Raw genomic sequence first — 72,089 nt, forward strand, 5'->3', positions numbered from 1 at the left:
GATGGACAATGGATGATGGTGGTGGATGATGGTGTTATGGTGGTGATGGGTGGTGGATGAAGTGTGAGAGAGGTGGTGTGCCAAGGGATGAGTTGAAATGAAGCCAAGCACTCCTATTTATAGGCTGAACAGAAGCCTGGGCACGGCCCCGTGTCCGCTGGACACGCCCCCGTGCCCGTCTGACACTCTCTCTCTCTTCATTAATTGTAATTCGCAATTACAATAAATGCACCTGCAGCACTCTGACCACGCCCCCGTGTCCGCTGGGCACGGCCCTGTGGTGGGCAATAGAAGCTTCTATTACTTTGTCTTTTCTGCCAGGGCTGACCATCCTGGACACTGCCCCGTGCTCGCTGAGCACGGCCCCGTGTTGAGCTGGACACGCCCCGTGTCCGCTGGACACAGCCCCGTGTTCAGCTGGGCACAGCCCCATGCTCAGCTGGGCACAGCCCCATGCTCAGCTTTCTTCTTGTTTTTGCTTTGGGAGATGCTGTCGAGGAGTCGGGCATGCCACGTTTCTTCCTTTTCTTTGTATTTATGTTGGATTTGGCTGCATTTTTGCTTCTTTTGTTCATTTAAGCTCTTTTAACCCTGAAAATACAAAAGGAAGACAAAAGTACACTTTTTCCAACATTAGTACTTAAAAAGGGTTAGTTTTATGCCTCATTTGATGTAATTTATATGTTGCATTTTACTCACATCACAAAACATCACAATTTTACATACCTTATGATTCTTTCAACGAGGTGATCACTAATTTATGTTCGAGACTTGATTTAGAACAGATTAGAGGCTTCAATTTTGTGGATTTTGTGTGAAGCTAGGGTTTGGAGAAAGCTCCTGGTCGCCCCTCCTTCTTAATCGACCAGACACACTCAATTGTGTGTTTGGTATGTTTTAATTTTTGTTTTATTAAACTTTAGTTTCAAATTTAACAACATAGGTCCCTCTAGTTTTGTTTAACTTAAAGTTTGGTTGTTTTTAACCCTATTATAAGTTACTTCTAGACTTGTAGTTAACTAGGTTAAAAATCCCTAGTAAGTTAATTCTTGTTTATTTATACTTTATAATTTAAATATAAAGTTTTATATTTTCGGGGTGTTACATTAACCCCCACCGCAACGGTCTCTTAGCGATTGCGACATGCTCTTTTGATAATATAAACACAAATTATTGAAATCAAACTTTCATATACATCCTTTTGATTTACACAAAACTACGATCTCCATAATTACTCAAACATTCTCATCACCACTAAGTGCCAACACCAACCCTCCCCATTTATTAGCTACGCCGCCCACACTAGATAACACTATTTATAAAGTCAATAGGTATCGATTAAATTGAAAGATAATAATAAACAATATTTGTTCAAATGGTAAGTTTATCTGAATATATCTTCCCAAAGTTGAACTCATATTATGGAATCTTAAATCAGGATTTTATAGTTTCTTATATACACAATGCAAATTGTTCAAATGTCCAACACCAAACAATTATATTTCTTTCTCTTTGTTTTAAAAGACAGCTATCCTCCATCTCACTCTTTTTTATTTTGGTACGTCATCTCTTTCTCTAATTTTTCTCTTTGTTTTAAAAAACAACTATCCTCATTAAAACATCTCACTTTTTTTTACTTTGGTACGTCATCTCTTTCTCTAATTTCTGAAAATCAGCCTTTAACTTTTTCACAAGCTGCTTTTCTATTTTTTAGCCACACTGTATTATTTTTGTTTTGTAAAACACCAACTACAGCAATGAACAATCATCGACACCATTGAACCATCACCACCACCGTCAATAGTCCATACTAATGTAAAAAACATTAAAATTAACCGACTCAGGTGTAATGCATCATCACCATCGGGACAAAACAAAGAGGCTCAAACACAGTTCTTCATCGCCAAGAAAATATGGCTCAGTGCCGTCACGGCTGCAACCGCATTTGCCATGCCAAGAGACTGACTGATGTGCACAAAATGCAACATATAAATTACATCAATTGTGGCATAAAACTAACCCCTTTTTAGTACTAATGTTGGAAAAAGTGTGCTTTTGTCTTCCTTTTGTATTTTCAGGATTAAATGAGCTCAAATAAACAAAAGAAGCAAAAAGGCAGCTAAATCCAACATAAATACAAGAAAAGGAACAAACGTGGCATGCCCGGCCTCCCGACAGCATCTTCCCAAGCAAAACAAGGAAACAGAGGGCTGAACACGCCCCGTGCTCAATGAGCACGGGGGCGTGCCCAAGTGTCAGCAGAAAAGACAAAGTTGTAGAAGCTTCCATCGCCCACCACGGGGCCGTGCTCAGCGGACACGGGGCTGTGGTCAACTATAAGATTCGCGGAATCCAGACAAATCTTGATAGTACAGATATACTTCTGCACACAGGGTCGTGCTCAGCGGACACGGGGGCGTGGTCAACTAATGCAGACAAACTGCATTTAATGAAGAAAGAGAGGAGGATGGACACGGGGCCGTGCCCGAGCTTCTGTTCAGCCTATAAATAGGAGTGATTGGAGCTCTTGCAACTCATACCTTGGCACACCACCTCTCTCACACTTCACCCACCACCCACCACCATCACAACACCATCATCCACCACCATCATCCATTGTCCATCATAGAGTGTGTGAGTCGTCTCGGGATCCAAGATTGATCGTAAGATTTCTTGACAATCAAAGGCCATGTTTGCCTAAGTCTCTTACATCACTTGGTGAAGACAAGTGTTTAGTGTAATACTTTTTATTTTTAATCTTTTCGCACTTTTTATTTGGTTATGTATTAATGACTTTAATAACTAGTTTCTTATGTTGAAGGTGATTCTTCCTTATCGTTTGTCCGTGGTGTCTTGGCATTATTTTACTGTCTATATAAAATAAAAGATTTTCACCATTCATGTCTCCACGGTCTATATGGAGATATGTTGGCTACCTGGTCGGGGGTTAAGGGAACGGTTTGGTAAGAGTCTTGCCATTGTTCAGTGTATAGATCCTGCAAAGGACCTGGGTAAAATTTAGTAGGACCTCCTTCAATACCCAACGATATTGGATGACGGGGGTCCAAACTCTTTGACCCCCTCAAAAGTTAAATTACTATTAAAACTTTAACCCGGCTACTTAGAACTGTATCCCTGCTGACTCAGACTACTTAGCCGAGGGTAACGTCACCTTCAAAAGAGGGGCCTACCACATTATGCATTAATAACTTAATTAATTATCTTTCAATAATCCGACCCTTTAGGATTGTATCCTTGCTGACTCAAACTACTGGGTTGAGGGTAACGTCACCTTCAAAAGAGGGGCCTACTACAATAACTAAGATAATCTCTTAAACAAGTGCAAAAGTGCGAAAATAATCAAAGGTTACACTACACACGAGTCGGATCCAAGTGATTCATCTTGTCTATCTGTTTTTACTTTCATTTTACTTTTCAGCATTTAGTTAGTTTTATTTTTCTAGTTTAAAAATCTTTTTCTAACTTTTTGATTTGATTAGACGTTGAGGATAAACCGGTACTAAAACTTCTTGTGTCCTTGGACGACCTCGGTATCTTACCAACACTATACTACGTCCACGATGGGTGCACTTCCCCATATGTGTGTTTAGTGTTAGTAAATATCGTGTTTTATAAATTTAAAACTTGGCTAAAAAAGTGTAAAAGGGCTTAAAATATACACCTAAAATATATCTCACCTAACGCACATCACTGACCACCATCATTGCCAACTAAAAACAACAGGCTGACACCAATACTGGCGGTTGTTATGCAAGAACAACACCAATTGTGAAAAAAAAAAACCGCCGAAAAAGTCGCCAAAAATACACCGACAAAGAGATCAATTTTTCAACCCAAAGGTTGGTACAACCCATACAACTATAGGCACAACCCTCACATGCACATAACACACACGGACAACAACACCGGCGATGGTGCCTACAAATTCGTTGTCAAATCCAAGGACAAACACACTGAGAAACCAACCACCGGAGACCGACAAAACATGGTATTACGGTGTGAGCGGCTTCTAAAGCCAGCATGATGATGTCTCAGCCATAAATACATACCACCGCCGTCGCCACAGACGGCTCGAAAACCATCAGGCAACAACACCAACAAAATCAAACATAACCCCCCCCCCCCCCCCCCAAAAAAAAAAAGGGCAATACTTCATACCAACAACCACATGTTTTACAAAACTTTCAAAAAAACCATGAATCTATGACATGCCCAAAGATCTCTTCCCTCTCTAGACATAACACATGGTCTCTGACAACGTTTTTTTAGAGAGAGAAAGGACACATTTTTTTCCAGAAAAGCAAGGGTTTTAGAGAGAGAAAGAGACGAAACCGCCGCCTTAGACGGTCGGAACCGCTGGCAACAGTAATGAAACCCTAAAACCCAATGTTTTCTTCTCTTTGTAAAGATAAACACATGGTCGCCGGCGACTTTTTTAGAGAGAAAAAGTGATGATATGTAGAGAATGAGAGAAAGCTTTTGTGAGAGACATGGCATTAAATGAGAAAGAAAACCTTCAAAAACCAAACCACAGTACCAACACTTGTCTGGCTATGAGGCCATGACCGCTCAAATAAACAAACGAGGTGGAACCATTACCATTTACAATAAAAGCAACACATGTTACAATACTTATATGCTATAAACATGCCTAAAGCTAAAATTACAACCACTTGAAACCCAAGTGTGTTGCTAATTCATAATATTAAATTTGTGACTTGAACTCCATGATTTAAATATCTTAACTCGTAATATGTGAATTTGTAACTTGCTGGAATTTATAGTTTTTAGATCCAATTCCTAATCACACCTATAGTTCACATATTCAACCCATCATGCAAAGAAGCAAGGGAGCAAAACTGATTTTGCAACATCAAAGAATTTTGCAAATCCACATGGGAGCAACTATGATTTTGTAAATTGAAGGCGGTGGCGGTGATGACAAGTTGCGACCATAACACGCATATTAACGACAATCGGTCGAATATAGCTTTAAATCTAGCCCCCGCCGCATCGCGGCGGGTTCCATTTCTAGTTAGTTTTAAAATAAAATTATTATTTTATTATTTCTAAAAAAATTGTATAATAATTAATAATAATAAATCATATTTATTTAATAAAGTATTAGTTTAGGTTGAGTTGTGAATGTGAGTGAAAATTTTAACCGGGTTGGGTTGTGTAGGTGGAAGAGATAGAAATTTGTTTTTTGAAAAAAAAAAAAAATTGGTTGGGTTGGGTTGGGTTGTGATAAGCATTCACATTCGATCATCTATGAAGTGACTCTTAAGTAGAGAAAAAAGAAATATTACTGTTTATAAGTAAATTTAATAAGACATTATTCACCTTTATAAATTTTTGATATTTTTTTTAAGTGAATGTGAGTGGGGGAGAGGAAGAAAGAAATAATAAAAGTACAAAAAATATTAATTTATTAAAAAGGAGAAAGAAAAGGTACCAATGTTTAAGGTAAATATTGAGATGAAGATCTGGAATCGATTGTAAATGCTCAGAGTAGTTATTTTTTTAATGGCAAATCTTACTTTTACTTTACATTACATCAAGAGAAAAATGCCCGGATAGTCCTTGTGGTTTGCTCTATTTTCACATATAGTCCCTAACTTTGTAAAGTTACAGTTATAGTCCCCAACTTTTGCAAGTTCGTTTCCGGATAGTTCCTAGTACGAATGGAGGTTAGTTTTTGGTGTTAAGTGGCTGTGAAATTACAGAAATACCCTTATTATTAACATATAACAATTAAAACATTAAAGTCATACATGTGGGGCCCACCAACCCACCCCACCCTCTTCTACCCTTTTCATACTTTCTTCTTTTCTACAACTTCCCCACCACCACAAGAACTCCACACCACCACCATAACATCTCCACCCCTACCCGATCCAATGTCTGAACATACAATCATTTACCAACTAATCTCACCTACAAGCTCATTGTATTGCAGAATCTAAATATATTTAAACAATTACGTATATTGTTTAATTCCCAAATCAATCCAAGAACATGAACCCTAACCAGTCAATCATCAAATTTAACACTATTGTGATCTTGAATTATACAAATATTAAGGGCTTCTGATCGACGATGAATGAAGTACAGAATGCGTCATAAACATACCTCGGAACACGATGAATGAAGGAGAATAAGAAGACGGTCGGAAATCCAAGTTCCGGCGGTAAATTCCGGCAAGTGCAGGCGATCAGAAAAATAGAACTGAGTGCAAGCACTTGTGCGAAAAGGGACTAGAATTGATGTCTGACATCTTATTATATACTAATCCTATGTTGGGGAATTTCGGTTTTCCGGACGATCAGAGAGGCGTGTAATCACTCTCAGATCAAATTATTTCGGTGGTTCACCCGAATAATTTAATCGGATACAACTCTGATTTCGAGAATTGAACCTGAGTATGTGTTTTTGAGTGAAATTGATGAACCATAGAATTGTGACCAAAACTTAGAAACGAATTTTAGGGTTTCTTGCAGATAACTGCCTCTGGCAGTTATTTTCGAATTTTAGTAAATTGCATTAAAAAACTGCCTTGAAATTTTGTCTGAAAATTTATCATAAATTTTCATAAATTTTATTTTCTAAGGCATTTTCTATAAAGCAATTTAACTAAAATAAAATTTTTCCCCTCTGGCAGCTTGACCCCAGCCAGGGGCTCTGCCCCTTGGACCCCGCCAGGGGCTGCCGCCCCTTGGACCCTGCTCCCAGGGGCGCTGCCCCCGGACCCCCGCCAAGGGGGCGCTGCCCCCTTGGAACCCCCGTAGAGTACGGGCTCCGCCCGTACACCTCGAATAATAATAACTCAAACAAGCGTGCACTCCCGCACCTCCTAACTTGCTTGATGTGTATTATTATTCGCTTTGATCACCAAGTCAATCCCGATTACACTAAAATATCTAACATCCTAGGATTTGGGCATTAAACATTGATTGATTAGGGTTTTTCAGTTACAAGGTGATAATCGCTAATTAAGAATGAAAGTGCAGGGGTGGAGATGTTATGGTGGTGGTATGGAGTTATTCTTGTGTTGGTGGAAGTTGCAGACAAGAATGAAAGTGTGAAAAAGAGAGCAGAGGTAGGGGTGGGGTTAGAGGTGTACAAAAAACCGGTTTTTGAACCGAAACTGAAAAAAAAACGTAACTGGTTTTTTTAACCGGTTTTAGAACCGAACCGAACCGGCGGCTGTAGACTGGTTAGGGATCTTAATCTTTGAAACCGGTTTTAAAACCGAAACCGGTAAAAAAAACCAGCTTTTTTTTTGCATAAACTGGTTAAAAACTGACCCTAACAGGTTGGACCGGTTATTGTTTTGAGTAAAAAAAACGGTTAATAACCGAAACCGGTTATAAAAAAACCGATTTTTGATTTTAATGAAAAAAAACGGTTCGGTTAAAAACCGGACCGGTTATTGAAAAAAACTCGATTTGTACACCTCTAGGTGGGGCGGATAGGTGGGTCCCACATGTATAGCTAGCCTTTAATATTTTAATTGTTATATTTTAATAGTAAGGGTATTTCTGTAATTTCACATCCACTTAACACAAAAAAACTAACCTCTATCCACGCCAAGGACTATCCGGGAACGAAATTGCAAAAGTTGGGGGCTATAGCTGTAATTTTAGAAAGTTAGGGATTATAGGTGAAAATGGTGCAAACCAGAGGGACTATCCAGACATTTTTCTCTTACACCAATTAACTAAATAACACTTTTTGTCTAGATTTGAACCTAAGATCTCCCCTATAGGCTATAGGGTGTGGTCATGACTCTCCACGTCAGCATCATGTCACCCACCTCTAATCCACCATCCAAAACCGCTACGCTAAGAGTGTGGCCATGACTCAAACCACTATCCCCATATTTATTTTCGTCTAAAGAAAAAAGAAAGAAAATCTTGGAAAATGGAAATGAGGACCATGGTTGTCATGGTTTAATGCGAACCATGATGGATCATGCAAGGCCAGCAAAGAAGTGGTGCAACCTTCCATTCATGTTCCTACATGGCGAATGGCTAGCCCCACATTGACGGTAAAAAGTTAATGACTAAATTCTGATCTAAATATTGAATGATATTTATTAAACTAAAAGATTTATGCAAACTGATATTGAGTACCATAGATTGCTTCAAGTATTGAATTTACAAAACTGAAGATGTTATTAGAGCATTCATAATGGATCTTTCATATTATTGTGAGTGTAACCTCTATATTTTTTAGAGTGATTGTAAATGGTTGTTAACAGAGGAAAGAGAAAAAGGAGAAAAAATTATTATTCACCGTAAATTTGAAGTAGATATTGTTCAACTCTATAATTTTTTAATATATTTTGAAAGTGGTTGTGAATGGGAGATAGAAAAAAAAGTAATGATAAAAGTATTATTAAATTGAAAAGGAGAGAGATCAGATAATGGTTTTTAGTGTAATTATAAAGATAGAAAAGAAGACTCAATTGGGAATGTTTTTAGCCTCCTCAGAGTACGAAGTTTCTTTATGACCATTCTCTTCTTGAGAATAAGTTTTTTTTTGAAAAAAAAGGCGATTTTATAAAGAAGATAAAGTAACCAACCGTAGCAAGGTGCTACGATAGTTATCAGTACAGTACATAAACGAAAGCAAAACAATACATCAAAAAATGAAACATGGTCCTCCTACTAAACTTTGAACTCGCTCCATTCTTTCCATCCCAGGTTCTTTTTACCGGTCCGTGCTTTGACCCATAAGAACGAAACCGCTTTGATGTCACCAACCGCTTTTGAAATCTGTGATGTTTTGCTCCTGAAAATCGCCTCGTTCCTAATTCGCCATATCGTCCAGCATGTTGCTGCAATGATAAGGTAAACCGCCTTTTTCTTTTCTTGCGATGAGTTGTATGCTTCAATATGTTCGAGTAAACCCACCACACTTAATAGATATCTCGGAAACGGTGTTTTGATCCACGATGAGATTGCTGACCAAAGTAACTGAGCGTATTGACAGGATATTAACAAGTGATCCACCGATTCGTTTTGAACATTACATAAAACACAAGTTTTCGAAGGAATATGTATGTTTCGGATTGCTAGAGCGTCTTTTGTTGGTATCCGATCTAAAACCACCCTCCAGAGAAAACAGTTTATCTTCTTTGGAATCCAATTAAGCCATCTTAGTACCTTCGTTTCTGGAATCACGCTGATTTCGTCGAATTGTGCTCTCAGTTTTCCGACCTTGAATTCTTCTCGTTGATCATTTTGTTTCCAAAGCCATTGATCCGATTTCTTACTAAGTTTCACATCCCGCAGCCGGTTGACACATTCCTCCCACAAATTAGAAATTTCCGGCTGAGAATTTGGAGAGTTACCGCCCCAATTCCAGATCGTTAGCCCATGCATCAGTGAATAGCGGTGTTCCACCAAACAATACTTGTCTGTTTCTAGCGCAAAGAGTTGAGGGAATTGATCCTTTAGAACAAAATCACCGGCCCATTTATCTAACCAGAAAAGAACTTTATTTCCTCGGCCCAGTTGTACCTCCATCCTGTCTTCCACGTCAGAGACTTTAAGATCATCACTCTTACTAAGAAGCAATATATTTTTCCATACTCCACACACTGAATTCATCAACGGAATAGATGGATAGTTTCGATTTCTCCCGTGAATTGCTTTAATTACCTTCGACCACAGGTGAGTCGGTTCATTCTTGAATTTAACTAACCATTTCACCATCATTGCTTTGTTCATAGAAGCCAAGCTCCCAATACCCAAACCACCTTGTTCCTTTGGCGCCACGACTTTGAACCATGGAACCCAGCACGTCTTATTGTTTTCCATACAACCCCCCCATAAGAATTTACGTCTTATTTTCTCTAAATGTTTAATGACATGTATCGGAGCGTTAAATAAAGAGAAATAGTACGTTGGAAGATTACCTAGAACCGCCTTTATGAGTGTCGATCTACCTCCAAATGACATTGTCTTTGCTTTCCATAGTGTGAGTTTACTTTCAAATCGATCAATGACCGGCTTCCAATTTTTTACCAATCCCATATTTGATCCAACCGGTAGACCAAGATAAGAGAACGGTAACAAACCTTTTTCACATCCAAGAATCTTTGCCATCTCCGCAACGTCCTCGTTACCCACACCCACACCAAATACTTTACTTTTGTAAAAGTTCACCTTAAGACCCGAGGATAAGTGGAAACATCTTAGCAATCTTGCAAGATTTTGAAAGTTTTTTTCCGACCACTCACCTACAAACAGAGCATCGTCTGCGTATAGTAGATGTGAAAGTGTAGGGCCCGACCCAGGAGTTACAATTCCTTTGAATATTCCCTGTTCGACTGCAGATTCCGTAGCTAAATGTAACGCCTCCATTGCCAAAATGAATAAGAGAGGAGAAAGGGGGTCCCCCTGTCTTACACCCCTGTGAATATCGAATTCTGCGGTTGGGGAACCGTTAACTAGGATCGAGCTTCTGGCCGATTGTAATATACCCAACATCCATTTTCTCCATAGAGCTGGAAATTTCATTTGCATCATTACCGAATCCATGAAATTCCAACTTACAGAATCAAAAGCTTTCTCGAAGTCCACCTTGAATAACATCATCTTTTTTTTGCAACTTCTTGCCCAAGAAATGAGCTCATTGATGATTAATGGACCTTCCAGAATACTACGACCTTTTATGTATGCCGTTTGGACGTCACTGATCAGAAAAGCTATAACTTTATGGAGCCTGCAAGCAAGTATTTTAGTCAAAACTTTTGAAATGCATCCAATCAGATTGATGGGCCTGAAATTTTTAATCACTTGAGGGTTGTTGGTTTTGGGAATGAGAGATATGAAACTTGAGTTGCATCCGCGATTCAGCTTGCCATTTACATAGAAGTAATCGCATGCTAGAATAAAATCCTTTTCGAAAAGGTCCCAGAACTCTTTCAAGAAACAAAACGTAAAACCATCCGGGCCCGGTGATTTGTCACCACCGCAATCCCACACCGCCTCCTTGATTTCTTCTCTTGAGAATCTTTTAACGAGCATAGACGATTGATCTAAAGACAACTCCTTGAAACCCTTGTTAATAAACTTCGGCCTTACCTGATCTTCTTCATGAAAAATCGCTTCGAAGTATTTTTGAATATTCAATTTCAAATCTTCAGGTTGTGATATCCAAACTCCATCGAATTCTAAACCATTGATCCTGTTATTTTTCCGGTGCCCATTGATAACCCCATGAAAGAACGCAGAATTTTCATCCCCATCAGCCGTCCATTTCACTTTTGCTCTTTGTTTTAAGTCTTCCAGTCTATTATCCTCTAGTTCGTTGATCGATTTCAGCCATATCTCCCTATCACGAATCTCAAGATCCGTTAATGTTCCAGATTCAGCTTTTAGTTCCAGCTTCTCCACCCTATTTTTGAGGTCCACTAACAATTTGTTGTCTCTCCTTTTGATCTTTTCACACCATGGTTTCAAGGCCAATTTAACCGCTTTCAATTTGGCGGCTAACATTTTGTCCGGAAGATCCACACACGTAACCTCCTCATAAGCTTTTTTAACAACCTCCGCAATACCTTCCTCTTTAAGCCAAGAGTTAAAAAATCTGAATGGAGCTTTACCGAAAGACAAATCCGAGCATAGCAAGAGCAGCGGCCTATGGTCGGATTTAAATCTCGATAAACCCCACAGTTTTGCTGTTGGCCATGTAGATAGAAAAGAGTGACAAACAAGAACTCTGTCAATTTTGCTGAATTTCGAGCCATCATCTGTTACGTATGTAAAAGTACAACCAAGCATGGTATATTCAGATAAACCTGCTTCGTTTATGAACGTATTGAAATCAGCCGCTTCCTGTTTGTTAAATTTTGAGTTTTTCCTTTCCGTAGGTTCCCTCACACAGTTGAAGTCGCCTAATAAAATCCATGGCCCAGATTGTGAGCCCATGAGAGTCAATAGATCTTCCCAGAGTTGTTTTTTTTGGTTTGGGTCATGCGGAGCATAGATATTGACAATAGAGATCCCACCTTTACCATTACACAATTCCCCCGAGACTGCTAAAAAGAATCTGTTTTTCACCACCGATTTCTTCACGAAGATTCCGGTGTCCCATATACTTAATAAACCGCCCGATCTGCCAGATGCTTCAATGAATTCAAAATCGAAAGAGGTATTATCCCAGAAATTACTGACCTGTAAATTCAACGAGTTTGACAGCTGAGTTTCTTGAACAGCGATAAAACCAAGGTTGTTCTTTTTTTTGAGATTTCTGATGTGCTCTGCCTTGCTAGAGTCACCTGCCCCCCTAATATTTGTTGTTAAGAAATTCATTGGCCTTGATTCGTCACCTGAGCATCTTCAATTTGCTTTCTGACCCTGTCTTCATATCCCGATATTCGGAAGCCAACCCTTTCCCCAATTTCCACAGTTGCTGTAACCTCCTCGGAGTTCTTCTGCTTGTTACCTCCGACCTCGTTTCCCACACTAGTCGATGAGCCATCTGTATCAGAAGTTGATTTTCCCCTGCTTTTCGAGTTTTCATGGTTTCTTCCATTCCACAAGGTGTCTTTCATTTTCATCGAGGGAAAACCTTGCTTTTTCTTCCGGTGAGGTTGTTTTATTTGAGATGGGGGCTGTTGAGCAATACCCCTGATTTCATCACTTTGACCAGAGGAGCTTGGGAGATTATTGAGGTCAATGACCTTCTCTTGTTGGGCTGCCAATTTCTTTTGTTTCACCTCTTGGGCCACCTGGTTTATTATGTCCATTAAGTCAAAGGGATCCGATGTGTTTTCATTATCCGCTTCATTGGGCTTTGAAGGTGGGGTTTCTAAAACCACCTCCTCTTCATTGAATAAATCATAAAGGCCCAGTCCAGAGTCGGGTTCCATAGTGGGCCCATGAGGCCTTATAGGTGGGGGCGGGGGGGTATTACGTGGGTCCTCCAGTGTATCCACATCATCCAATGAACCCACCTCATAATTGTTATTATGGTTCTTAGTGCTGACATTGGGCTGAGATGTGACATCATTAATATTGTTACCCGGACATGGAATGTTTCCACTGTCAGTGGACCCACACTCATCCGCCGAATTATCCGCCCTGTTCCTTTCATCTTCTTTCGATTTTCCATAAACCTCATTAATTCTTTTAGATTTTTCACTTCCCGATGATGATGTTTCGACTCCCTTCTGTGAGACCTTTGGGTTACCCAAATCCCATTCCGGTGACCATTCGTTATTCCGGCAGACCTCCATCCTTTGATCCTGATATGTCTCCGATTCCGATATCCATATTTTGATGGCTTCACCACCCCAACTAAGCGTTAACAAGCTATTGATCCGTCCCACTTTTTCTGATAAAATGCCAACACGGTTAAAAGAAAGATCCGTGTCATCTATGGAAGCGGTTGACGGAATGATCACCTTCCCAACTAAGTTACCAATCTGGTTAAAGATGTCGGGACCCCAAAATTGTAATGGTACCCCCCTGATGATGATCCATGCAAACCTTTGTGTTGATACCCCTTGCCCTTCCCATCTTTGAATCGACGAGAACCATGTAGACCAATGGTCTCTATTCAGCTTGAAAATATCATCTGCCTCCTTTTCACTTTTGAACACGAGTAGAATTCGTAATCCACCCAGATATTTTGTAGACATCCCTTGTATGCCTTCTAGTTCCAGTAGAGTTTGTATGTCTTTCAAATCATTGGGATCTTTGATCTCACAGATGATAGACCTCCTTTCCCAGTCCTTCGATATCTCACTTTCTTGTAACTTAATCTCCAGGTTTTCCTCCGGTACCTTTAGATCTCGAATGCCCGGTTCGATGTTCGTTTTCGTGACCTCCTGTGTTACTTTCTCCTTTGACATCCCATATGTTTTATCAGGGAACCACGCATTTTTTTGGTATTGTTGTCGTTCTTTACCAGCCACATTACCATTGGCTCTAGCAACCGGTGGTTGATGCATGGGCAGCACCTTTTGCCCAGTTCTTGCCCTCACATTGTCCCCAGATCTACATGCCTTTTGATTGATGGGGATCGGGTTGTTTCTTTCCTTCTCAAATTTTGCTAAATTAACGTAAACTCTTATTTTGTCAATTCTGACCGAGCACAAACTTTCTCCCAATGCATGCACGTCTCTAACCCCTGTGAATCTGATAAAACCGAAAGTATTTCCCCCTTTGTCTTTCTTTTTTGCAACATAGGCATCTGTCATGTTTCCAAAGTTTTGGAAGATATCCCATAATAGGTAACTAGAACAATCTTTTGGCAGGTTTCCAATGAAATACGTGGTTTCTTTGATGCGTGTTTGCTTTTGTGGTTCCATCCTTTGAAGCCTGCTGCGATTCCTGTCTTCGTTGATTAATCTTTTGCCTTTGTACTTGGCTATTCGCCATTCTTCTTCCTGTCTATTATCTGTGCCCCAGCCATTGTAATACTGTCTTCCGAGATCCATCTGCACTCACTCCAACCCTCCGAATAGTCAAACGAATCAGTAAGCACCTCGACCCTAAGGGTGTTAATGGGATTCGAATCGATCTAGCTAAACTATACTCAGATAGCCGCGACCAATATCAGACCCGCTAAGCCCCGAAGAAATCAAGGTGTCACTGCGGGAAGTGAGGGTGGAGGAGTTGGTGAAACAGGAACTGATTAAACCGAGAAGAGCGAGAAAGGAAACCACCCGGATGCGAGTGGGAGAGTCACCAGGTCAAGATAGAGGGTTAGGTACAGACCGGAGAAGATAGATCCGGGACCCAACCAGCTATTACGACTGAGTTATCTCCGTCGAGCGATCTGGTCAACTTTATGTGATCTTGAGAATAAGTATGTGTTCACCGTAAAGTAATATTGAGAGATAGAGAATGAGAGAGAGCATGGCGAATCAAGCTCCTGACCTTTCATGTGTGATCTCACTCATAGTCACACACGAACAACAATCTAGGACAATATATATATTAAAATACTTTTTTAAACATCAAACGCACACAAAATTACAGGTTGTGATTTATTAACACGTGATAAAAGGCAATCACCTTTTGTTTTTGTATGCACAAGCATTGATGTTAGAATAGACAGGCACGTTAATCGAACACATGAAATATCAAAAGAAAAAGAAATCAACCAAATAAATTTAGAGATTTTTTTCTTTTTACAAAAACAGTGACACGAAGACTACACGACACATTTAATACGACTAAATATTACTTGTTCAAATGTTTACAAAGTTGGAGACAAGTAGTTCAATATCATTATTAACAAAATAAAATCATCTGGATCAAAATAAGAGTTATAAAATTTTAGATATTGATAAAAATAAAATTATTTGAGCCTAATAAGTTGCAAGATTAATTTTTTTTTTAGAAATGGTACATTAAATTACATTAGATATATATTTGAATAATAGATATGAATCAAAATAACACTGATCATATTCCTAATATGTTATAAGGTTTTAGATATGAATAAAAATAAAAATATTTGGCCCAATAAGTTGTGAGATTAAACTTTTAGAGGACACGGGGTGGTCCGTTATACCACCCCTACAACGCGTGATAACACCACGCTACACCGCCGCCTCCATTCCTATAACGCGTTATAACATTAACGCGTGGAACAGATAACGCGTTGAACATTGAAATGACCGTTTGAATATTTTGAATATTTTGACCGTTTGGCACAAATATTACCGTTTGGGGATAAATCATAAAACTATCCAATTCAACTCCAAAATTTTACATCTCAATCTAAATAATTTTACAATACACATGGAAGGTTCAAGCAAGAGAGGTGGGGGTTCGAAAAAAAGAGGTTCGGGTACGAAGAAAAATCCCGTAAGACCCAAGGTTCGAGCGAATCTTGGCGAGCCGACGCGCTTTAGGTTGCAAGACGAACCCGACCAAGTCCCACCCTTTCAAACCCAACAATATCCACCCTTTCAAACCCAACAATATCCACCCTTTCAATCGCAAACGTACCAAAACCAACCGTTCGTTCCACCGTTTCAACCTCACCAATTTCAATCGCAAACGTATCAAACCCAACCCCACACACTCGACCCACTACTAGAAAGTGGTGGCGGAGTCGATCTTTAGAATCGAAGAGGAGAAAATGACCCAATTCAAGAAGGCCGAACAAAGAAAAGAAACAATGATGTCCCTAAAAGTTGAACGCGAGCATGCGTACAAGGAACACTTGAAAACGATTGAAAGACAAAATGATTTAAAAATCTTGTGTGAAAACCACGCCCATCTCGACGAACCATTCAAGTCAATTGTCATTCAACAAAAGCGCGCGATTTACGCAAAGTGGGGTTGGGAGATGCCACCCGTTTAGTTGTTTTTTTATTTGGCTATGTAATTTATTTTTAAAGTTTAATGAAATTTATAATTTAGTGTTTTATTTTTAATTTCTAATTTTAAAATGAAAATTAAAAAAATTGGGAGTGATAGAATTCCATCACTAGTGATTCCACCCCTCCTACATTTCTATCACTAGTGATAGAAATTTGGTTGATGACATGACATGATTTTATTGGACAATGGGAGTGATAGAATCTATCACTAGTGATTCCTTATATATAAAGAGTCCAATAAATTTTCAGTTTCACATTTAAAAAAAAATCTATATAAAAATAAATTTTATTCCCACGATCGAACATTTATTTAATATATTACAAATAGCATGTATATGGCAAACAGTTTAAAGGCAAGAACTTAATTTCATTTCTTATATCACGAAACAAACACAACAGTCACTTCAGATATAACCAACTAGCATGCATTCGATCATTGCATATAAGCCAAACTACTAGTGGCAGTAATACATCTTAAGGCACTGCCTATCACCAGCGTTATAATTCTTTTCGCCTTGACAGTTTTTCGCACAAGCTGGTTCACTTTTCTTGAGAGCATCATAAGATATTTTGTTTGTGTCGGCAAGAATCCGTCGATGTTCTTCGTTGTCCATGAGAAACTCTTCAGCTTCTTCCACTAGCGTTGGGCACAGCGCCATAGTGCCATTGCACATATCTGCATACCTCTTTGATGAGGATAGAGATCCTTCACAATGATTGATCATCATGAGGATGATTGATAGTAATAAAATGACACAAGTCAAGATGGTGTTTCTTGATCTATGATCACTTGCCATTTCTCTCTTCTTTTCTTTTATGGATGAAATTGTGTTTATTAGTAGATGGTTATAAAGGAATCGAAGATTGATCACTTGCATGAAGATAAGGTTGTGATTTGTCAACACGTGATAAAAGGCAATCACCTTTTGTTTTTGTATGCACAAACAATGATGTTATGTTAGAATAGACAAGCACGTTAGTTAATCGAAAATAGAATAGACAAGCACGTTGTCTATGACATGGGAGCAGTGGCGCAGTTTGACGTTTTCTAGTTGGTTTATAGTAATGTTGGTATACCAAGGTTTTTTTCTTTTTATTTTTGTGTATGTATCTTTGGTGCTAGCGGATGGCTAGGTGATAATAAATTCTATTTTGTTGGTCGTTCAAAAAAAAAAAAAAAAAGAAATCAACCAAATAAATTTAATATTACGAAGTTGAACAATTGTTATGTGCAATTAATAATTAATTATTAAAATATAAAATAAAGTAAAATAACATTTTCAAATTTAAGTTTCATAAAATAAAAAAGTATTAAAAGATGTAAATAATACATCAATTAAAATTACTTTTGTAGAACTAAAAAAAATAAAATGAAAACAATAGTAAAAGAGAAGAATAAAGAATGGCTCAAAAGTTAAACGAAGAGACATAAAATGTTTCTTGATTTGAATAAAATTCATAACATTTGTGACGTTCAACTTTCTTAATTATTTTTGAGGGGAAAAGATCAAATAGAAAGTTTATTTTGGCTAGGAAGTGTAGGAAACAATAGGATTAAGGGTAAAGGGGGCATCCCCTAATGAGGTGAGGGGAAACTTTTTTTAACCCAATCATACGTTGCCATGTCATTTCCTCTCTATAACTTCCCTCTTGTCCAAAAACGTACGGGGTGCACCCCTCTTAAGGGAATTGTTTTTTTATTCAAAAAAAAAATTGATTGGTTGTTACAAGCTATGGGCCCCACCATCAACTCTCTTCTTGTGCGGTGACTTCTCCCCCAACCCCCTCCCCGATTTGGCTCCCCGCCTGGATGGCGGCACCTCTCCCGCTCGGCAAAGTTGGTCCCCGAAGGGAGTCACCGAGGGTGCCCCGCTCCCCCTAAAACTTGTGACAACATTTAAATAAAGAAAATGAGTATTTTAGTCAATCCAACCTTTTCTTCTTCATTTTCAAAACCCAGTAACTTCAAAAACCCACCATTTTCAAAACCCACCATCTTCAACCATTTCTTCACTTTCTATCTCAATAATCACTACATTATAGTGCGATTTTCATCACCAATCAATGATTCAAACACCCGATCAACGTGTTCTTCAGCTTTTTTGAAGAAAACCCAGTTTAATTTCATAAAAAAATCTCGTTTTTTCCGGTGATTTTGGAGATAATCACTCGATTCGTTCGATTCGAACGCTGATAAGTGTTTCAATCATTCAAAATTCGTCAATTGTTGAAGAAATCACTTCGATCCATGTAAGAAATTCTTTAATTTCATTTTTACGATTTGGGTTTTTGATTTAGTCATTGCGTTTTACGATCATGGCGGGGGTCCGGGGGCAGCGCCCCTGGTAGCGGGGTCCCATGGGCGGCAGCCCCTGGCGGGGTCCAAGGGACAGTAATTCGTAGACAATTCAGACAGTTCACAGACAATTCACAGACAGTTCCCAGACAGTTTTATGTGTCCATTGCGTTTTAGAAATAAGAGAGTTTTATGTGTTTTCTGGCTATTGCGTTTTAGAAAAAAACACATTTTAAGTGTTTTTAGTCATTGCGTTTTAGGTAAAACACATTTTTAAAGTATTTTTAGTCATTGCGTTTTAGGTAAAACACATTTTTAAGTGTTTTCAGTCCATTGTGTTTTAGAATGAGTCATTTTTAAGTGTTTTCTGGCCATTGCGTTTTACAAATAAGACATTTCTTTGTGTTTTTTGTGCATTGCGTTTTAGGTAAAACACATTTTTATGTGTTTTTAGTCCATTGCGTTTTAGAAAGTACATTGTCTTTTGAGTTTTTAGGCTATTGCGTTTTAGAAATAAGACATTTCTTTGTGTTTTCTGGCAATTGCGTTTTACAAATAAGTCATTTCTTTGTGTTTTTTGTGCATTGCGTTTTAGAAAAATGTCATTTTTTAGGTTTTTTTTTCATTGCGTTTTACGTAACTGGGGGTTTTTCTATTGCGTTTTACGCAACTGGGTTTTAATTTTTTTTTAAATATAGCAATAGTATACTCTTTTTAAAGATAAACGTTCGTTTTTTTTACAATTTTTATAAAAAAATAATGTCGTATGAAAGAGTTATTAACGTTTAAAAAATGGGGGGGAATTGGAGGAGAGAGAAACTATTGGCTTGGATTGACTAGAATGCCCCTAAACAAACTCACGCGCCTCTTTTCTTCCCTTCAATTTCCATCATTTAATCTTAGCCCTTGATTAACTAAATGGATGGTCAAAATCACTTCCTAGCCTTCCTAGCCAAATAAACTTCCTATTGTATCTCCACCCTTGTTTTGAGATTCAGTTTATGTACAGATTTAGAGTTTTTTTTTTCTTTTTACGTAAACACTAACATCAAAATAGACAGCTACACGACATATTTAGCACGACTAAATAATACTTGTTCAAACATTTACACGACACATTTAACACGACTAAATAATACTTGTTCAATATCATTATTAATAAGACGACACGCTTAACACAATCATTGAGAGACTCACCAAAACATGGTGTAAAAACAATCATTGAGAGACTCACCAAAACATGGTGTAAAAATAAGATGACAGAATTAACACGATTAAAAAAAAGTAGCTAAACCAATTATCTCTTGGCCTAGTGGTCAAGGGGGAGGTGAGAAGTTTTGATTCTCTTGTAGGTTATGGGTTTAATTCCAAGCATGATGGATTTTAATACCAACTTGGTGATACTAACTACTAACCTAGTTAGCGACATCCTAACTGTACGCCGTTAAAAAAGTAGTTAAAAATTACAATCCACATGTAGTTATAATATATTTAACTAACAGTAGCTATATAACTATGTGGCTTCGATAAACGGTTATTTTATAAGCCGCCAACTCTAGTTAATACTGATTTCAACTCTAGGTATGAAGGTTCCTCAGGTCAGGCTCGTCACCTCCTAGCTTGTACCTATAACACGAAAGAACCCGTTAGAAGGGGCCAAAGACCGGGGTCTCTAGACCACTCTCCGACGCTTAACATTAGGAATCTATCCAAGAAGAATGTATAAACGTAAAGATGTATGTATAAGTATAAGAGAGATAGAGAATGCTTAGGGATGTTGTTGTCGATATCCAACGTTTAGCTAGCAGCTGTGGTGATTCCAGGTTGCGTAGCTCGAGACTAGAAGCTGCTGGTGTAGTACCTCAAGACAGTGGTGGATCCAGGAATTTTTTTCATTGGGTTCACTTTTAGATACTCTAATTTCATATGTCTGAACATATAAAATTTCGGGTCGGTTCGACGGTTCGAATTCAGTAAGGTTCATCACATAATAAAAGTTCGATACAATAATGAAAAGAACATCGTTATTAGAAATTTAAAAACACGTAATCTATAAAGTACGATACAATAATGAAAAGAATATCGTTATTAGAAATTTAAAAACACATAATCTAAAATACGAATGTCTTTACGAGTAAAAAAACTACCTAGAATTGTGCCTTACGAGTTTTTTATCATTTGAAAACGTTGCGTTACATTACACTCTCGATTACACACCCATCCAAAGTCCAAAAATCCACCAAATGGCTAGACTTGGTCCAAAAACAACAAAACAAACCATATTACAAAATTCCAATTATGGGGAAAAAGAGGTGCTTGGTAAGGAATGCAAGTGGTAGCTGGGAGAGGATGGAGGCAGGAAGCTAAATTGGTTTTACATTTTACAAAAAAGTAACAAAGAAAAACAGAGAATCAAGATTCGAACTTGGGATGACATAGTTGGAAACAACGCCCTGAACCAACGGATCACTAGCCATTTATGTCTATGGGTTCACCCATAATTTATTATGGGTTCCTTTTCAATTTTATATATACGTTTTAATATAAATTACAAATCGAATGGGTTTCTAGGAACCCGGTGTTTGAATATAAATTTGCCCCTGCCTCAAGGGCTAGCAGCTCAGAGGGTCAGCAACTTAGCATAGTTGATAAGTTGTAATTGTATTCTAGTGAGAACGAGAATTGTATTGTAGAGAGAGTTGTAGTGAGAGTATTTCCTGAAGCTGGGGGAAGACTCCCTTTTATAGGCGAAGAGATCTGCCTTGGGAAGCTTGTGCCAGCTCACACCTTCTATAGGTGGTAAGGCTTATCCTGGTCTTACCTTTTTTGGTAAGTGTCAGGTTTATGTTTAATCAATGTCACATTTATGCACTTTTGGGCAAAGTCCCGTCACTTTGACCCACCGAGTTCAAGTCCCGATGTGTATACTAACTTGAGCTTCTGGTCACCAGCTTTTGATATGTCAGCTTCCTGCCGGAAGTTTCTAGCTTCCGATTTTGTTATTCATTATGATTATTATTGTTCTCAGCCTTGCTGAGCGGGAGCTTCTGGGTACCCACAAACTTTACGAGAATCGTTGCGGTCACAAAATTTGCGACCGTTTTACGACGAATCTGGGTTGGTCTTTAATTTTCGATTGTTTTGGTTTTAGTCACAAATTGGTCGCTAATTTTGCGACCGTCTTATGTTAGTCGCAAAATTTGATCGCAATTGTCTAGTTTTCTAATAGTGTATCCCCCCAGTTATAAGTATTGATGTTGTAAATATTAGTGCTTATGACTCTGTAAGATGTTTGTGTTAGGGAGCCTTTGCTTTAATTTGTCTATGAATAGGTCTATGGCTTATGCTAGGAAGCTGTGATTCCTCTGGTTCGTGCTTCTTCTTGTAATGTGTGCCATTTTATTAGTTTTTGTGTAATATAGAAATTTCAGATGTCAGATAGGGAAGCTAGAAACGCGCAACTTATTTTTTTGAACAGCGAAACTTCTATATTAAAAATATAGAAACCGGGCCAACAAGCAACTGCAACCCGACACTTAAAAAACTACATCACAAATATTGAAATCAACCCATCCAGCCCAATCTAAATTACAATATTTTGATCTACTCTTAATCCATATATACGAATTTTCCTTTATAACGTCCACCGTTCTATTGAAGTGGGTGTGGATGTTGTTGAAGGTCTTGTCATTCCTCACCTTCCATATCTCCCATGTCGCTACCAGCGACATTAAGACCGCACCAATAATCTTCTTCCAATCTTTTGACCCGTTCGACGCATTAGCCATGCCAAGAATTTGAAATAGAGACTGGTCTCCTTTTGGGAAAGGAAGCTTTAGCCAAACCAAAACCGACCACCAAATGGACTTAGCAATCCAACAATCCCATATAATGTGATCCACCGACTCTTCCCTTAGCCCGCAACGTGAGCATAAATGATCAACCAAGGCGACACCCCGAAGCGCAAGATTAATTTTAGAAGGAATCCGATTTAATGAGACTCTCCAAGAAAAAATATTAATTTTAGGTGGAACCCAATTATTCCAAAAAGACCAAGGGACACTTTCATTTGAAACTTTGGCCTCATGAATCATGCGCCTCAACCCATTAACTGTCAACAGATCCTTGGCTCTATTCTTCCAAGTCCAATAATCTTGTCCCCCTTTTAAAATTGTGTTGCCCAGAATCTATCTGTTCTAAAGAGCCCAATTGTTGGGCTTGTACCCCATCCAAATTCTCACAATCCCAACTCCACCTCCATAGAGCTTGCGTGGCCCCATCCCAGTAATCCGAAACAGCGACTTCTTTATTTCTAGCAACTTTGAAAAGATATTTAAGGTAAATGACTCAATGGTTGATCAATACTAATAGTATTAAGGTAAATGACACTGTAATTGAATCAAGACATGTTCAAGTTTTGTAAATACGAGTTTTACAATAAATAGGACTCAATGGTTCAACTGAAATATTTCAAAAAAAAAAATCGATGCCCAACGAACGAGATGAAATGATATAATTTCCAAGGTGACTAGGTTTAAGCCAAAAGAGATTTATGATCAATAGATGTCTAAATCGAATGTTTACAAGTTGTGAATGACTTTTAGAATCAATAGAATTCATTGTCAAATGAAAACTTACTTTAGTTGTCAATTAAGGAAGACTCAGAATCAACAAGCTCAAATGAAATAGAAGCACGAAAAATGATTTGTCAACTATCAAACCATGACATGAGAAAAATCAATGTGTTGACCTTTATTGAATTGCAAGGATACACCACAATACAACAGAGTTTAGTGTATCATTGTCTTAATACATAATTGCATCAAGACTATTTTTCCATGATGAATCAAACGAAAGACGTACGTAGTTTTGCATGATTCTTATGATTATGATTAGCCCAAGCTATAAGTTTATACCGACATCGCAAGGATTCGTATTGAAATAGTTCAATAATTATGGTGACCGAACAAATTCACTGTGTTCGTAATCAACTGAAAGTTTTAATGAAGTAAATTTGGATATTCATTTCAGATAAATTTTATAGGATTTTCAATTGATGATGAAAGACCAAATGAATATCATAGAATTTTTTATTAATGATTAAAGAATCTTTAGAGATACACCGGAATATAATACGAATTTGTGTACTCTTATCTTAACACATAATTGTATTAAGACTGTTTAAGATAATGAACCAACATAAATTAAATAAATAAATCTGTACATCAGGTGTGAGAATGAGATTACCTCAAGCTTCAAGTTAATGAAAACGCAACCACAAGGTGTCGTAACCAAATAAATGATTCAATGAAAGTGAAGACCAAACAAGTCTGTTATGGTTCTGAATAGATGAAGTACTTGACAGGATTCATTTATTTAATAACTTGGATTTGTACTAGGGTCAAATAATAACCTAACTTAGATATTACATATCAGCAATTACGTCTGGAATCATTTATGCTTCCTGCATAGTAAGTACGAATGCTCGTGCATTCTTCTTAGCTCCGTATGTTGTTTTTGCCTTGTTGTCGGGTGCTTTAGTCAGTTTCGGGCAATATGGTTTGATGTGCCCTGTTTCTCCGCAATTGAAACAGATATTAGTTTTTCCTTCTATATTCTTCCTCTATATGCCCGGTCATCTTGCAAAAGTTACAGTAGGGTGTTCACCTAAAATGACATTTTCCTGAATGCTTTTTATTACAGTTTCTGTAGGTAGGTTGCTCCAATGACGGTTCAGTTCCTTTCTTCTTATAGCAATCATTAAGGCAAAATTCTTGGAAAATTTCTAGGCTAACTCTTTCTTCTTGTTTTCTTCTTTTGTGCAGATTAGTCCATCTGTCAGGATGTTAGCTAGTTCAACTGTTTCTTCAATTCTCGGATTTCACTAACTAATCCCCAAATATAACGAGAAATTAGTACGGGTTTAGGTGAAGCCAGGGTTGGTACCATTCTTGCGTATTCGAAAAACTTTGTCGTATATTCACGACAATTCACATTTATCATTTTATGATTTAGGAACTTGATAGCCATTTGTTCCTTTTCATAAGGGGACAAAATTTCCTTTCTGCCATTTCCTTGAATTTTTCCCAGTTCATGGCATAAGCTATGTCATTTCCTTTTGCCTGAAGAATTGTATTCCACCATTCTAAGGCTTCTTCCTTAAAGAGGTTGGAAGCATACATCACCTTATCTTCTTTGGCACATTTGCTGATTGTAAGAACAGCTTCTCTCTTTTCCAACCATCGCAGAGCAGCTGTGGCTCCTTCACGGCCTGCGAACTTAGTTGGTTTACAAGCTAGAAATTCTTTGTAGGCACCCGAGAGTCATCGCCTTCATTTTCTTGGGAAATGGGGTTTTGATAATATCATCATTGCCTCCATTGACACTATGGCTAAAATTGTCATCACGAGTATGCTTGCTACTCACAGCTTTGGTGTGTTCTAGGGGGTTTTAACAGCTTTAATTACTAAAGGTATAACATTAGCTATTCCTTGGGCTATTATATTTTCTATAGCATTTTTATCCAAAGGATTTTCATTATTAGCATGAATTTCTGGATTATGTGATACTTCATTCGACATCTGAAATGCAAACATTTTCAATTATTAATATCACAGAATAATTAAAACAAAATAATACTCTTAAGAATCATATGTGCATATATATATATATATATATAGTTTAAATCTACAAAAATAACACATATGTTACCTTGTATTAATTTCCTAACTTTATTGTTTAAGTTTAGGTATTAAAAGAACACCTAAATAGCTTAAACCAGTGGCTCTAATACCAAATTCTGTCACAGCCCCCGACCCCACCCTGGGAGCGGGAGTCGTGAACCAGTCAAGTGGTACCGGTGTTTATTAAATATGCAGCAGAAAAATTTTTCACCAGGACCGTAGTTAGGAAATAATTTCAGAGTTTATAAAAACACCAACTTTTAATATTAAATAAATGGGCTAAAACCCATATTCAATTCAATTGTTTTTATAGGGATAAACCCAAATAACTAAAACACAAATTTCTTCTTTTATTCAGGTATTTATAGCCACTTTATTTAAGCCTTCAGTGCTCCATAGCTGGCTTATATTATCTTTACAGCAAATTACCTGAAACGCGTTTTGAAAACATTTTATCAGCAAGAAATACTGGCGAGTTCATTCCATTTTTATAAAAATATATTGCTATACTTTACAACATTAAGGGTTTTTATATTTGTTTATAATTACCCAAAACTCAATCAGTATTTATCACATGGTGGCAGTTCCGATGTGACGGTGGTCATTTCACTCAATGGCTAACTTTCGTCCAATAGTGAAGGTTATCAGGTAATATATATATTATATCTTACTATTATTCAAAGGTATTTATCACTAGGCGATTCCCTGACGGTGGTCATATTATTGTTGATCATTCTTTCAACTAGTGATTGTGGTCGTATCACTATTGATCGTTCTTTCAACTAGTGACTGTGGTCCTATCACTGTTGATCATTCTTTCAACTAGTGACTGTGGTCATAATACTGTTGATCATTCTTTCAACTAGTTACTGTGGTCGTATCACTGTTGATCATTCTTTCAACTAGTGACGCTTATTAAATAATGTATACCAAATTCCACATATTGGTAGTAATTGCTAAATACATAACCCAACTATACATGTATAGTAATAGATTACTAGTTATATTAGGTTATAAAACTGTTATTTTATGTAACATAACAGGGGTTAAAACTAATATATTTATTATGTCACCTTATACATTTAATAGTTATATTATAATATATCCAACATTATCTTATGAGCAAAATTTTTAAATAGTAATTCTTTAATATAACTAATGTTTATTTTTAACATGTTTATTAATTATATTTTCTTTAATATAATTAATATATTTTGATAATGATTAATAACGTTTCAGTATACTACAAAGCTCTATTTTATATACACATCATTTAAATTTATTTCAATCATACATTAAAATTATGAGATATATTTAATAATTTAATATAGTAATGTAAAAATAATATTAGTTATAAGTTATTTCTATTAGGGCACAATTCCCCCGTATTTGTGGTCATGCTACTATTGGCTAACTCTTTGCCCAATAGTAACGAGTGTCAAGTAATGTACACAAAACCCCACATACAGGCAGCTATTGCAGAATACAAAAACTTAATCACTGAAAGTATAATTGATAACCATTTAGGGTTTTGTAAAGCATTTTTAAATATAAAGGTATCACAAAAAGGTGATAAAAAGAAGAATGACCCACTTTGTAACTTTAGGGTTCAACTAAAAGCCTCCTGGTATAATCTTGGGTATAACTCCTGAGCTATTTAATAAAATATATAATGCACTCATGTTTAGTGTAATAACCCAATTCAACTTTATCAATACATCACGAGATCAGAACCCCAACGTAGTTTACAAGGCATAGCCTTATTCGGGCAGCGCCTTGACATCTGTTGCTGGATTCAAGATCGATCAGACAGAATATTGAATCAGTGATCAAGGGTTAAAGCACTTAAAACAGGGCAGGGATTTGAAGTTTATAGGTGTAATACTTAGAAAAATTGGTGTATATATAAGCGAGTAGAGAGACGAGAAAGAAGGAATGGTGAGAGCAGAATGCTTCACAACCCTTCTCTATTTATAGTTTGAAATTTGAAACTTGGAAATCACGTATAATTTTGATTCTTCTTATCCTTCCATGTAAACAACAAGTACAAATCATATATGTTTAATTTTATTATTATAATTACTTCAGTTAGCTTCACTTATTTATCGCTTATAACTTCTAAAATATGACGTTTTATAAAACGATGAATATGTCATTAGAACGAGAATATTTTTATCTACATTTTGACCTAAGTTTCATTAAAAACGGAGTAAGGTCAAATATAATGTATTTTTATTATTATAATTATTAAACGGTTCCTATGTTCGTCTAAATACCTCATAATTCTAACAGTCAACTTACCTGTAATCTACCCATTTAATAATATAAGTTTTATATACTTTATTTAATATAAGAAAAATAGAAATGTTACAGCTCTTCAGGCTTCATTCTGTAACAGTTGGTTGTCAACACAACTTGATTGACATTTCTAAACCAACTACACTTTGCCTGATCTGGAATACTTTTCAGAGCATCTAGAAGTTTTTTGTTGCCCCAAAAGGTAGACACCACAATTTCTGCCTTCTTCATTTCAGAGAGCAGTTCAGCAAACCGGCCAATTAATGCTTCTACAGATTCACCAGGAAAGTATCTGAAACTGTAAAGTTTCTGCTCAAACACATCACTCTAAGAAGACATTTCTAAGATGCTAAACTGTGATCCCCCGGAAATGTCTGTTTTACCGAACCGGGCCGTTAAAACCGTTTGAGAAAACTGATCGAAAACCGTTTTTACCAAATTGAAAACTGTTTTTACCAAATCGTACCGTTAGACTCGTCTTAAAATTTCGAGTCCAGTGATATATAATGTCCAAACACTTTTTTTGTCCTAAAAATCACATTAGTCTAACCGTGTAGTCGGTTTGCTGATATTGTTTACGGATAATTTTCTATTCACAAAAACGTTAATTTCCGAATATGTCAGTTGATTAAACTTCCACCTTTGCATACATTGAGGCCGCACCTCCAATGTGGGCCACACACACTTCTATTTGGCCGCACACAGTTAATTGGGTCGTACACACATTGCTTTGGACCGCACACTTATATGCTAGGTCGCACACTCTTATTTTGGACTGCACACTAAACCTCTTTGGGCCACACACTAACAATCTGGGCCAGTACACAAGCTGAATTGATCCCCCACACTCTAGGTCGCACACTAAGCGGCTGTTTGGCAACATCTAAATGGTTAAGTGCTGAACCAGTAAGAGGTCTAAACCGTTAAGAGTCTGTATAATGCTTAATTATTCAGAGACAAATGTCTGACCAATTCAGATTAGAGGTCTTAACCATTCAGACTCTTTTTAAATCTTAACCATTCAGATGCAAATGTCTGAACCATTCAGACATCTGCTCGTGAAACAAACAGTCTGAATCATTAAGTGTTGAACCAGTAAGAGGTCTGAACCATTAAGAGGCTTATTAAGAGGTAAACAAACAGCCCCTAAGCCAATTCGCACACTAAGCTAGGTCGCATACTAAGCAAGTCACACACTAACCAGGTCGTACACTCCAACTTTTAAACCCATACACAGGCCAATAACCAGTCAGCACACACTATCAGCACACTTTTGATCCCGTTCACTGGTTACTTTTTATGGCAAATCACAAACTAAATCCCGAGAATCATGGAATAATTCGAAATTCAATTTTCCAAGATTCTTCCACCAAAAATCCCTTAAAACGTGCAAACACAATCTGTAAATATCCAAACCCGATCAAATGAAGAATTTTTTCGAATTGTTTTTTATCTTCAACATTGTTCTTCGTGTTCTTCGAATCTACTTAAAATTCTTCGAATCTGCAAATACCTTTTCTTGTTCTTCGAGTAATATCCAACGAAACCAAGCCTTCGATTCTTCGAAAGACTTCTTAGGCTCTGATACCAATTGTAAGTCCAGGAACTGTCAATCAAATATCACAAACACGATTCTAAGTACGGAAAACAAAGAATGGTCTAGAATAAGAACAAGAAAATCGATTGTATTAAGATATTGCACACAATCTCTAGGATTGTCTGGTTTAATGATCACACAAACTCGAAAATGTTAAGAAGAACAGCCACACGAACAGCAAAACCCTAATGACCTAGGCTCACCTTATTTATAGTTACATAGGGTGACCTAAATACAAACTGAGCCAAGCCCACACTTACACTATTAACTAAACAAGCCCAAAACATTTATTAGCCCACATGGCTAATCCCAAGCCCACTAGATAACTAAGTCCAATACTATAATTGTGTTTGATAAAGATAAGCGTAAACCTACTCAATTATATGGCCTTACAACTGTTCGTGAACTTGTTCGGCGGGAAGTTCGTTTATGTTCATTTATTAAATAAACGCACGAACACGAACAAAAAATTTTGTTCGTTTAATTAAATGAACGAACATGAACACACCTTGTATTCGTTCATTTATGTTCGTGAACGTTCATTTATTTATGTTCGTAAACATTCTTTTATGTTCGTTTAAATTTTAGTAAATACATAAATAGTTATATTTATATAAATATTAGGTTTTCTAACTACTTATATAGATAAAACTAATTAGTAATTGAGTTTTCTAGTAATTGAAAATGAAATTTTAAAATGTTTCTTAGATCGTAACTAATCACTTACTTAATATTTGTATAAAAAGCTACTTAATATTAGTATATCTATGAACCCTAATTTAGATGTGTTTCCGGATGAACTGTAATATATTATACTTGTTTGTTTGTATTCGCTATTGTTAAATTGTGTTTGTTTATATTTGTTCAATTACATTCATTTGTGTTCGTTTATGTTTGTTCAATCATGTTAATTTATGTTTGTTCAGGTTTATTCGAATATGTTCAGTTACATTTTTTTTTTGTTTATGTTCATTTGTATTCGTTTATATTCGTGAATTGTTCGTTTAGGCTTTAAACGAATGAAAATAAACAAACACGAACACGCCCGGTTTCTTAATGAACGAACACGGACAAAAAAAAATGTGTTCGATTATATGCTCATTTCCGTGTTCGTGTAGATTAAAGTTAAATGAACAAACACGAACACGAACACGAACATGCCTATGTTCGTGTTCATTCAGTTCGTTTACAGGCCTACAAAATGAGCGTATGCCAGGCAGACGTATGGCACGAATAAAAAATTACACCGAATCAACTAATTAAAACAAAACACTACCATAGTTTTGTAAAAAACTAAAATAAAATAAAAGAAAACACTGCCATAGTTTTGTAAAAAAGAAAAGAAACTAAAACGATGGAATGACTATATTACATTGGGGGCAAAATCGTAATTTTTCCGTAATATAAAAAACAAAAATGATGTCAAAACTATAAATTTGAACTGATGACAAAATTGTAATTTAGCTGAGAGGAAAAAACCATAACCAACGGTAAAATTGTAAATCTAAATGAGACAAAATTGTAATTTGGCTAAAAAAATACATTTGTGGGTGGCTTTTGTGGGTGGCATGTGGCCGCCTCACTCAACCAATGACATCCAAAACCTATTCCCGGCAATCGTTTTTGTTTTTGTAGGTATGAAATCACAATGGCCAACTTGATTATTTCATTCTTTACCAGCCTTTAAATACAAAAATGAAGACAACTAATGAGGAGAGAATTACTCCTCTATACATGGATACAATTGACTACATAATTACACTTTAAAGAATTAATGGTATGGGAGGATATTGCTCCAAGAGTTATGGTGTGGGAGGATATTTCTCCAAGAGTTATGTTGTAGGAGGATATGGCTCCAAGAGTTATGTTATTCCCTAATACCCCCCGTCAATGCAAGTTGGTGGTGGTCCAAGACGAAACATTGTTCGAAATTGTTCAAATAACGGTTTTGGTAAACTCTTGGTGAAAATGTCTCCGACTTGTTTATCTGTTGAGATGAATTTAGTGTGAAACTTCCCGGCGGTTACCAATTCACGAACGAAATGATAACCGATGTCAATATGCTTGGCTCTTTTGTGTGATATAGGATTTTGACTTAAGAATAAAGCACTCTTGTTGTCACATAATAGTGTCGTTCGACTTGGTGGAAGAGCATGAAGTTCCCGAAGAAGGTTAGTTAACCAAATAATTTCTGCTGCCGTGTTTGCCATGGCTCGATATTCTGACTCACAACTGGATCTTGACACCGTTGGTTGCTTTTTAGCGCTCTAAGAGACTAAGTTCCCTCCTAAATAGATACAATATCCGTATGTGGATCTTCTTGTGTCGATACATCGTGCCCAATCTTCATCTGAAAAACCTAATAAAGTAGTGTTAGGTGGACAATCAAATGTTAAACCATGTGCTAAAGTGCCCTTAACATAACGAAGAATCCTTTTTACTAGCTGGAAATGATTGGTTGTGTGATTTTGAAGGAATTGGCTAGCTTGGTTGACGGCATAGGAGTGATCGGGACGAGTGATGGTCAGATATTGAAGAGCACCTACAAGGGAGCAATAAAGAGTGGGATCATGAAACGGTTGGCCTTGGGAGGTGAAAACATCTTTGGTTGTTAGAGGAGTGGCAACCGGTTTGGAGTCAAGTAAACCGGCTCGAGTGAGGATGTCATGAGCATATTTAGATTGGTTTAGAAATAGACCCGTTTTTATGTGATGAACTTCGAGTCCGAGAAAGAATTTAGGGGGCCAAGGTCCTTAATTTTAAATTCTTTGTTTAAACATGAAGTGAAGTTGTTGATGAAATGGTCATTATTCCCGGTGATAATGATGTCGTCAACATAAACAAGAATATAAATTAAGATACCTTGGTGGTTGTAAACGAACAAACATGTGTCGGCTCGACTGTTGCGAAAGTCACGATTGAGAAGAAAGGAGCTTAAGCGCTGAAACCAAGCACGTGGTGCTTGTTTTAAACCATAAAGAGCACGGTTGAGTTTACACACATAGTTGGGTCGGTTTGAGTCTTCAAAACCCGGCGGTTGTTCCATGAAAATGGTTTCGGTGAGATGGCCATTGAGAAAGGCATTATTGACATCTAATTGCCGAAGGGACCATTTGTTAATAGTGGTGAGGCTAGGAACAACCCGAATAGTGGAAGACTTAACGACCGGACTAAAGGTGTGAGAGAAGTCTAGACCCGGTATTTGAGTGAATCCTTGAGCCACAAGACGTGCTTTGTAGCGATCATTGGATCCATTAGATTTATATTTGATTCTATAAATCCATTTAGAACCAATGATGTTGGTGCTAGCGGGTGGAGGAACAAGAGTCCAAGTTTGATTGGCATGAAGAGCTTTTAGTTCGTCATGCATGTAGAGGATGAGTGGTGGTTTGAGAGAGATTAGCAAAGTGTTTGGGTTTGAAGATCCCATCCTTTGCACGAGTAGTCATGGGATGAGAGTTAATGGGTTGATTGTTGGTGGAGGTTGTGGTTGCGGAAGGTGGAGTGGGTTGGTCGAGTTGATCAAATGGTAGGGAGCTTTGTGGGCCGGGTGGTGGGGAGTTTGGTGGGCTTAAGTGAGTAGAGGGTGAGGGGGTTGTGGGTAGAGGGACGGATGGTGGGCTGGGTGGAGGGGAGTGAGATGGGCTTGATGTGTTTGTTGGGCTGGATAAGGGTGAGGGAAGTGGATTGTTGGGAGGTTCAGCGAGAGGGTGAGGGGGTGGTATGTCATCATAGAAAGGTGTGGTTGGTTTGGGTGGGTTAGAGGATTTTGGTATTGTTGGTGAGGGTGTTTGAGTGTTGGTATTAGTGGGTATGTGTTCCTCAAAATTGGTAATGGGTAGGTTAGTATTGTTGGTTGATGTCGAATTTTGGTGAAAAGGGAAGATGTTTTCATCAAATTTTGCATGTCGGGTTGTGTAGATACAACCCGATGTTGGTTCAAGACACCGAAAACCTTTATACTTAGGACTATAACCAATGAATATGCACGGAGCACTTCTTGGTTGAAGTTTATTTTTTGTGTAGTCTCTAAGGTAGGGAAAAACAAGACAACCAAAAATACGCATGTTTGAGTAAGTGGGTGGGTGGTTGAACAAAACTTCAAACGGAGATTTATCGTCAAGAAGTTTTGTGGGTAGGCGATTTATAATATAGGTAGCGGAGGTGAAGGCATCAAACCATAGGTTGGGTGGGGCTTTGGCATTGAACATCATAGCTAGACCGGTTTCGGTTATGTGATGGTGTTTTCGCTCGGCCCTCCCATTTTGTTCGAGTGTGTGAGGGCACAATAAGCGATGATGTATACCGTGTTGTTTAAAACATGTTTGCACTTGATGATTGGTGAATTCGGTGCCACCATCACTTTGAAAAACTTTAATAGTAGATGAAAATTGATTTTGAACAAATGTTAAAAAAGTGGTGAGGATGGTGAAGAATTCGGACTTGGCTTTTTAAAGGATAGAACCAAGTGAAGCGGAAATAGTCATCGATGAAGATGAAATAGTATCGAAAGCCATCCGTGGAGAGCACGGGTGCGGGTCCCCAAAGGTCACAATGGATGAGATCCAAAACATGTTGTGCACGTTTCGGATTTTCAATAAACGGTAGATGTTTTGCTTTTGATAATTCAGAAGACTCGCATAAACCTGGTTTAGGTAATATAGATGTAACAAAAACACGACCAAGTTTGTTTAAGGTAGAAATTGTATCAAAAGAAACATGTGCTAGTCGACTATGCCATTTATTGAAAGAAGCACGAAGGTGCGATGCAGAAAGCGCAGCAACGAGAGACTTGTGACTTTGGGTAAGAACATAGAGACCATTTTCGTACGTGCCTTTAGCTAGTACCTCCGTTGTTTTTCGGTCCTGGATTTGAAAAAAAATTATTAGAAAAAAACACATCAACCGGAGAATCATTCGTTAATCTACTAATTGAGAGGATATTTTTTTTTAAGATTTGGAACAACTAAAAATTTTTTTAACGTTATCGAATCTTGTAATTTAGTGTTTCCAATATGAGAAACGGGTGATGATTTTCCGTTCCCAAAAGTAACACGAATGCTACCATTGTGGGATTTAGAATTGTGTAAACCATGAATTGAGGGTAACATATGTGTTGTTGTACCTGAGTCAGCGGTCCAATCTGGAGAGTCGGAGGCTACATTGCATTGAGCATGAAAAGCCTCGGCAAGATTGGCATCAAGTGAGACCGATTTTTGGGCAAAAGAGGCGAGTTAAGGACAAGCACTCGCATAGTGACCGGTTTGGCGACAAAGTTGGCAATGTGGAGGTCTTTTGGTGTAAGAGGGGTTTCGGCCTCTAGAGGAAGAGTCGCGGCCTCTTCCACGAGACGAAGAAGGAGTACGGGTGTGGGAAGTTTTGGTCGGTTGGACATAGAATGCGGCTTGGGGAGATTGAGGACCATGGAGTTGTTGAATAAACATCTCTTGATTCTCGGCGTTAGCCAAGAGGTCACGAAATGAGGGAGCCGGGTATATGGTTCTTTGAGAGGTGGAAAAGTTTTCAAACGAGGCGTCGAGTACACAAAGGAACCAATGGCGTTTGTCCTCATCGCTTATGGGATGACCTATAGCCGAAAGTTGGTCAGCTAAAGCTTTGAACTTTCGACCGAATTCCGAAACCGAAGAGGTTCCTTTTTGAAAGGTTCGAAGGGAGTCTTTGAGAATGTGGATTCGTTCAATAGAGGAGTGGCTATAGGCATCGGCGAGGGCTTTCCAAACGTTTTTGGCGGTGGTATGTCCAATGGTTTCGGCCATGGCTTCTTCGGTTAGGGTAGAATTAAGTAGGAGAAGAACTTTTTGATCGGCTATTTGCCATTTCAGAAAATCGGGGTTGACCACGGTTTTGTTGTCGGTTAGAATAGTTTCGGATGGGGAAGGGGTGTCTCCGGTAACATGGCCGAGAAGTTTGAGATAGGAGAGAACCGGAGTAACTTGTTTCTCCCATGTAAGATAATTCGTTGAGGTTAATTTGATGTTAATTAGGTGAACAAGGGAGTGGAGAGGGGTTGAAGTTGGATCGGCAGCCATGGGAGAATTTTGGGAAGAGACCGAAAGAAAAGAAAGAAGAAGATTGCTAGGAGAAAGGATCTTGCAATGTTTAGGCTGATACCATATGAAATTAGAATGGCCAACTTGATTATTTCATTCTTTACAAGCCTTTAAATACAAAAATGATGACAACTAATGAGGAGAGAATTACTCCTCTATACATGGATACAATTGACTACATAATTACATTTTAAAGAATTAATGGTATGAGATGATATTGCTCCAAGAGTTATGGTGTGGGAGGATATTTCTCCAAGAGTTATGTTGTAGGAGGATATGGCTCCAAGAGTTATATTATTTCCTAATAGTAGGTAATGTAAGATGTTAACCAAGTGATCTCAACTCATTGTGACGTTTGGTATCACACCATTTTATGTCACAATAATTTGCATATGGTCTTCTCACAAGAAGAAATTGAACCTAGTAAAGATTTCAGGCTTGTAAACTTCAGTAACATATTTCATGCTTATTTCTATTTTCAAACATATATTTGCAAAATATCATATGCAATATAGAGTACATATGTGAGACCGCAATCACATGTAACTCAACGAATTTGAGATTTCTATGATCGAAATGATCCGAGATGCCGAGTTGTTTGGTTGCATGTATGTATATATATATATATGTATGTATTGTTGTGTTGCAGGATGAACATGCAATATTGCACAATAGACGGTACAAACTTTTATTCCCATGGACAACTAATAGCTTACAGGTAGGTAACAGGTACATGATCAACAAGAACAACAATGTAAAGGGAGAAATTAAAAATACTTTTCTAAACATGAAACACGCACAATAATCACTTCAAAACAACCAACGAGCATTCAATATTTGCATCCAAACCAAACTACTTCTGGCAGTAAGTACTCTTAAGGCACTGGTTGTTTTTTTTAGCGTTATAAAGTCCTTCACAGTTTCCGTCACAAGCTGCGTTACCACTCTGGAGAGCTTCAAAAGTTATCTTCTTTGTTTCGGCCAGAATCCGTCGATGTTCTTCGGTGTCCATAAGAAGCTCTTCATCTTCTTCCACTAGCGTTGGGCACTCAGCCATAGTGCCATTGCACTCATCTGCATACTTCCTTGATGACGATAAAGATCCTTCACAATGATTCATCATCATGAGGATGACTGATAGTAACAAGATGACACAAGTCAAGACATTGATCAAGATGGTGTTTCTTGATCCATGAGTCGCCATTTTTTGGAAGAAATTTGTGTTGATGAAGATAATGTTGTGACTTATAAACAATGAATGTGTGTTTCAAGATTAAAAATAAAGATTGGAAGTATATTGTCGCTTACTGTTGTGTAATTTAGAAGTATATGCATAGCTTATATATTTAAACCGGATAAAATATTTTTATGAAAACAAATGATCTTATTTTATTTTTATTGAAGATTACATTGGGATTGTATTATTGGGGCGACCCACTTTTAACAAATAATGCCCGTGAACTTGATACATATTGGCGTTTTTTGATGAAAAAAAGAATTAATAGACTAATAGTAATAATTCCTCTGGCATTTTATGGCATTTTCCTTGGTAATAAGTTATACACAATTTCACAAAAAAAAATAATAATAATAATAATAATGTTCAAATAGAGATTGACTTTTGTACATGTCGGCTATGAAGATGTTGGCTTATCGGAGTGTCGGTTTATCTGAGTGTGCGTTATGAAGGTGTCATTTAACAAAGTGTGGACTCTTTATGATTTCCTTATAGGTGGATTCGTTTTTATGGTATGATTACTTATTTAATTTGTCTTTACCAATCGACATACCTAGTACGTCTTGTATTATGAAGGTGTTACCCATACCACATGTGTCCTGACATTCAAGGACATTCAAGGTGCTTGTTACATGTGGCTTGAGCTCGATAAGTGAAGCTCGGGCTCGAGCTCATTTATTAAATGAGCCACGATAACTTCTTGAGCTCGGACTCGAACTAGTTTAAGCATGGCTTGTTTGAGTTTTTAGCAAGTTGATCTCAAGTAGCGGCTCGGCTCGTTTACACCCCTAACAGTAAGCAATAAACAATTGATACTTAAGGTTCAAATTCAGTATGTTTCAAAATCAACGTATTCTCAAAGGCAATTCATAAATAAAACAGTTCAATCTTTTGAGAAAAAAAAAACTTGTTTAACAATATTCAATCAATCTATACTTTAAAATATCTAAGAAACAACGATAACAAATTAAAGGTATATCACCTTTTGCAATGTCATTGATTTCCTTTCTAGCCGAACGTACAAATGTGATGTAATATGCCAAAAGTAATTATTGGAACTACACTTAAACATAAATTAAAGTTTAATTTTTCATAAATCAAAGTTTCAATAATCAAGTTCACAAGAGATTTTATTGAACCATGTTTTTATTAATCAATACTCAAGTACACATCTAAACATATTCTAATCACAACGATTTTCAGAATTTTCAAACACATTCAGAAGGATTTTCGAAGTTGATTGTTAAGAAGGATATTGGAAGATCATGAATACCGAATGATAAAGATGATTATCCTGAAGGATTTTTGGTCGGATAATAAGACTGGAGGGTGTGGTATAAACGCCACGTCAACGTCATGTCCATGTCACACAGGGGGCTTTAAAGCCCATTCTTTTAACTTGCAGTGTGTGGTATAAAGCCCCCATCATGATTTCTTAATTATTTTTTTATTTATATATTTTATTTTTTAAAATTAAATGCCAATTTTAATAACTAGAAAATTAAAAAAAAAAACATAATTTCACTGAAATAAAAGAAAAACATTACAAAATCCTAAAAATGCAAAGCTAAAAAATAAAGTACTAGAAAACAAAACTACATGTATTTCGTTCGAATGTGTGCCTTACGAGCCTCCAAAATGACTCTGTCCTGCTCTGCTAGATGTGAAAAGTCTTTCGTGAGAAATTCCATGTCTTTCTGGATTTGTTTCTCCATTTATAGTTCTTGCTCCTTTTCCTTCATCGAGATTATTTTGTTGAGTCTGTTGTTGAACTCGTCCAACCTTGACGGGCCATCCGATGGCGTTGAAGAAGACGTGTCTCGTTGCTCTGCTAGATGTGAAAAGTCTTTCGTGAGAAATTGCATGTCTTTCTGGATTTGTTTCTCCATTTTTAGTTCTTACTCATTTTCCTTCATCGAGATTATTTTGTTGAGTCTGTTGTCGAACTCGTCCAACCTTGACGGGCCATCTGATGGCATTGAAGAAGATGTGTCTTGTGCTCGTGTCGCTGCCTTACTTTTATCCCTACCCTTTGGTCGTGGCAGCTCTTGCGGTTGTTCAAATTCGTCGAAGTCGTCGTTTAGATTAATTGTTGTACGAGCATCGGACTCGGATGGTTCAGTAGTGGATGTTGATTTTGACCGTTTTGACCTATGGGCGGTTGGGTCAAACGGCGGTACAAGATGCCACTTGGGAGATTTGCGAAGAAGCTCCCACGAATTTAGCATATTAAACGGATGCCCATGATATAATCTATAGTCAGCGTAGGCTTGGGTCATAACGACTTGATAGTAAACTCACATGTGACCATCTAGTTGATGCATCAATTAAGACCATAAAGTATCTAAATGGTCCACTGGGAGGGTTTATAGGTCCACATATATCCCCATGTATTCTTTCTAAAAAAACTCAAGGATTCTGTCCCTACCTTAACTGGTGATGGGCGAGTGATTAACTTCCCTTGTGAGCATGCAACACATGTAATATCCTTATATTGAAGAATCTTCTGGTTCTACAAAGAATGACCACATGAATTTTCTATAATTTTTCGCATCATTATTCATCCGGGATGGCCTAACCGGTCATGCCAAATGATAAAATTTTCTCGATCCATAAACTTTTGGTTTATGATTGCATTTGATTCAACTGCACCAATTTTGGTACAATACAAACCAGAGGCAAATGCGTGCAACTTCTCTAATATATGTTTTTTTTCCCGAAATAATATTTGTTATTTGAAGGTACTCATCATGTCCTTCACATGTAGTCTCAAGATGATATCCATTTAGACGAATATCTTTAAAGCTTATCAGATTTCTTTGAGATAGTGGGGAAAATAAGGCATTGTTAATTTTGAGCAAAGTTCCACTTTGTAGAACTACATATGCTTCTCCAAAGCCTTCAATTAACTTTGTTTTGCCAGATAGAGTACCAACGCTTGCCTCTTTCATTGTTAAACTAGAGAAATAATCCATTTTCTTTAGGATTGTATGTGTAGTAGCACTGTCTATTAGACATACATCTTCACCATTAATATGAAGTTTAGTTGAATACTCCATATGCTTCAAAACAAAATAAAGCTTCATAAATAAAAGTATAATATGGTTCAAACATAACAATTTCATAAAGTGCTCCAAAAACAAAACATAACAAAATCCCAAACAAAATGTCTTAATAAAACATCAAGGAAATAGCATAATTTCAAATATAATCATTCACGCGTAGGGAAAATTGCAAGCAACCAACTGGTTTGTATCAGCCACGATATCACCAGAATCCAAATTAGCTTGCTTGATTAAGGAAATCATCATAATCCAGATTAGTTGCATTAGTATGGTCCTTTTCACCACTTGGGACATCAACATTTCCATCTTCATATGTGAAATTAGTCTCTATTCCTTTTTGTTTGTCTTTTATAGATTGTTGGTAAAACTTTACTAAGTGTCTGGCTGTACGACCTATACCAGCCCAGTGGTTGTTACCACCACATCGATAGCATGCATTAGATGAGGTTCCACTTTTCTTTTTACCTCATTCATCATTGGATTTCTTTTCATTATCATGCAACTTCTGGTGGGTTCTTCTGTTTTTTTAATTGAACACCATGATAATTCCCCCGACCATATGCACGTCCACAACCACGTCCATGACCACGACCACGACCACGACCACGACTACGACCATTACCACGCCCACGTTGATAGCCACGACCATGTCCGTGACTTCCACTTTGGTCATTATATGTTGCCACATTCACTTTTGGGAATGGGGTTGTACCAACCGGACGAGTTTCATGGTTTTTCATTAGTAGCTCATTATTTTGCTCAGCCACAAGCAAACATGATATTAAGTCACTGCATTTGGTGAAGCCCCTTTCACGATATTGTTGTTGCAAGACAATGTTTAAGGCGTGAAGGTGGAGAATGTTTTTCCAACATCTCCTTATCAGTAATATTTTCACCACATAGAATCAATTGTGACGTGATTCTAAACATTGCTGAGTTATACTCACTTATAAACTTAAAATCTTGCAACCTTAAATTAATCCATTTATAACGAACTCTTAGTAATATTACTGTTTTTTGATGGTCATATCTTTCTTTTAAATTGGTCCATATGACGAGTGGATCTTTGATAGCGAGATATTCATTTTTCAATGACTCATGAATATGGTGGCGTAAGAAATTCATTGCCTTTGCTTTATCTTGGGTACTCGTTTTATTTCCTTCTTTAATTGTTTCCCCAAGGTTATTGGCATTTAGATGGATTTCAGCATCCAAAGCCCATGATAAATAATTTTTTCCAGTAATGTCTAAAGCCATAAACTCAAGCTTTGCAAGATTCGACATGATTATCTATATATTAAAGAAATATGCACGGATTAATGTATGTTATTCAAAATTATAATCCAATTAAATAATATTTGGGATAACAACTTATATATACTCTAACTTTCAATATTTTGGTGCTGTATGAGTTGTACAGTTTGCATAAGTTATGTTTTGTGCTAATGCATGTTTGTATGTTGTGTACTTTTAGATGTACAATGCTTTTTAGAAGTTGTGCCCTTCTTTTGCTGCGTGTTCCACACTTTCACTTTTCACAAATTTAGATCTAGGGTTAATGAGAGAGACGATTCTGGAGAGAAGATTCGCCGGCCACTGGATACACAACCGGTCGACTATCTGGATATATTGATGGAAGTGGGTGTGAGTCCAAAGAATGCAATATTGTGAAAATCATCAGGAGGATCAAACCAAAGGCTATATTTCCACTTCATTCAAACCCTAATTTTACCATCCTTCAAGAGCTTTAAGGAGAAGAATCAAAGAAGAACGCAACTTTCCACTGATCTCCACTTCATTCAAACCCTAATTTCAACGAAGGTCCACCGTAGCAAGTCATAGGTTCGTAATCTTCCTGTACCAAAACCCTAATTTACAGATTCATATGCAATTTCATCATCGTTACTGATCCTATTGCTAATTGATCAGGGGTTTCGTTATTTGTTCATGCGTGTCAGGGAGATTCGGTTACAAAGATGAATAATAATGTTTTTGTTTCCAACGTGGCTTCTGTGGTTACACAAGTGATGAAGATGACTGACAGAGTTTCGTAAGTTCTTTAATTTTGATGCTTTGTTGATTTTACACTTCTTAATGAAATTTCTAACCCTATGGATTGTGCAAGTTAGGACATACTTATTGTTAAATTGCTTGCAGTGGTGTCTCAGACTCTCAGCTGAAGGAAGTGGTGTTACTGTAGAGGGATCTGCTTCTTTCCCAGAAGAGGCTGATACAGCTCCTGTTGCTGACACAAAGGTACAATGATCTTAGTTTTTATCTTTTTTTTTTGTTAATCTATCTTTCTTATTGTTTGATGATTTGTTATGTGGTATACTGGTGTTGTATTTATCTCTTTTTTTAAACCTCACTAAAATGTGATTTCATGCTCATGTATGTATTATCAAGGTTGCTATTGATGAAGATGATGACTGTGGTGTGGATCTTTTTGGTGAAGAGACTAAAGAGGAGAAGAAGGCTGCTGAAGGTCATGCAGTTGCAGTTAAGGCATCTGGAAAGAAGAAAGAATGTGAGTTTTTGCTCATATTCTATATTCTTGATATTTACTATATATCTGAATATTACTTTTCTCAACATGGTTTCTGTTTTATTTACTTTTATTCTCTTGGTTATGTTATTAGTTGGAAACTCTTTAGTCTTGAATTGATGGATGTAAATTGGTACATGATGCTAATATCCCAGTTCTGGATGTAGATTGTACCAATTATAACTCTTTAAAAGTAACTTTCATTTGATAGGATGTTAACATCCCAGTTCTGCACCCATGTATATAAGACTATGGGGTATGGGACGGGGGTTGGGGCGTGGGTTAGGTACAAACGCCCAAGTCACCACCCCGGGTGGGCTTGGGTTTCGGCGTAGCCCCTTGGGCGGGGGTTTCAGCCCGGGCGTGGGGCGGGCCTAGCGGTCTTCCGTGGCCGACTCTCATTGGCTGGGTTGGCTAGGCTATAGGTGTAGGATTTGAATTTAAAAAATAACCATTTAGCCAAGCCAAACCGATACCCCAAGTACTGTAAAACCCCCCACCGCTTGTCTACATCGCTACCCCAACCCTTCACTCCCCCTACCCGAACCCGCGACCCACACTTGAAAAATGGCCTCATGGACGCACGAGGAAGAGATAGCACTTGTAACGAGCGTCGTGGACGCGATGAATGGCCGCCAACCCGGTGAGACCCGCTACTGGCCGGAAGCTTTCGCTAGCTACCGGCACAACGTGGGCGCACGAGGAAGAGATAGCATTTGTAATCCTTTTTTTTTGTAGGATTTTGTAATTTTTAGGAAATTTTAATAATAATTTTAGGCTTTTTTTTTTATTTTGTGTGTATTTTTTTAATAATTTTAAGCTTTTTTTCAATTTTTTTATAATAATTGACATGTGGACAACCCACGCGGGCTAGCCACGCTCCGCCATACCGACCCAACCCACACGTGACTAGCGGTGCCCCTCGAAGTCCACGTGTCAACCCATGCTCCAAACCCCCGCCCCACCATATCCCACGGTCTAAATAAGTAACTTTCATTTCACTTGGAAGGAAAAATATAGAGATGGAAACTTTATCTTTCACGTTACTAATCTTAAATTATATTGCAGTTCCGTGTGTTACTTATCATCAACTTTTAATTTTGATATATCTAAACATAGCAACTCACTAGCAAGATGCGAGAAACAGGTCAGTCATTTAAAAAAACAAGGTTTTTTCTAATACCAGATTTTTCATTCAACACAAATATTATATCATTCAAATGTGTTATGTATTAGTTAACTTCACTCCATGATTGATAATAATTGTATATCAGGGCTGGAGGTACAACTTTGTTTCAACTACAAATTCTCTTGCAAAATGTTTGACAAAGCCTAGCATTTACATTCCTATCCAGATACAAAAGGTACATATCACAAACTTCTTATAGATTTGTGGATCTGGCTTTTGTGTTACAGTTGAACTACAAATAAAATGTGTTGAACCATATGTATAAAAATATAGATAATTAATTTATAACTTTGTTTAAATTGGCAAGAACTACTGTACCAACTACTATTTTCCTAAGCTTAATGAAATTTGGGTTGGGTTGGTGGGTTACTATGGAACTTGATCATAACACTAGCTTATAGAATACAATAACCGACCCGACTGTCAGTGGCGCGGCTTCTATAAGGCGGGAGGGGCAGCCGTCCCACCGAACATTTCGCTCATTAGTGGAGAGTATGTAGTTTCCGTATAAACTTTTTTTTTGGTATACACGTTTTCAACCCCCTGGTCTTATAGAAATTTTTGGGTATATACATTTTCGACCCCCCGGTCGGAAATCTCAAGCTTCGCCACTGCCGACTGTGTTGCCTAAGCTCCAGTTAAAGGAGTTAAAGGAGATGAAAGTTTTGATAATATAGACAATGTTTCTTATGGTACATTTGTGTGAGATCAAGTCTTTTTTTCAAATAAATATGAGTATGAGTGAGAATTGGAACGGTCTAGGTCTGGTGCATACAAAAGCTTTGAAACAAAATTGTTTTTGAGAATGGGTCAGGTACCTTGGCTGCTGCTATTGAAGGAACGTAGGCGATGTTTTAGTTTGCAAGTTAGAAACCGTTACCGGGTACTGGCGCTAACATGGGAGCAATGACAAAAGTTTGATATGGGTCAAGTTGGGTAGTGCAGCTTGCTGGGTATTGTTGTTGTATGCCTGTATGATTTAGTTTATTATGTTTATTTCCTTTTTGTTTCCCTAGGTGTACGGGGTGAGTGAGCCTCTGGCTTGTGGTTTTTTTTATGTGTTAATAATAAAAATGGTGTTTTGTTTGCCAAACACAACGGGTAATATATGTGGCCCCGGCCGCAACGCGGCGGGTGCTATTTCTAGTTATTGAATACAAAGAAAAACAATGTTAACAAAATGAGATTACACATTAAATTCTAAATTTTGTTTACAAAGATTAATACACAGCATATCCACTCATATATCAAGGGTAGTTAATAATGTGTTAGTTAATTATGTACACACCCGAAATGTATATACACGAAATAAACATAAACTAAATATAATTGTATTTACATTATATTATAATGTGTAATATTGTTAATAAATACTTAAAACATATGAAAGAATATAAATGTTATAGAATATGGGTAGTAAATCAATTTAAATCAATTAAATATTTTAAATGAATCAAAGCTATTCTAATATGTTGGAATTTTGATGAGTTACTACATGCATTAGTGCTGCTTTTTTTTCTTTTTATAGATTTATTATATCCACAACTCAATCGATTTCATCTGTTAGCTATTTGGTTCAAAATCAGTAAAAAAAACTGGTCTGAGATTCTAGAAGTATCAGATGTCAAAAATCAGTAAAATTGGTGTGAGATTCTAGAAGTGTTAACTAATATGTCAAAAAGAGTGTAATTTTTCGTTAGTATAATCATGCATTGTCCTTTACGTTCATTAAATTAATAATTTCTAACAACATTGTCGTTACAACCAACTCAAGAAAATCGATTGAAACAATCTAAAAAAACAGCAAAACTGAAAAATTTGAAAGATTATTAAACCTGCATTTATGAATGGCATCAATTATATTTGTCTTGTAATTCATTTTACTTAAATGAATAATTACCTAAATGTTAAAATAAAAATAAAACTTTTTTTAGACCTTACGATGGATAGTATGAACAAGCCTCTAACACAACCCAAAATAGTATGAATTACAATATGGATCATGTATGAGAAAATAATGAATAATGATAAAATGGTGATAAAATATTATACCTTACGATGGTGTGATCCAAAGCAATGGCGCTTGTGATAATCCGATCCAACTCTAAAAACAAGTCGTGCTGATAACGTGTTTTGTAACAACTAGCCTATTAACATTATAGAGATAAGAAAGAGAGATTGAGGAGATGGATATATCTTATTGATGTATAAAATGGATTACATATGCCTCTATTTATAGGCTTACAAGAATGGGAATTAAGTATATGGAGAGTCATAATACAAGTGGATAGTCACACAATAAATACATAATAATTCATAACACAAATAAGTTAAACAAAAGGATCCAAAACAAATCATCTAATCCACAAAAAAATAACAAAAAACCAGTTAACACTACTTAGAAAAAAAAACCACAATTGTCTGGTAAAAAAAAGAACAAATTTATCCTTCAACCACACCAACAAACATGTACATGGCAGGGTATTCATGGACATAAAACACATTAAAAGAAGCCGGAGATTACCCAGAAAGAAGATGATTGTCTCCTAAAAAAAGAAGAACAAGAACCAAAAAAAAAGACATGATTGTCTCCTAAAAAAAAGAAGACAGATTTATGCTTCAACCACACCAACAAATATATACACCAATACTCATTGCCATACCTGAGGAAGATGAAGCCTGGTGGAAGTAAACCATCGGTGATTCATCGCCGATGAAGTTGTTCCGGAATACACGGCTAGGAGAGTAAGCCTGAAGATCAGACACGAAGTCATGTGGGTCGGCCATGAAAGACGAAAGAAAGGAATGGATGAAAAAACGATGAGGGTTTATGAGGAAGAAAGGAATGGAGGATGAAGGAGGATAATGCATAAATGGAATATCTGTAAATATATAATTTTGAATAAAAAGGTGATGGGTTGATGGGTGGAAAAGGTGGGATGGGGAAGGGGTGAAGTGATGGCTTGCACAGAATGACCAAATTGCCCTTTGAACATGTGTTTTAAATATATGATGTGTGTCAATCTTGTCCACACAATCCAGGTTTCCCAAGTTTTCTAGATTAAATGGGTTTTGTTCAGATACTTACATTATATATATATATATATATATATATATATATATATATATATATATATATAGAGAGAGAGAGAGAGAGAGAGAAAGAGAATAAGGTTCATGCGAGAACCATCTTTATCACGCGAACCACGTGAACTAATATGAACACAACCAAAATAAACCCACCTCACCACCACCCAAAAACCTAAACACCCACCCCCACCCAACCACAACCCAAAAACCTAAACACCCCCACCATCCCCACCCCCACCTAAAAAAACTATGTCATGTATAACAACCAAAGGTTGCCACGTGTTACCTGTAACAGCTTTTGCAGACTTTCAGTTTTTTAGTGAAAAAGTAAAAGTTGTTACGTAACACGTTGCAGCCTCTGGTTGTTACACGTAAGAAGTCTGCAAAAAGGTATAACACGTCAAGGGCGGACCTAGTAAGAGTCCAGGGTGGGCGGGCGCACCCCCTGAAAAAAAAAATTTAGTGTATTTTATAAGGTAAAATTCTCCCCGCACCCCTTGAAAATTTGGTTAAACCCCTTATCCGCACCCCTTGAACCCTTAAAAATTTGGTTAAACCCCTTATCCGCACCCCTTAAAAATTTTTTCTAGGTCCGCCACTGTAGCACGTGGCAAAAGGAGGTCAATTCATTTGGGTTTCTTAGCTTTCCTAGTATGAGGTTTCTTCCTATAATTGCCTTATGTGTGTGTTTGTGTGTGTTGTTGTGTTGTAGGATGAACATAAAATATTGCAACCCTAAACAGCAACAATGGTGGAGGTGAGTAGAAGGTACAAACTTTTATTCCCATAGATAACTAATAGTAAATAGCTTACAGGTAACAGGTACATGATCAACAAGAACAATAATGTAAAGCAAGAAATTAAAAATACTTTTCTAAACATGAAACACACACAATAATCACTTCAAAACAACCAACTAGCATTCCATATTTGCATCCAAACCAAACTAATCTCGGCAACCATATATCCGAAGACAGCCCCTAACCTTCTTAACGTTATAAAGTCCTTCACAGTTTCCGCCACAAGCTGCATTAGCGCTCTGGAGACTGTCATAACTTATAGTGTTTGTTTCGGCCAGAATCCGTCGATGTTCTTCAGTGTCCATAAGAAACTCTTCATCTTCTTCGACTAGCATTGGGCACTCAGCCATAGTGCCATTGCACTCATCTGCATACTTCCTTGATGACGATAGAGATCCTTCACAATGATTCATCATCATGAAGATAATTGATAGTAACAAGATGACACAAGTCAAGAAATTGATCAAGATGGTGTTTCTTGATCCATGAGTTGCCATTTTTTGGAAGAAATTTGTGTTGGTTTGTTGATGAAAATAATGTTGTGACTTGTGAACAATGAATGTGAGTTTCAAGATTAAAAAAAGGTTGGAAATATTGTCGCTTACTGTTGTGTTATTTAGAAGTATATGCATAGCTTATATATTTTAACCGGATAAAATATTTTTATAAAAATATCGATGCTATACACGACAATAGACGAAAAACAAAAATTCAAAACCAAATGATCTTATTTTATTTTTATTGAAGATTACATTGGGATTGTATTATTGGGGTGACCCACTTTAACAAATAATTAATGCCCGTGAACTTGGTACATATTGGCGTTTTTTGATGAAAAAAAGAATTAATAGTAATAATTCATCTGGCATTTTATGGCATTTTCCTTGGTAATAAGTTATACACGATTTCACCAAAAAAATAATGTTCAAATAGACATTGACTTTTGTAAGTGTCGGCTATGAAGATGTTGGTTTATCAGAGTGTGGTTATGGAGGTGACAGATTATCGGAGTGTGTGGTTATGGAGTGTCGGCTTATCTGAGTGCGCGTTATGAAGGTGTCATTTAACAAAGTGTGGACTCTTTATGATTTCCTTATATTATAGTACAGGTGCATTCAATTTTATGGTTTGATTAGTTGTTTAATTTGTGTTTACCAATCGACACACCTAGTATCTCGTATTATGAAGGTATTACCATTACCACATGTGTCCTGACATTCAAGGTGTTTGTCATATGATCATAGTTATTTAAGACCAGGGGCGCAGCTTAAGAGGGGCCGCGGGTGGGGGGCCCCCGACCCCTCGAACTTTTCGCTCAATAATGTTATATACGTAGTTTTCGTATAGAAATTTTTGGTATATACGTTTTCGACCCCTCAGTTCTATAGAAATTTTTTGGTATATACGTTTTCAACCCCATCCCCCATGTCTTCATTGTCAAGCTTCGCCATTGTTTAAGACTATCTATACATCTGTAAATTTAATAATAATTGGTTTGAGGAAACTAGTTTTTGTCATATCATACAAACTTTATACGATACTATTTCTTTTTTATAACATGACAATAGGCATGTTGCTAAAAAACGACGTGATAGATTGTAGGAAGGATTTGCTTAACACTTAAGAGTAAACAGAAATTGAAAAGCAAAGCATCAATCTATGTGTTATATTCAAAAGAAAAATCAACTAAATATTCTTTTTTATCAACATAATATTCAAAAGAAAAATCAACTAACTGTTCTTTTTTATCAGTCAGCCTATTGATCACCATGTTTACGTCATATTCTCCTATATAGCTCTTAATTCAAGTTCTAAAATTTTTGCAATCGTCGACCGTGGTGCCAACTTTCTCGAAACCACCATATCGTTTTCTCATATGAAAAGTTTTGATAGGGCCAAGGTTTAGAGTACCTAGTTCTCATATCATTTCCTCTTGGACTTCTGACAATTGCGTGTATGCTGGCATCATATGAATATCTTGTGGACATACAAACTTATGATTATGACCATCAACAAATTTCTTGACTGTAATTCTGTAAATGATCTCCCATTCACCGAACAAATCATAAGTTGAGCTTTGCACCCAGTTCTAATGGTTCCTCTATTCCTTGTTTGGTATGGCTTTCTTGACTTCGAATAAGCATCGTCAATAAACAATGGCTTATGTCCCTCTTTAGAGCAAACAAAATACTTAGTTTTGATTATACCACCACTGTGGACTTCACCACCTTTGCGGGAAGAAAAACCAACCAACTTAGCATATGTTTGGTAAAACTATGCTTGTTCGACAGAATTAAATTGCATTCCAACCATAGGTGTAGCTGATGCTTCAACCTCCGGAATATAAAGCCTTTCATCTACAGAACTAATAAAAAGAGACATCAACATGTTTTATATATAATGAAAACTACATGCAATTTATCGGACTCATAACATGCGATTTATTGAAACTCCAAATTTTCATGTTATGAACGTGCGAATTGTTGGACTCATAACATGCGAACTTGACATTTTTGATTAGATGTTTTATATATGTGATTTATGATATCATAACATGCGAAACCAGCATTTATGCCTAACTTCGCATGCGAATTGTTAGACTCATAACATGCGAACTTAAACACTTTGATTCCATATCAGTTATCCTTTAATAACATTGAAAACCTTCCAATCAATTATAATCATACAAAAATCATTACACCGAGTACACAAAACAACTAACATTGAACAATTTAAACATCTGCATTAACAGACTTACTATTGGAACACTCATTGACACCACTTGCATATGCATTTGCAGAATTAGGATTTATGACTTCATCAATCGTAACTCTCTGATAAGCAGACAATTGAACGTGATCACCGACCAATCCAGCATCTTCAAACTCAACATCTGTGTTCCATCCGGTACTGCTCTGTGGATCCATTGAAAACAACAATCGATTCAAACCCTAACACACAAAAAACGAAAACTGCAGTGTATTGTTTTGAGAATTATGAAAATTTGAAACTGATACGATTCATAATTACCGGGATATGGTGTAATGAACTTCTCGCGATCTGCTTATTGAATGAATAGACTAATTTGCCCTCCGCTGATTGAATGAATTGTCTGATATACCCTTACGAAAGGAAAATGAATCAGCGACACGTGTACGGATGTGGACATAACGTACGTAATGTAGGATTAGGGTATTCGTATTCTACACTTCCTCTTTCTATCTCTCTCTCTCTCTCTCTCTATATATATATATATATATATATATATATATATATAGTGGAGAGTTCAAATGAGAAGAATTAAAAATTAAGAATAAAAAGAATAAAGGATACAAAGGTAATTTGAACAAATCATTTAATGATTCTTTTATGTGTTTTTGTTATTCAAATTAATGAATCTAATCATTTAATGTGCCTATCTTATAAAATAGTTATGCATCTTAGACAATAAAAACAATCATGCACATGATCTTATATTTTCAACGTTTCCTACACCATTAAAACAATATTTTGGTGTAGGATACAAAATGTGTAGGACTCAAAGACTTTTAAATAATTTTGCGACTCATAATAAAATATGTGTAGGACACATAATTTTTAAATAATTTTGTCACTTCTAATAAAATTTGTGTATGAGCCAACATAGTAATGATGGTGAAGGAGGAATTTATGGTTGCATTAATAAGATTTGTGTAACTTTTTAAAATATTTATTAATATTGTACATCAAAATGTCTATACTACCCTTAGTAATTAAAACATTAATTAAAAGTGGACAAAAATGATATATTGATTCACAACCATTGATCAAAAAAATATAGGGTCTAGATTAATTCATTTTTTCTTCTTTTAAGAAGATTCTTCTCAAATGAACCTATATATATGTATATATATATATATATATATATATTTCAAGCTAGTTTTGAGGTAAGTTTCATAACGGGTCCTTGGTGAAGGAATTCCAATAGGTTTAACTTCATAACACTATAGCACGAATATAGATGATATACGTCTGATGGCCTAACGGGTTACAGCTTGATGTAGCCTTTTCTAGTAGGCAAACACTACAAAAATTTGAGAAGGGGAAACAAGAACTTTTGGGGCAATTTTCTGTATATTTCTCAAGGCAAAATTACATCAATTTAAATATGCAGTGGATTAGAGCACATGATACCCATGATCCTTATTCCTAGGAGACATGCATGCAACTACCGACCATGCTCCCACTACTATCATGCATAACTACCTTAACAATTAAATAACAAATGCAATAATAAAAATAATTGAACTGGTCTTCCGAATACTATGCTCCACTTTGTAAATTCAGTCCAACAACTTGGCTGGTAGCTTGTGACTTCTTTTGGGCCTGGAACTGGGCTCGTGCACTTCCTGGACTGCTTCAGTGATGTCCTCTGCTGGGCCAGCCGCACCGGGCTCATAGTGGGTCGTATCATCCCCCTCCCTTGAAACTTAACATTGCCCTCAATGTCAATAAACTCAGGAAACTCCTCATGCAGGTATTTGATATCTTCCCATGTAGCTACTTCTAATGGAATTTTTTTCCACTTGACCAACACTTGGTGACTGTTATTAAGCTGACGACGATCCATGACAAATTCTAGCAGAGATGCAATTTCCATGTCCAGATAGATATCCGTGAGATCACCCGTTGGATTGGCGGCATTACTGTAGCTGGGTTTGAGAAGTAAGACATGGAAAACGGGGTGTATTTTTGCACCGGTTGGAAGTTCCAACTTGTAAGCCACATTATCAATACGTTGGACAATCTTGTAAGGCCCATAATACAGACGAGAGAGTTTTTCGTTTGACCGCTGATGAACCGAAGCTTGTCGGTACTTGTGTAGTCAAAGGAAAACATAGTCACCCACTGCAAATTCTTTATCGATTCTTTTCTTGTTAGCTTGTTTGATCATACGTGCCTTTGCGACTGCTAGCGAAGCTTTCAAGGAGGATAAAATATTATGATGAAGGGTTAAAGAAGCTTCGATATATCCCGATTTGGCGGAGCCTGGTATGTAATCATAGATGGTTGTGACTTCCCGGCCATAAAGAGCCTGAAACGGAGACATATTGATAGCGGAATGCGGGTTCGTATTGTAAGAAAACTCAGCCAAGTAAAGATATCGTTCCCAAGTTTTTTGGTGCATCCGCCACAAATGCTCGTAAATACATTTCTAAACCGCGGTTCACAACCTCCGTTTGACCGTCCGCTTGCGAATGGTAAGCACTAGAGTGTAACAATTTAGTGCCCATTTGCTACTGAACAACTCGCGCCAAAATTTGCTCACGAATATCGAATCACGATCCGAGACGATTGTTTTTGGCAACCCGTGTAAACGATAAATTTCTTTCATAAAAATGGATGCCAATGAGACTGCCGTATAAATTGTAGGTAAAGCAATGAAGTGAGCGAATTTGGATAAACGGTCGACTATGACCCAAATAGTGGTTTTACCCCCTTGAACTCGGTAAACCCGTAACGAAGTCCATAGAGATGTCGACCCAAGGATGGTCGGGAGTGGGCAAGGGCTGTAACAAGCCATATGGTTTATGATTGGGGGTTCTAATGATTTGGCAAACGTGGCAATTTTGACGAAAGTAGCGACATCTTTTTTAATCCAAGCCAAGTGAATGAAGAAGCAAGTCGCTTGGTTGTTGGATTGAAACCGGAATCACCGCCCAAAAAGGAAGAGTGAAACTCCTCGCTAAGGCGAACCCGTAAGTCCGAAATAGGCGGAACAAGTAACTTGCCATGAAGATACATCAAACCGTCACGAAAAACATGGTAAGGAAACCATGTGGATCCTGTTGAACTTTATGAACCAATTGGCTGCCACTTTATCAGAGACATAGTACGAACGAAGTTCAGCTAACCACGTAGCCGTTGGGTATGAAATGGACAACATGGATGGAATGTCCATTCGGTTAAGAGCGTCGGCTACCGTATTTTCTTTGCCGGGTTTGAAATGAAAGTCGAAATCGAACCCCATAAGTTTGGTGAGCCATTTATGTTGTTCGGGTGTTTGGATGGTTTGGGATAAAATGTGTTTAATGCTATGGTGGTCGGTATAGATTCAGAAACGACGACCCAGAAGATATTGACGCCATTTTTTTACGGACTCGGTAATGGCGTATAACTCTTTCGTGTAAGTGGACTGAGATTGCATGGTCGAACACATTTTTTACTGAAAAAAGCGATCGGTTGGTTTCGTTGAGACAGAACGGCCCCGATAGCTTGAGTAGAAGCGTATATGGTGACATCAAAAGGCTCACTAAAATTGGGTAAAGCAAGTATGACCAAGTCTTGCATGTTTTTCTTGAGTTGCATGAAAGCTTCAGTAGCCTTAGGATTCCATGCAAATTCTTTACATTTTAAAATATCAGTGAGTGGTGCAGCAATTTGAGCATACCCGCTAACGAACCGGCGGTAGTAACCAGTGAGTCCCAAAAACTCCCGAAGTGTGGTAAAAGAATGGGGTACCGGCCATCTTTGAATGGCATCGATTTTATTGGGTTCGTGAGCGACTCCTTGAGATGAGATTTTATGGCCTAAAAACGAGATTTCGGAAACACCAAACGTACACTTAGAAGTTTTGGCATGAAACTTATGTTGGAGTAAGGTTTGAAAGACAAACTTGAGGTAATTATAATGTTCTTCACATGAGGAACTGTAAATGAGGATGTCATCAAAAAAACCAAAACGAATTTACGAAGTACGGTGCGAAACAAATCGTCCATGGCGGATTGAAAGGTGGAGGGTGCATTAGTGAGGCCAAAGGGCATAACGACGAACTCGTAATGGCCATCCATAGTGCGAAAAGCGGTTTTGTGTATGTCATCCAGGGTGACTCGGATTTGGTGATAACTAGACCGTAAATCAATTTTTGAAAAAATGGTTGCGCCATGAAGCTCATCCAAAAGTTCATCGATAGTGGGAATAGGGAAGCGATCACGGATTGTCACGGCATTAAGTGCACGGTAGTCAACACAAAAAACGCCAACTTCTATCTTTCTTTTTCACCAAAAGAACCGATGATGAAAAGGGACTTTGGCTCGGCCGAATAATGCCACTGTTAAGCATTTCGGAAATGAGTTGGGTCATGATTTGTTTTTGAAAATGAGGGTAGCGGTATGGTTTTACGTTGACGGGTTGGTTGTTATTTGTGAGTGGTATGCGGTGATCGTGATAACGGGCCAGTGGTAAGGATTGCGGTTCGGAGAAAACGGGTTGGAACAGTTCCAAAAGGGCGGTGATGTTGGGGTCGGATGTCATCGTGGTGGCGGTGTTGGTTGTGCCGGTGCTAGGTGTTTCCACAGTGAGCGTGTGAAGGGATGCAATGGACCCATGGCAAAGTAAAGTTGATAGAGAGCACGGTGAAACTGGACTAGTGAGCGGTTCACCACGTAAAGTGGTGGTGCGACCGTTGTGTGTAAACGAGATTTGTGGAATGGAAAAATTTGCCATGATCGACCCAAGTGTTCCCAACCAAGCGATACCCAAGACGATGTCGGCTCCTTGAACAGGAAAGATGAAAAACGGAACAGTGAAATTCGTTTTTTGAAGTTGAACATCGACGACGGGACAAAAACCTTGACAGTGGAGGAATTGGTCATTTCCAACCATAACGGAAAATGGTTGCAAGGGTTGGTAGGTAAGGCGAGTGTTGTCGCGATACGTGGTTGGATTATATTGTGGGTGCTACCACAATCGATCAAAACGGTAACCGGAACACCATTAATGTAGTCGGTAACACGTAGTATTTGCATGGAACTGAGACCGAAAAAGGCCGCATCGGCAATGACATGAATTGATCCATAATAGTGTCATCGATGGGCGGTGTGGGTGTAGTCTCGGTCATGGATTGCGGGTCTTCGTTATCAACGATTAGAAGAAATTGTGGAGGAGAGCATTTATGCTGGGAAAGAATTTTTCCGGGCACTGGAAACAAAGGCCTTCGCGTCTACGTTGTTGTATTGCTTCTGGTGAGAGTTTCATGAATGGTAATGGCTTTGGTAGAGAAGGTAATAATGGAGGAGATGATGTGTTGGTTGGTTTGTTTGAGGACGCAGTAGAAGGCTGAGAATTAGGAGGGATGGTTGTTTGAGGAGCAGTATTTTGGATGGGGTATAACCTGGACTGATAAAAGGATTTGGGCTTATTCACATGTGCAAATTTATCCTCAACTCTCTTGGCCAGTCCACATGCATCGTGAAACGTTGTGGGCTTCAAGACAGCCAGTTTGGCATGTAACTCAGGTTTGAGGCCAGAGATAAAACAGTTTGTTAGGGTTTGCGTAGACAAGTCAGTGACACGATTGCTATTTTTCAAATTCTGTTTGATATTCAGAAACCGATGCGGTTTGCCGGAGTTTAAACAGAGTGGCTTCGTGATTTCATACGATGATGGACCGAAGCGAAGCTCTACCTCGCGTTTGAAGTTCGTCCATGACCCGAGCAGATTGTTGTTGAATTGATTTTGATACCACGAAAGTGCATCACCAACAAAATGGAAAGTTGTTAGTGAAATACGTTCCGCCGGAGGAATATTATAATAAGTATAATATTGTCGGCTTGAAAAATCCACCCGAGTGGATTTGACCCGTCGAAAAGAGGTAAAGTAATTTTTGGTTGGCGTGGGTTTGGTTGGTTATTGTTTTGGCGGGCTGGGGAAGGCGGTCGGGTAGCGTTTTTTTCCGGTTCAAGGTTGTCGGTCAACTGTTGAACATGATTAACATGACGAGCGGTTGTTTCCGTTTGGGTGTCAAGTTTGGCGTTGAGGTTGGTGGTGGCTTGAACGAGGGCGACTAACTGTGTTTTGAGGTCGGATTGAGTGGAGGCAGCGGTGGTAGCGGCCGTGGTGGTGATTTGGATCAACTGGCTGAGTTGATCCGTGATGGATGGAGGGAAATCATCGGTGCCAGTTGGGTCGCGACGCGGTGGTATGGTGGAGGTGATTCGTGAATGAAAGCACCAAGATGATGTAGCCTTTTCTAGTAGGCAAATACTCCAAGAATTTGAGACGGGGAAACAAGAACTTTTGGGGCAATTTTCTGTATATTTCTCAAAGCAAAATTACATCAATTTAAATATGTGGATTAGCGCACATGATACCCATGATCCTTATTCCTATGAGACATGCATGCAACTACCTACCATGCTCCCACTAATATCATGCATAACTACCTTAACAATTAAATAACAAATGCAATACTAAAAATAATTGAACTGGTCTTCCGAATACTATGCTCCACTTTGTAAATTCAGTCCAACAACTTGGCTGGTAGCTTGTGACTTCTTTTGGGCCTAGAACTGGGCTCGTGCACTTCCTAGACTGCTTCAGTGATGTCCTCTACTGGGCCAGACGCACCAGGCTCATAGTGGGCCGTATCACAGCTATCCAACAAAGTATGGGTCACGGTTCATAACCGACACATTACTATTTGTAAAAAAAAAAAAAAAAAAAAAAAAAAAAAAAAAAACTATATAAAAATAAATAAAAAAATTAGGTCCCCAAAAAATTGTGCCAGGCCGGCCCTGAGTAAGAGCATCACATGGAATGTTGCATAATTGCACGTCCGTGAAAACGGCAGTATGCGGATCCACCCCTACACAGCGTTGGCAATGGTGGAGGAAAGGAGAAGGTACAAAGTACAAACTTTAAATTATTCCCACGAACATGTAATATATTACAGGTAGCTGGTAGCATGTATATGGCAAACAGTTTAAAGGCAAGAACTTAATTTCATTTCTTATATCACGAAACAAACACAACAGTCACTTCAGATATAACCAACTAGCATATATGCATTCCATCATTGCATACAAGCCAAGCCAAGCCAAACTACTAGTGGCAGTTATAAAGCTTAAGGCACGCCCTACCACCAGCGTTATAATTCTTTCCGCCTTGACAGTTTTTGTTTTGCGCACAAGCTGGGTTATTTTTCTTGAGAGCACCATTAACAATATGAAGAGTATTTGTTTTGGCCAGGATCCGCCGATGTTCTTCGGTGTCCATAAGAAACTCTTCATCTTCTTCGACTAGCGTTGGGCACTCAGCCATAGTGCCATTGCACTCATCTGCATACTTCCTTGATGACGATAAAGATCCTTCACACAATGATTCATCATCATGAGGATGACTGATGGTAACAAGATGACACAAGTTAAGACATTGATCAAGATGGTGTTTCTTGATCCATGAGTTGCCATTTTTGGAAGAAATTTGTGTTGATGAAGATACTGTTGTGACTTATAAACAATGAGTGTGTGTTTCAAGATTTAAAAAAAAAAAGACTGGAAGTATTGTCGTTTACTGTTGTGTAATTTAGAAGTATATGCATAGCTTATATATTTTAACCGGATAAAATATTTTTATAAAAACAAATGATCTTATTTTATTTTTATTGAAGATTACATTGGGATTGTATTATTGGGGTGACCCACTTTTAACAAATAATGCCCGTGAACTTGATACATATTGGCGTTTTTTGATGAAAAAAAGAATTAATAGACTAATAGTAATAATTCCTCTGGCATTTTATGGCATTTTATGGCATTTTCCTTGGTAATAAGTTGTACACAATTTCACAAAAAAAAAATAATGTTCAAATAGACAATTGACTTTTGTAAGTGTCGGCTATAAAGATGTTGGCTTATCGGAGTGCGGCTATGGAGGTGACGGATTATCGGAGTGTGTAGTTATTAGGGGTGTTCAGAATTCGTTTCGAATTCGAAAAATTCGAAATTCGCTTAAATTCGATTCGATTATCAAGAATTCGTTTCGATTATAAGAATTCGAATTCGATTCAATTCGAGTCAAGTAAATCGAATACGAATCGAATACGAATTTACAATTTCAAATTCGATTCGATTCGAAATTCGAATAAAAATTATACAATTTTATTTATTATTTTTATATATAATACATATATAACTTTTATTAGGCTATACTACAAATTATTTTCAAAATTTATTCCAAGCATTAAAATTACTCATTACCAAACCATCTACATGGCCCATAACTAAAACCTAAGTAACAAATCTATCAATAGATTTCTAAGCGTAAAAATATTAACTTGTAATGTGAAGTGGTTATTCCCGACTTCACATTTTGAATTTAGATTTATTATACTTTATTTGGAACTGTTTTAATATGCTATCGTGCTTTATGGTTGTTTTAAAATTTATGTTTCATTTTGATAATTTTTTATATGTTTTTAAAGAATCTAAATCAAATCGAATTTATTCGAATTCGAATTTTTATTCGAATACGAATCGAATACGAATTGAGTTTTTTATTCGAATACGAATTCGAATCGAATTTGGTAGATTTTAATCGAATTCGAATCGAATACGAATTCAAGGGAAAATAAAAATTATTCGAATAATTCGATTCGGATAATTTGAAAATTTGATATTCAATTCGATGAACACCCCTAGTAGTTATGGAGTGTCGGCTTATCTGAGTGTGCGTTATGAAGATGTCATTTAACAAAGTGTGGACTTTTTATGATTTCCTTATAGGTGGATTCGTTTTTATGGTTTGATTACTTGTTTAATCGAATCATAAAAACAGAGACGATTACAGACTAATGGCAGGTAGACGAGCAACAAGTTGCGCCGCTACCCCCTTCTGAATAGCAAACCCTACCCTGCTAAACACAAAATTCTGCCCCTTAACATGTGCGGTGTTACTGCTTACCACCTGCTGAACCCGCTTGAGGAACCGCACCGCGTCAGGGGCGAGAGCACCAAAAGTATCGAAAGCGAATGGGACGAACACGTGCTGATTCTCGATGCAAGCTTTCTCATGCTTAGCTACTTTGGCCGCCTCTGCCTTAGTTATTGCTTGACCCGCCACAAACCCGTGGTCCCTTAGCCCAATGAGGGGGGACACACCTGTCAAATCAACACACGCGTGTTTTCCTCCTTCCCATCCAAAAACAAGAATGTCAGCGGGCCATAGGGTAGATCTCCCTTCTAATGGATTGGTCAAGAAGTTCACCGGAGCTTCCTTTTTCGCCGAGATCCTTGCCCGCTTAATGACATCATAAAGCACATCACGAACTAAATCGTGTCGATATTTAAATCCTGCTAATTCTTTGCAATGGATTGTATGCTCCCCAAAAGAATCCAAGCAAGACTTCCGACATACAGGATACGGGTCATCAACCGGGAAAAGCGGTACCATCAGCCGATACTTGTTTAATTTGTGTTTACCAATCGACACACCTAGTACGTCTCGTATTATGAAGGTGTTACCGTTACCACATGTGTCCTGACATTCAAGGTGTTTGTTATATGATCATGGTCCTGACATTCAAGGACATTCAAGGTGCTTGTTACATGTGGCTTGAGCTCGATAAGTGAAGCTCGGGCTCGAGCTCATTTATTAAATGTGCCTCGATAACTTCTTGAGCTAGGACTCGAACTAGTTTAAGCATGGCTTGTTCGAGTTTTTAGCAAGTTGATCTCAAGTAGCGGCTCGGCTCGTTTACACCCCTAACAGTAAGCAATAAACAATTGATACTTAAGGTTCAAATTCAGTATGTTTCAAAATCAACGTATTCTCAAAGGCAATTCATAATTAAAACAGTTCAATCTTTCGAGAAAAAAAAACTTGTTCAACAATATTCAATCAATCTGTACTTTAAAATATCTAAGAAATAACGATAACAACTTAAAGGTATATCACCTTTTGCAATGTCATTGTTTTCCTTTCTACCCAAACGTACAAATGTGATGTAATATGCCAAAAGTAATTATTGGAACTACATTTAAACATAAATTAAAGTTTAATTTTTCATAAATCAAAGTTTCAATAATCAAGTTCACAAGAGATTTTATTGAACCATGTTTTTATTAATCAATACTCAAGTACACATCTAAACATATTCAATAATCACAACGATTTTCAGAATTTTCAAGCACATTCAAAAGGATTTTCGAAGTTGATTGTTAAGAAGGATATTGGAAGATCATGAATACCGAATGATAAAGATGATTACCCGGAAGGATTTTTGGTCGGATAATAAGACTGGAGGGTGTGGTATAAAACCCCTAGGGGCTTTATCACGCCACCTCAGCGCAACGTCATGTCCATGTCACATAGGGGGCTTTAAAGCCCCTTCTTTTAGGCCATAGGGTGTGGTTGGAGCCCCTTGGGGCTTTATCAGTCCAACTACGATCCACGTCAGCGCCATGTCAGCATTGGGGCTTTATCATGCCCCCCTTTAATTTGGAGGGTGTGGATGGAGCCCCGCCATAGCGCCCATCAATGGTCAATATGTTAAATTATGACCATTTTCAACGGTCAACATGTTAAATGCTCCTCGGTCCACGCGGATAATGCCCGTTATCATCTTGGCGAGCCATCAATGACGCCTCGCCATAATGCCCATGGTGTGGTCCAATAGCGCCTTGGGGCGCTATAGATGCCCAACTGGCTTGGGTGGCGCCCCCACACCCTCCAGCCTTAACTTGCAGGGTGTGGTATAAAGCCTCTATCATGATTACCTGATTATTTTTTTTATTTATATATTTTATTTTTTAAAATTAAATGCCAATTTTAATAACTAGAAAATTAAAAAAAAACATAATTTCATTGAAATAAAAGAAAAACATTACAAAATCCTAAAAATGCAAAGTTAAAAAATAAAGTACTAGAAAATAAAAACTACATATTTTTCGCTCGAATGTGTGTCTTACGAGCCTCCAAAATGACTTTGTCCTGCTCTGCTAGATGTGAAAAGTCTTTCGTGAGAAATTCCATGTCTTTCTAGATTTATTTCTCCATTTATAGTTCTTGCTCCTTTTCCTTCATCGGGATTATTTTGTTGAGTCTGTTGTCGAACTCATCCAACCTTGACGGGCCATCCGATGGCGTTGAAGAAGACGTGTCTCGTTGCTCTGCTAGATGTGAAAAGTCTTTCGTGAGAAATTTCATGTCTTTCTAGATTTGTTTCTCCATTTTTAGTTCTTGCTCTTTTTCCTTCATCGAGATTATTTTATTGAGTTTGTTGTCGAACTCGTCCAACCTTGACGAGCCATCTGATGGCGTTGAAGAAGATGTTTCTCGTGCTCGTGCCGCTGCCTTACTTTTATCCCTACCCTTTGGTCGTGGCAGTTCTTACGGTTGTTCAAATTCGTCGAAGTCGTCGTTTAGATTAATTGTTGTACGTGCATCGGACTCGGATGGTTCGGTAGTGGATGTTGATTTTGACCGTTTTGACCTATGGACGGTTGGGTCAAATAGCGGTAAAAGATGCCACTTGGAAGATTTGCGAAGAAGCTCCCACGAATTTAGTATCGTAACGGATGCCCATGATACAATCTATAGTCGGCGTGGGCTTGGGTCATAACGACCACGTCGCTCGAACCACTTCTTCTTCTATGATTGTTGACGAGATTAGTATGTATATTGTTGAAATTGCTAATCTTTGTCCTCATAGCGGTCCACTTTCACGAAAAAGAGTCGGTCATACGATATTCGCCACGACCCATTGCGAGAAAAACTTCTCACGTATATGCCTCCAAAATACTTTTACATCTTGGTCGTTTCCTATAAAAATGTTTAATTATAAAATATATTTACAAAAGAATATTTATAAAAGTATGTAAAAAAAAGTTTATGGAGATAAAAGTATATTTACCAACAATCTCATCTTCGGATACGTCGAGCCATGCTTGTGCCAACGCAAATTCTTCCTTAGGCGTCCACAATTCGACCTTCTTAGGAACACGTTTTCGGTCTCACCCTTCTTACGATGCCTTCTTGATCGTCTTGGGTTTCGGGTACGGATTCAGTTTCAGGTGTGTTTTAGGATTGGGGTATGTTTTGGGTTTGGGGTATGTTTTGGGGAAAAATGGAGGTTGAGAATAATATCCGTAAAAACCGGGAATCGGTGGAGTGGTCGGATGAGGAGAAGTTGGGGTGCTAGGTGGCATCGGATAATATCCAAACTCACCCGTCCGCGGGTCTATTCGATAAAGGTCTACTTTCTCGTTGTTGGGATTGTTTGGCGCACTTTGCCAAAAAAGGATGGCTCGAATCCCACACGTTTTGGTTGTTGGGAAACATTGTATGATTATTTAAAAAAAGTGTAGAGATTTTGTATAAAGGGTGAGGTAGAAGGGATGAAAATTATGGGAAAAAGTTGGGTATTTATAGGTGAATTTTATAAAATTTAAAAAAAAAAATTTATTTGAATGTTACCGTTGCAACAGTAACTTTGACCACTAATTTCTCGTTCAAACCAATTTCCCCTCGTTAACGTGATGGCAAGCTTACCATGGCGCCCCCCTTTCAATGCCGCTATGTGGCCGATGGCGCCCCCGGGGCTCTATGGAGGATGAGGTGGCGGGGTGGCGTTAAGCTACACCCACCGGCCTACTGGTGATGAAAACTGAACTAAGATGATGATGAATCGCAAGGTGAAGACCGATCGACCCCTGCCATTTTTAGAAAAAAACTGAGTAATAGCAACCTACGTACGTTTACTTTTTGTCTTTGTAATCAATTTCCGCAGGTTTCATCAGGCTCCTCTTGGGCATAGACCGATTACATGTAATCACTGGGACTGAGGACCGCATCATCAAGGACGAAGGCATGTTGGTCTCGGTACAGGTTTTTCCTTACAGGGTATGATGTTAAGTTGCCCATCCCTGCATTTACCTATAATTCTTCATCATCTTTGATTCACAAAATGTTACACATTAGTTTGTTATTTAATCGGATGGCTGTAATAGTAAAAACATCAGCTTACCGAGTGCTTGTTATTTTAAACAGTTAAATTAGATACTTATATAACCTTTGTACTGAATTTATCAAACTTCAAAAAGGTACCTTAATGCACATGCGATTAATGCACCGACATGAACCATTGACAACCATGATGGTTTACCAGGAAGGCAAGAAGTTCACAAGGCTCAGATCTTTGTGAATGATTTCAATAATGGTAAACATAAAGCTAAGAGCAAAATACCGTCTGCGGTTGCTATATTCCGTCATCAGATAATACAAATTCAAACCGAAAAAAGGTAAAGCTGTAAACTTAAATTAAAAGACTTGCTGGAGACAAAACTTTCAAAATGTGATTTAACACTTCAACTAAAAGCAATAACAAGACTTGTGTGTGCACACCTCTGTTGTTCCTCGATGTTCGCCAAGATGAACCAAAATCTAACTTATCACCAAACCTTGCATCGCTGGAGTTCCTTCTTCGGTGGCCTTGTTTGCTTGAATGGTTGTTATTACATTTGCTATGTTACCCTGAAAAACAAAATTTTCATAAATTATAAAAATACAAAAAAAACGAATAGAATGTCACAAAAGAGGACGATATATTATTTACCCTCCATGTTGCCAGCTTTTCTCGTAGGGCTAGCCACTGGCGTGGCCCAAAAACACGCTCAGTGCAGCGGCTACACAAAACATGAAACAGTATACAAGTCAAAATAAAAAAGGCAACAATAATAAAATAATTTTAAAAAAATAGAAAGGACATGAAGTTTCTATGCACCTCACTCTGATGACTTGATTCATTTGGTCGATTTTGCAATCGATGAGTTTAGAAGTAATTGCTTTAACTACCCACGGTTCAACTTCATCATCCTCTATCTGCAAAGAACGCCACCGTGATGTGGGCAAAAAGGGGTGAGAATCTTGTTTGTGTGGGTGCGTGTTGTGAGAGGGTGCGAGTGTATGAACAAATCGTGTTTTTACCTGGAGTGTGTCCTTTATCAAAGAATAGGAAATTTGGCCAGATTCATTAGAGGCAAGATCGACAATTGACATCAACCGCATCTTTGCTATACATTCTTCATGTACAAGACCTACACATTGCAAAGAAAATACCACCATAAATTGAGTGTAGAAAAGGTAAAACAACTACTACGAATTAAAAATTGCAGCGTCAGCATAGTTGTTAATGGTGAATATGCTACATAGCAAATAGCGAAAAATGGTGGGCGGCTATTTTATAAATAGCGATACAATAGAAGAAAAATTTTAAAAACATTTATATGTATATTATATCAAAATACCCTGGTATATATGCTATTTTACATGTATATTTAACAAAAAACCTAAAATCCAGCTATTTTATAGCAATAATTAATTGCTATTTATATTAAAAAATATTAAAGGTCGCTACCATCGCTATCTATCGCTACAGAGGCTATAGCGAGACTAGACCTATACGCTACGCTATTCGCTATAGCGAGCGTAGCGATCGCTATTGACAACTATGAGTGTCAGGTTAGGTCAACCCACAAAACCTTTTCTTTTTTTTTCTTTTTCTGATGAATCATTAACGGCTTTATTATGATTGCATAGAAAAACAATTTTAGTACAGTTAGATTCTAAATCTTCGAATAAAAATGATTTACAAGATCATATGCATTAAAAATAAACTTTGGGCGACTTTTAATCCGTTTGACTTATCAAGCGTTCACAAGTAGATGAAGGTAATTACCATAGCTTTTCAATAATTCAGAATTTGTGGTGTGGAACTCCAAGTAAGCGTCTAGCCTCTGAGTCTGAAAAATCTTCAAAAGCTGATATACTAATGCATACTTGGTGTCTTTCTCCAATTGTGCTACAGCAGGCATCTCAAGCAAATCATGCTGACACGGGTTGAAACACAAAAAATTATCAATTTCAAAATCTGATTTGAGAAAGAACCAGTAAACCAAACATCATTCCCTTAAAAAACGAATTATAACAATCGCGTGAATGTTATGTACCGATTGTTTCTGACATCGACTTAGCACATAGTTTAATATAAGTCCATCAAATGATTAAATGCCTAAAATGCCCCTTAATAAAACAAGGACAAAACTTGTAGACTAGAATAATTCTCTTCAATATATTGTGACTATTGTTAGCGGGCAAATAATTAAATTTTAAAGACAAATATTTGAAAAAATAAACATTGCATTTTACATTAGACATTTGTGTTTAAAGAATAATATACGCCATAGACATGAATATACCTTTTCATATAAAGTTGGGTTTACCTTGTAAGAATGTACAGATAAATTCCAAAAATCTTAAACAGTACGTGTAATAACCAAAAAAACTTAATAAAAATATAAACTTTTAACCACATAACTTCCTTGAGAAGGTTGAAACACATACCTATTTCCACCCTTTTGTTACAATGCAATAATTAATAAATGCAAAAAGAAACTACATAATGTACTATTGTACTACGTACGCTGCTAAGATTAAAGAAGCATTTATCAGTAAGATAATTTAATACCTGAAACATGTCAGGTGCCTTGACAAATTCAACAATAGTGTGAGCAGCTTCTTCCTTAGCTTCCTCCGTAACATGTGCATCCTCACCAGAAAAGGTTGCCAAATACTTTGTTAAGAACTTAAGGGTTTCCTTAGGGGAGCTAAATTTCATCAAGGCAACAAACAGAAGATATTGCATAATTTAGTGAATGAACAAGAATATCAACAGAAATCACAAAAAAATGAACCACAAAACGGATTTTCGTAAAGTTATATCTACATGCCTGTAAACGAACCGAACGTTCATGAACTGTTTGTGAACTTGTTCGGCGAGAAGTTTGTTTATGCTTGTTTATTCAATAAACGTATGAGCATGAACACAATTTTTTGTTCATTCATTTATGTTCGTTAACGTTCGTTTATGTTCGTTCCTTTGTTTATGTTTGTTCGTTTATGTTTGTTCGTTTATGTTTGTTCCTTTATGTTCGTTTCAATTAAAATACATAAGTAGTTTATATTCATATAAACATTAAACATTAAACATAAAATAAACTTTCTAACTACTTGTATAAATATAATTAATTGGCAATTGGCCTTTTCTAGCAATAAAAATGGATTTTCCAATGAAATTTATCGTAATTAATCACTAATTTATATAAAAAAATTACCTTATGTCGTTTATGTTTAGTCAATTATGTTCCATTATGTTTGTTCGATTATGTTCAGTTGGGTTGTTTATTGATTGTTTAAGTTTGTTCGTTTACGTTCGGGAACTGTTCGCTTATGTTTTAAATGAACAAACATAAAGAAACACAACATGAACAAAAAAATGTGTTCAATTATATGTTCATGTTAGGTTAAAGTTAAATGAACAAACACGAACATGGTTCATGTTCATTCGGTTCATTTACAGACCTATATCTATCTTCATACCTTTTATGTTCCTTCAACACATTAGAAACGGAGAGGAAAAGATCTCTTTGATCCTGGACTCCAAGATCCCATTCTTTCAACAAACTGTCCATCTTTTTAAAAGACGGAATAACGTGTTCTACGACCTTTCCCTCCAATGCCAATTTAAGGGCATTCTTGTAAACGCAGAACCTACCGTAAGGATTCTCCAACAGGTTGTAGAGATTGAACAGGCTGAAAAGATGGAAAAAAAGACGTGGTTTAGATGCTATTGATTGTGAATAATGATGGAAGCTTACATTTTTAATCGTAGTGCAGGCTTATCATTTGGTTGTTGTGCAATTTTTGAGGATAAGAGTTTTGCCATCTCTAACAGTTCTTCAAGGCTTTCGGGTTTCTTCACGAGATCACAGATAATGGTGAAGATACACTCAAGATCTAAGGTAAGGGAAAACAAATACCGGATTAAAGTTTTGTTAGTATATAAGTACAAGAGAAAGAAAACGGTACAGGAGAATGATAAATCATTTGCAGTAGTATGCCATTGAAAATAACATTAACCACATCCTATTTTAGCTTATCTATAGAACCAACAAATAAATGGAAAAATAGCAGCAACTCTATCCTTTAATTAGCTTGTCAAGAGGAAGTGATGGAAATGATAGTGCACAGTGCAGTGATAATATAGCTATTAGCTCGAACTACGATGTCTCGCCCGATACGCATTAAACAGGTGGAAAACATAAGAAACCAACACTTACACCAGAATAACTAAACAAAAATATAGGTTTCTATGGGATAATGAAACAGTGAAGACTTATTATCAACATGTTTGGTGCGTGCAAGTGTACATTTGACGTGACATTATACTTTTGTTTGCCAATAAGAAAACCGCCATAAGAAAACAACAATCAGAGAAGCCTCACGGGTAGCAATCCAACCAATGAAACATACACAATAAGGCATCTCAAGACAAGTCTTTTTAATACATCTTCTTTGTTTGGACTTTAGCATACATCTTAAGTGCGAAGTATGTAACGTACGATTTGCAACAGAATGCATATTAAACCAACAACTCCAAATGCTATTCAGATCTTAACCAAGCATCATTCATGTAATAGAACACAAATACCATCAGAGTAGAAGTGTAAAACACAAACTTCATATGACGTGTGCTAGCTATTGGTCAGAATAAGTTTTTGGATGCCCTGTGCAAAAAATCATCAAACTACAAAACAACAAAGCCCTAAAAAGAAAAGCAAAGCATCAAATCATCAATCCTTCTAGACAATACACCAAAAACGTGTTACTTAAAATAGCGTCCTAATCTTCTAGGAATACAATAACATTCTTTATCAGGAATACAATCTTAAATTTTCAACAAACACAAGTATATTAACAACCACATAGAAACACACCAAATAAAAAGCTAAAAACTGAATCACCAGATTGAGTTTAACAATTTAACCTTTATCTGATGCTTTGGAAAACACCAAATCAGCAGAAGTAATCATCAACGAAGCCAAATCCAACCATCTACCAGCAATCATGAACTCCTGAGCCTCCAAACACAAGCTACTCACTTGTTGTTCAGCCACCTGAGCCAAATTTCACAAAATTCAAACACAAATTAACCTAAAATACTCACCAAATCCACAACAAACATATCAACGACGGTTTTCAGTACAGTTTCAACTTGCATAACCGTTAATTAACAACAAATCCACTTACATAACACTCAAATTTCACAAATCCAAACACAAATTAACTTAAAACACTAACCAAATCCACGACAAAACATATCCGAAACAGTTTGTAGTACAGTTTCAACTCTCATAACCATTAATTAACAACAAATCCACATGAATAACACTCAAATTCACATACTAAAACCAAGGTTTAAAAAACGGAATCGAGTTTCGAGGCGTTTTCCCTTCGCCTCACGAGGCGTAAGCCTCGAAGCGAAACAAGGCGTAACTAATAAATAAATATAAAAATTATATATCTTACAAAAAATTAAATAATACTTCAAAATTCTAATAAATACTTCTAGAATTCATTGGGCCAAGTCAAAATTGCTTGATTTATAGGAATGAGCCCAAGTTTAAAAAAGGGCCCAAGTTTTAAGAAAGAGCCCAAGTTTATAAAAACTCATGTCATCTTCTTCAGACCTACTCATCATCTAAAAACCTCTCCACTCTCCATCCGAAACCCTAATTGTTGATACAGCCGTCATTCCAAATGCTTTGTTTCTTCTGGATCATCCACGCTACATGTCCATCTGCTGTGGTTCTTCCTCAGTGCCACACCTGGTAAGCATCAGTTGTTACAGCCGTCTTCTCCAATGTACAAAACCCTAATTCTCCGGTTCCCATCGGAAACGCACGCCTCTTCATAAACGATCGCCTCTGCTAGATACGACCCGCCTCGGACCAATGAGGCGTGCGTATCAAAATAGCCAGCGAGGCACCGCCTCAAAAATGATTTCTTCCCGTCTCGCCTCCAGGCGCGCCTCAATACGGACGCCTCGAACGTTTTTTAAACCATGATTCAAACACAAATTAATCTAAAATACTCACCAAATCCACAATAAACATATCCGCAACAGTTTTCAGTACTGTTCAACTCTCATAACCATTAATTAACACTTAACAACAAATCTACATGAATGAAACTCAAATTTCACAAATTCAAACACGGATTAACCTAATACTGACCACCAAATCCACGACAAACATATCCGAAATAGTTTGCAGTACATTTTCAACTTACATAACCATTAATTAACAACAAATTCACGTAAATAAGCACTCAGATTTCACAAAATCAAACACAAATTAACCTATTTTCCTATAACAACCACCAAAACCACAACAAACATATCCGCAACCGTTTGCAGTACAGTTTCAACTTACAGAACCGTTAATTAACAACAAATGTACGTGAATAACACTCTAAGTGATTAAAATGTTAAGAGATAATACCTCAGGACCGGCTTCGGCCCAGGACATCTCGGCGGTGAAACGGACAACGGAGAGGACGGGATCCTCCTCTGACGTAGGGACTACCGTCGTCATGGTGGCGGTGGTGGTGGCGATGTGCGACGGCGATTTTGGTTGGATTGCTTATCGGCAACGCTGATAATAATCGAGAAAGAGAGAAGCAAAAACCCTAGATGCTTTTACTGGTAAATACGGTTAAACAAGTGTACCCGTGGATAGTCCGGTTATTAAATGGTTGAGAGTTCTATTTTTATTTTTATTTTTTTTATTTGAACGCAGCAAATGTATCAACATGCGAAATTTGGTTTATAACATGCGACTTTCATTTTTTATACACATGCGATTTGTAGATTTTTTTTACATATGCGATTTGTAGTTTTTTATAAACATGCGATTTACTTGTTTTTGTACATGCGAAGTTTATTTTTTCAGTAACATGCGATTTTCATTTTTTTGTAACATAACGTGTGATTTGTTATCGCGTACGTTAGGGCATATTGTACGATATACTTTTTTATAAATATTTCTTTTAATTAAATTTTCTAGTTTTTTTAATAGAAATCCTTGAATATTTTAATTAAATTTACTAGTTTTTTTTAATAGAAATCCTTGAATATTCTAGGATGAATACACCACAACTTCGTTTATGTAGAATTTAAAATTTCAATATTTTGATTGTAAAGCACACACTTTAACTATGAGAACTATTAAATTTAGAGTAAATTACTTTTTGAGTCTCTGTGTTTTAGTGATTTTAACCATTTAAGTCCAAAATCAAAAAGTTTAACGCCCTGAGTCCCTAATCATTTATTTTATAACGTTTTGAATCCAATTTTGTTCATTTTATAACGATTTGAGTCCAAAAAATTGGACTCAAAATGTTAAAATTTGGACTCAAAAGGACTCAAATAGTTAAAGAAAATGCTTATAGGGACTCAGGTCGTTAAACTTTTTGCTTTTGGACTCAACTAGTTAAAACCACTAAAACACAGGGACTCAAAAAGTAATTTATCCTTAAATTTACTAGTAGTTGTGAGTTTGATTGAGTGACGTGGAAACTTGTATGTTATAAAAATACTTCTGTCTAAGTTATATTATATAGATAAAAGATCAAATACAAATAAAGTTAACGTACAAAACGTACGAACTGAAGGAAAAAGACAAAAAAACGCGGTGGCATTTTCGTAATTATCAGTAACTATCAAAATTACTCTACAAATGATCCTGTAGAGTAATTTTGATCTTTTGTAGGGTAATTTTGTAAAATGTTCTTGTAGAGTAATTTTGTCCTTGTAGGGTAATTATCAAAATTACTCTGCATCAAAATTACTTTACAAGTAAATCAAAATTACCTTCCAAGTTTATCAAACAACATGCAATTCAAAATTACTCTACAAATGATCTTGTAGAGTAATTTTGATCTTGTAGAGTAATTTTGTAAAATGATCCTGTAGAGTAATTTTGTTTGCATTTAGTTATGGAGTTTAACTTTATGGTTTAGTTTTTAGCTTTTAGTTAGGGGGGGGGGAGGGGGGTGGGGGAGGGTTAGGTTTTTTAGGGAGGTTTTTTGGTTAGGTATAGTTTTTTTTTATCAAAATTACTCTACAAGAATATTTTACAAAATTACTCTACAATATCAAAATTATTCTACAAGAACATTTTACAAAATTACTCTACAAGTTTAAAATTACTCTACAGTATCATTTGTAGAGTAATTTTGATAATTACCTTACAAGCAGATAATTACAAAAATGTCACTGTGTGCTTTTTGCTTTTTCATGCTATTCGTACGTTTAGTACGTTAACTTTATTTGTACATGAAATTTCCTCATATTATATAACATGTGTGTTTTATATAACTAAAATATAAAGTAGGAAGGGCGGCAGCAAAGAAAATGGACAAACATGCAAAAGCCTGCGAGGATAATCAACATTCCTTTATCCCTTTTGCCTTTGATACCTTTGGCTCACTAGCCCCAGAAGCCATCCGTTTTCTGGAACGGGTCCAACGGGTTGTTCACAGCAACATTTCGTCTCCTAGAGATCGGGGTTTCGTTTTTACTAGGTTAGGTTTCGCTATTCAAAAGGGGGTAGCGGCGCAGCTTGTTGCCCGCTTACCGGCTATCTTGGTGTAATTTGTTTGACCTTATATAACAGTAAAACACCCTATTCAATGTGAAAAAAAAAAAGTAGGAAGATGCCAAAAAAACAGCTATATGTGTTTTACATTGATGTTAATTCTTAAATTCTTAAATTATTAAATACTGAACATTTAAGTATTATCAAACAATAAGAGAACAATAAAATATTATTTAATTAATGTAAAGCATTAGACAAAAATATAAAAGTTACTGGCTTTGTTTAGAAAAATATGTTAATTAGCATCATTTAATGGATTTAAAGTCTGTATTAATGAGTTTTTTTCCCAAACTAGCAAACTAGTGTAGATACAAAAAGTATTTACCTATTTTTGCAGATTTTTTTTGAACTAGAATTACGACCCGCCGCAATGCGGCGGGGATTCTTTAGTTATAACTAAGTCGATTTAGGGCGCACACGTTATGTTGAACCTGTCAAACAGGAAAAAAATAGACGATGTAAAAACGTTCACCCACACACGTACGTTGCGTCGTGTTAACTCGCAAAATTTAGACCGAAACGTGAA

General features: G+C 37.1%; 5 protein-coding genes and 1 long non-coding RNA gene across 8 annotated transcripts; 1 reads left to right on the top strand and 5 right to left on the bottom strand.

The window, feature by feature from the left end:
• Positions 1–16,833: 16,833 nt before the first annotated feature.
• Positions 16,834–17,175, bottom strand: LOC110913422 (protein RALF-like 33). Its single transcript, XM_022158253.1, has one exon. It carries the CDS (start codon positions 17,173–17,175, stop codon positions 16,834–16,836), a length of 342 nt encoding a protein of 113 aa, XP_022013945.1.
• Positions 17,176–35,987: 18,812 nt separating this feature from the next.
• On the bottom strand, positions 35,988–36,575 carry LOC110911003 (protein RALF-like 32). The gene has a single exon (XM_022155571.2). It carries the CDS (start codon positions 36,525–36,527, stop codon positions 36,177–36,179), a length of 351 nt encoding a protein of 116 aa, XP_022011263.1. The 5' UTR covers positions 36,528–36,575; the 3' UTR covers positions 35,988–36,176.
• Positions 36,576–40,435: 3,860 nt separating this feature from the next.
• Positions 40,436–40,909, bottom strand: LOC110913423. Its single transcript, XM_022158254.1, has one exon. The coding sequence runs from the start codon at positions 40,907–40,909 to the stop codon at positions 40,436–40,438; it is 474 nt and encodes a 157-aa protein (XP_022013946.1).
• Positions 40,910–41,151: 242 nt separating this feature from the next.
• On the top strand, positions 41,152–44,485 carry LOC110911004. 3 transcript variants are annotated; one of them, XR_002576650.2, is made up of 6 exons: positions 41,152–41,467; positions 41,555–41,675; positions 41,783–41,881; positions 42,032–42,152; positions 43,239–43,317; positions 43,445–43,521. It is a non-coding gene; the product is annotated as an uncharacterized LOC110911004 (long non-coding RNA). The 3 variants fall into 3 exon arrangements; XR_002576652.2 differs by lacking the exons at positions 43,239–43,317; positions 43,445–43,521 and adding an exon at positions 44,174–44,485; XR_002576651.2 differs by lacking the exon at positions 43,239–43,317 and having other exon boundaries at positions 43,445–43,533.
• A 2,910-nt stretch (positions 44,486–47,395) lies between these two features.
• On the bottom strand, positions 47,396–47,746 carry LOC110913424 (protein RALF-like 33). Its single transcript, XM_022158255.1, has one exon. The coding sequence runs from the start codon at positions 47,744–47,746 to the stop codon at positions 47,396–47,398; it is 351 nt and encodes a 116-aa protein (XP_022013947.1).
• A 15,440-nt stretch (positions 47,747–63,186) lies between these two features.
• LOC110911006 (eukaryotic translation initiation factor 3 subunit M) lies at positions 63,187–69,641 on the bottom strand. Its single transcript, XM_022155572.2, has 10 exons — positions 69,407–69,641; positions 67,891–68,020; positions 66,722–66,860; positions 66,444–66,656; positions 65,533–65,671; positions 64,744–64,894; positions 63,993–64,102; positions 63,790–63,887; positions 63,622–63,691; positions 63,187–63,539 (listed from the first exon to the last, which is right to left on the bottom strand). The coding sequence occupies exons 1-10, from the start codon at positions 69,497–69,499 to the stop codon at positions 63,450–63,452; spliced, it is 1,233 nt and encodes a 410-aa protein (XP_022011264.1). The 5' UTR covers positions 69,500–69,641; the 3' UTR covers positions 63,187–63,449.
• Between the last annotated feature and the right edge of the window lie 2,448 nt (positions 69,642–72,089).

This window comes from Helianthus annuus, chromosome 15 (genome assembly GCF_002127325.2).
Source record: "Helianthus annuus cultivar XRQ/B chromosome 15, HanXRQr2.0-SUNRISE, whole genome shotgun sequence".
Classification (NCBI taxonomy): domain Eukaryota; kingdom Viridiplantae; phylum Streptophyta; class Magnoliopsida; order Asterales; family Asteraceae; genus Helianthus; species Helianthus annuus.

Excerpts from the sequence above, each read along its gene's own strand:
- LOC110913424 (XM_022158255.1), bottom strand. The coding sequence starts at position 47,746 with ATGGCAACTCATGGATCAAGAAACACCATCTTGATCAATTTCTTGACT.
- LOC110911003 (XM_022155571.2), bottom strand. The coding sequence starts at position 36,527 with ATGGCGACTCATGGATCAAGAAACACCATCTTGATCAATGTCTTGACT.
- LOC110913423 (XM_022158254.1), bottom strand. The coding sequence starts at position 40,909 with ATGTCGAATCTTGCAAAGCTTGAGTTTATGGCTTTAGACATTACTGGA.
- LOC110913422 (XM_022158253.1), bottom strand. The coding sequence starts at position 17,175 with ATGGCAAGTGATCATAGATCAAGAAACACCATCTTGACTTGTGTCATT.
- LOC110911006 (XM_022155572.2), bottom strand. The coding sequence starts at position 69,499 with ATGACGACGGTAGTCCCTACGTCAGAGGAGGATCCCGTCCTCTCCGTT. Across the intron at positions 68,021-69,406 it reads GGGCCGAAGCCGGTCCTGAG|GTGGCTGAACAACAAGTGAG; the intron begins GTATTATCTCTT and ends AATTTGGCTCAG. Across the intron at positions 65,672-66,443 it reads GTGTTGAAGGAACATAAAAG|CTCCCCTAAGGAAACCCTTA; the intron begins GTATGAAGATAG and ends GATGAAATTTAG.